The sequence below is a fragment of the Dryobates pubescens genome, chromosome 5, assembly GCF_014839835.1.
Source record: "Dryobates pubescens isolate bDryPub1 chromosome 5, bDryPub1.pri, whole genome shotgun sequence".
NCBI classification, from domain to species: domain Eukaryota; kingdom Metazoa; phylum Chordata; class Aves; order Piciformes; family Picidae; genus Dryobates; species Dryobates pubescens.
This window is the reverse complement of record NC_071616.1, coordinates 17247982-17313108: the sequence shown is the minus strand read 5'-3', so window position 1 is coordinate 17313108 and position 65127 is coordinate 17247982. Positions and strand designations below refer to the sequence as shown.

Here is a 65127-nt window from a genome sequence, read left to right as displayed (position 1 = left end):
AGAACTGACTGAGCAGTGCAAAGGTGAGCCGGACCCTTGGCATAAGCATGAACAGAGAAGCAGGATGCAAACATCTTGTACTTCCCTCTCCCCCCTCTTTTTTGTCTTCTTTTTTTTGTCTTTTCTGTTTGCTTTCCTAGTAAATATGGGTCAGGTTGTTTGTTTGTTTGTTTTTTTGTTTTCGTCTTTGCTTTTTTGAAAAGCAGAGACAAGATGGGAAAATAAATAAATGAAATCAGCAGTGTGGAGGAGAGAGATTTGTTTTTCATGTACTCCCTGTTTTGGAGACACAGGGGTTTTACAGATATTGCTTTGATTGCCTCAGCTTTGAGGATGAGAAGTAGAAAAAAGAGCATCATTTCACCCAGTAAAAAACAGATACTGAAAGGTGTCTGAATTAGCATTGTTCAGGCTCTCTTCCTGTGATGACTTCTTAGGAGTTGGATGAGGTGACTTTTAAATGTCCTTTCCATCCAAAACCATTCCGTGATTCTATGTCTTACACCACTACTTATTTATTTTCTCCACTCTAGGTGGCCATGAAGCTGCAGTACGATGCAGTGGCTGCTTCAATGCAATAAAACACATGTCTCAGGGCCTGAATCTGGTTCATTTGGGCCTATTGGATAAACAGTTCCAGGAGGATGCTCCTCTAGCCTAGAGAGCTTCACAGCTTGCACTGAGCCCTTTTTTTTAACAGATCTGAGGCTGCTGATGTGAAAATGCTGGTCCATGAATAAAGAAAAAGAGCCTTTCTCTGGAGCTGGGGACAAGAGGAGGAGCAAATTCTAGACAGGAAAGACATGGAGACTTAAATAAAAGGCTTGTTAGCCCTGTATGGAAATAGCCACTTGCAGGGTGTTATCCGCAGGAAAGTTGAATCTCTTGGCAACAGCAATTTCAACAGTGACTACAAGCTGCTTCTGGATCCTAACAGTCATGTTTGGGAAGAATGATTTGGTTTATTTATTTATTTGGTTTAGGTCCCTGTTCATCAAAATCCCAAAGTAGGAACTGAAAACTAAGCATGACTTCATGTGCTTTGCCAAATAGGGCCAGAACATCATCCTTTGCTTATGGGCTCTGCTGGATGAAGAACTCATTTTCTCACTAAACTATGGTGAAAGTTAGTGTGGCATCTGCATGAAGACAGCCTGGACCATCTTTGGTGTTAATTTGCTGAAGCAGCTCTGGAGAAGAATTCAACCATTTGTTTTTACTTAGTGAGATGAGTGTGCCAGAAACCAAATGAATCCACAAAGGTTGGTCTGATGCTTGGGAATGAGATACCAATGTGTCTTTGGAGTCAGCAGTGCTTTTGTTTGCTGTTACTGATGTTAATATTTGGTCCTGTGGGACATCTTGGGTTCATGTTCTTTCTAGTTAATAACAGCCTTTGTATAGTCTTCCCTTTGCTGGGGGGAAAGGCTAATGCAATACTCACTGCGCTACAGCTGCTGGCTGGGAATTGTCAATAGGTCATAAATAAATCTAGCACCGCACAGGAAAGACAATGAGATTATACATCCTCCTACTACTGCCAATTACAGTAAGAGCAACAATTATAAGGTAGCACTCCTACAGCTACCCTAGGGAGAAAATGAGAGGAAAATGTTCCATTAGCCTAATGAAGAGAGTGTGGTAGAGCTACAGTCAAATTTTCTCACTATTAGCCCTGACTGCGTGCCACTAACACACAAGGGAAGCAGGAGTCATAGGGTAACAATTAAAGTTTCTGACAATTAACCCCTACGATGTACATGCCTCTAACCTGATGAGAAAATTAAAAAGAGGCATGGTTACGTTTTCTCACCATTAGCTCCCCAGAATGCACAATGTGGCATTTGCCAAGTGACAATGAAGGTTTCTCACCCCTGGGACCTGAGAAATGCCATGCGTGTTGTGGATTTGATGTTAAATGCTCTTGGGAGTGCTGGGATGACAAGAAGGCATGTGGAGACAGCTTAAACCCCCTCTCTTTTAACACAGAGGAAAGAGTTACTGGTACATTTCCTCATTAGCCAGAGGAAAGGATGGATTCACTGTGGACAATTTTCTGGTGTCCAGCACCTGTGGTATCTCTGGAGAAGAAAGAAGAATGAAGAGCTTTGGAAGTAGCAATGGGAAATATCTTGCTGGATTCATGTTTGCTAATAGTGCAAAAGGACAACTTGACACCTGGCTAACAGCAGCCACTGCTCTCACCAAGAGCTGCTTCTTTTCTTGTGGAGTGATTTGGTCAGTGCAGCTTAAGAACTGCAGTCCAGTATTTACCAAGGTTTACTGAGCTGTGCTGCCTGAAATACTGCTGTTTCCATGGCTTTGTAAGGCAAGGGAGAGACGACGGTGTTTTGAAAACCTCTCTGTAGCAGGTGTTAGGTAAGCTGATTGCTAATGGGGATGCCTAAGGTAGGTTGCAAAATCATAGACCTATTTTCACATTGAAAATTGTGGAGCAAAACTCAAAGCCTACAGCAGACCCAAGCCTTCTCTTCACATTATTAATTTCTGCTGTTGCAAATTCTGTAACAAGTTAGTATTAGTTTGAAGATCACAGTCAGGAGCCAGACTGGCATCTGGCTGAGGGATTTGGACTGAGATGTGGATTGGCTTTATTTTCACACCCCATAAAATGTGAGAATAGAAAAATCTGTTTTCAAACCTCACACAGGTTCCTAGTGCTGAGTATCTCAGTGCTGCTCAGCCTGAAACATAATCACCCTCTACAGCCTTACTGTAGAGGATGTCAAGAACTTCCTGGGATCACCTGCAGGGGGTCATGTCCAGTGGGACCCTGTGCATCTTTGGTCTGGAAACCACATCTTGGAGCAGGAGCAGATATGAATCCAGGCTTAGCACTGTGTTGACACATCTATGGAGCCTTCTGCCTGCAGCTGCCTCCTGCTTAGCCTGCACAAGTCTATTTGCACTAGAAGTCTCACTCCACATCTCAGGAGGGTTTGTGGTACTTTCTCAGCTCAGACTTTTAAAGTTTGCTGTTGATGAAGGATGAGCCAGTGCTCAGCTGGACCATCCTGTCTCTGCTATGGAAGGGGGTTGCAAGGGCAGGAAAATAAAGTATTTTTGCTTGAGCTGGCTATAGTTCCCAAACAGACTAAACCCTGGGCCTCTTGAGTTTGCCTGTGGGTCTTCCCATACCACATGTAGGACCATGGGCACAGGCTGAGTCCAATTACCCTTTTGCTGCAAGTCCAAAAAGTGAGATCTGCAGTGCCAGACTGTTTCTCACTGGGGCTGAGATAACCACCCTGAGATGGCTCCTGCTTTGCCATTTTGGGGAGCAGCCATGGATTAAGACATGCTAATTCTCTTGTACAGCTTTAGATCATCCTCCCTCAAGCTGCACGGAACCACAGTTTTTCTAACTTGCTGCTCAGCAAAAGGGCAAGCACAGTTTCTGCAGCATTGTCATATCTCTTTGCTATGCCTACAAACACAAAAAGACTCTCCATCTTTCTCTTTCCCTTTCTTTCCCACTGTCAGCTCTCTGCCTTTCTAAATGTCCATCACTGCTACAGATTTACTATATTTTCAGTAACTCATTTCTGAGTCTAAAAGCAAACTTGGCATCCATTCATTTATGTGACATTGGGAATGAGAATGAGGATGGGACTTTCAAAGCCAGCAAGGAGGTTTAGAAGCACAAAAGAATGATAGCTAAATCCTATGGCTGAGTTCAAACTACTTGATCAGAGGGTATGTCCCAGCATACCCCCTAGATACCTTGCTACCAGAATGAGACCTGCCTGAGCACTGCTGCTCTTGAACCTTGATTTCGATGGGAGGAAGATGAAAATGTGTAAAAGAGATGGTGCTGCTCTTCACAGGCTCCTCAGGGTTAATACCTTGAGTTTAATTGCTTTAGAGAAGGCTCTTATGCTTGACTCTTAGCACTGTGGAGTTGAGAAGCTGGAGAAGTACTAAGTACCCAAATATCCCATTCACTGACAAGGAAAATTATAGCAGGATGGGAAATGAGAAGAAAAGAGCTAGGGGAGGAAGATGAGGTCTAAGGGACCACATCAGTCTCCTCCAGAGAATCCTTTCCTAACTTCCTGTGAGTTAGAGGTGGTGGGGCAAAAAACTTCACTGCTTTCTGAGTGATTTGTGTAGTAATTTCAAAGCTGACAGGCACTACATGGCAAATTTGCTTTCCACTTTTATCCCCGTTAAGAGATAAGGCATAGTGATTATTATAATTAAGATGTGGTTACTTTATTGGTTAAATTAACATTTCGTTGTTGGGGTTGCTGTGCAATATACAATATTATTTCACCTACTGTGCCTTCAAAGTCATCTTGTCACAGCAACAGCATGGCAGCATGGAAAAAGCCTTTTAACAAGTAGGTAAATATATGCCTTTGGGGAAATCAGAGTGATAATTATGTCAGCTCCAATACATTTGACAGTGAAAAAAAAGACTAAAAATAAGTTGAAACAAAAATTATAGAAAATATTGGATTCTGTAAAGAAAGTCACTGGAATTAAAAATGAAATTAATGCAAATAATTTAATGTGGTGACCTTACTATTTGGACCAGGTGTCCAACTAGTCACACTGCTACTGTAGGCTTACAAGGGTGTGTAAATAGATCCTGCACCCCTTCTCTGGGGATAAATAAAGATTTATTGCTAATCCTATCAAAAATAGGTGGAACAGTTTCATATATGATCACATTTTTTTGCAAAAGAAAACCAGTGGACACCTTGTCTCTGTATCCTTCCTTAGTGCAAGATGATGCTCCAAGTTTCACTTCAGAATACAATTTAGCTGGACACTAACAAGAACTGTAGAGTTTTGCTTAGGCAAGTTAAGGCTGTACAATCACAGAATATTTTAGATTGGTAGGGACCTTTAAAGGTCATCTACTCCAACCCCTAATGCTGGTGGCATTGTGCACGACACAAAGCATAGATGGCCCTTGCTTTGAAGTTGCACCTTCACCCAGATACAGGCAGGGAAGAAGGAACATGGAAAGACAGTGACAGAAAGAATAATTTATGCCAGTTTTGAGCCAGCAGAAGAAAAACCTCTTTGCAGGCATGCAAATCTTGCCGCAGTAGCTTTGCTGGCTGGAGTGTTCTACTTGCAATTCAATCTGGTGCGGCTTTGGAGATCAGGATGGGCTTTGGCCATTATTCTGGATCTTAGGGCTGCCTAAGTATGGCATCAGCCACCTCAAGCACAGGCTGGAGTTTGTTATCACTTGTTCTAGCCATGCTGCTAGTAACAGGCAGAGTGGACATGTCTGTGTTTGCTGCAAGGTATCTCTTGCTGGAATGGTTTGGGACTTACTCTCCTGCTGCTTCTGGAGTGTGGTGCAGAAGAGATGCTGTGGCCCACAGAGTGCCTCCCTTTGGGATCTACAGGCAAAAGATCACCCCTGAAATGCTCCTGATCTTCACGACTGTTGCCACAGCCCCTGCCTGATACCATGACTGAATGCCCAGGAAGGCTGGACATGTGCGTCTTCTGCTGGAGAAGAGGGGTGCTGGAAGCTCACAGATTTCTAGAGAAAGGCAGGGCTTTGGCATGTAGGTCACCATTATCCTCACTGGCCAAGAACACCCAACACACAAATTCTATGCCTGAGGTCTGTGCTGAGCCTGGCACCAGGGCCAGCACTCTCCTCACCCAAGGATCAAGGAATGGCTGCTGCTCTTTCTCTCATCTTTTGTTCCACTCTGCTCCCAGATGTCAAGGAGAAGAGAAGGAAACCACAGAAAAACTGAAAAAGATTCCTGTGAACAAGCTCTCCCTTGGTTCTTGTCTGTGGGCCAGCAGGCATGAGGGGCAGGAGAGAGTAAAAGGATTTGGGGCTTAGCTTTGCCAAATTGACAAGGACAGAGCTGGATTTGAGGTCATTACTGCAAAAAGCATCAACATCAGATCTGCTCTCTGTTCTGTTTCCTGTCACACAAGAGCTGAAGACAAGGATGGTAATGAATATTGTTCCTCTATAGCAGCAAGCCTAAAGCTTTTTAGGTCAGAGTCCTGGAGGTGTTATCCCGAGCTTGGATATCTGAGGTTTGATCGCTCCCCAGAGCTCTGGCATAGGACTTGCTGTGCCAGACGCAGCACTGCCACTCACAGATTCATCACTGCAATTATTCTTCCAGATGAAACCACTCACTTGGGTTCTAACTCAGCATGTTCCCCTTTTTGTTCCCCTAACATTTTATTCTACATCTGCATTGATGCTTTAGTATCTATAAAATAAAATCTTGATACACAGCTCAGTTTTCCCTCCCTCTTCTTCTGCACTCCTTATTTAATGTCAAAAAGGTCCATGGAAATTGCAGCTATGAACACGCAATTACTCTTTGTACATGCTGACAAACATCCCATGCATATGTGATCACTATATTCAATTACTCAACCACTTAAGCAATACCCACACACAAGTTTGCATCTGTGAAATGCTTGGATTGGATACTTTGTCTGCTGCATACCCTGGTCTCCATGAAGGAAAGCAGCAGGACTTTTGCAGAAAGTACACGTCAAGTCAGCCCCAAGCATAAAGTGATATTATTTTTCCAAGAGAACTTGATTTGGAATCAAGAAAAATCCTCTGTATTGTGTATTTTCCTAAAAGCAGGAGTCTTGGGGGAATGAAAGCTTTTGCCTTAGAGTAATCTTCAGAATCTGAGTTTCCTTTCATTAAGCTGGAAGTGGGAAACATGACTTCCTCCCCCCAATAAAATGTTGCTTCCACCAGTCTTCCCTCAGAATGGTGCAGTCCATGCAGAGCAGTTGAAGATGAGACTAATCTACCTCCAACACTCCAATAAATAAAATGTAAATGTCTGTCATAATAATGCCTCCATTGTCAGCACCAACCCAGGATTTTTCAACCTCTGACTCCCAGCAGTGACCGGCTGAGTAGCAACAGCCAAGTGCTGAAAGAATTTTTCAACAGCAATTTGCTTGTTCCAATTTGCTTTTCAGGGCTGCTGATCAGGATTGCTGGCCAGCCTGTAAAAGGATCTCGTCCTATTAATTTGGCCCGGCTTCTCCTCTTGTTCTCGTCATATTTAGTTTCTCTGGTAGTTCCAGTGAGTAAGTTAATTGAATTAGAAGTGCCACCAGGAGCTTGCCTGCAGATCTACAGTTTCATGTAGGAAAATGGCTCCCTTCGGCTGCAGAAACAGATATGTGCACCTGTTGAGAAGGTGAAGAAATCTTTAGAGCTGACTTATTCCCCTGGTGATGGCCCCCAGTTCTCTTCTCCAACTGGCTGGACAATAAAAATCCCTTCATCTCCAGCCCGCTCCTTGGACAAACACAAATGGGATTGAGAAGCATAATTGATGCATTAGAGCAAGGATTGAGAGTGCAGTGATTTTGCAAAGTGATTTTGCAGGAATGCATTGATGTTTCATGGTGTGGCTTGAGGCCAGATGTGTCTGTTTTAGGAACATGAGGCTTTATTTTTCTAATTGCTCAGTCCACAATCTCATCTCATCCACTAGTATCAATAAATACAATTATATCAACTGGTCAAGAGGTAACAGGCACAAACTTAAACATTGCAAGGTCCATCTCAATCTGAGATGAAACTTCTTTACTTTGAGGGAGGTAGAGCACTGGAACAGCCTGCCCATGGAGGTGGTGGAGTGCATTTCTGGAGTCATTCAAAACCCACCTGGGCACTGTGATCCTGTGCAACCTGCTCTCGGTAAACCTGCTCTGGCAAGGGATGTTGGACTAGATGATCTCCAGAGGTCCTTTCCAACCACTATCAGTCTGTGATTCTGTGAAGTCTGACCTTGTTTCTACTGGCTTTCAATTAAGTTTAGGATTCAGTACAGGGACACTTTTTTTGCAAATAATTTTCTGTTGGCCCCATGACATAAGTAGAAATGGAAATGGGGAAAAAAAAAAAAGAAAAAGAAAAAATGGAAATAATTGTTCATGCTTGCTGTTGCATTTTTAGTGAGGTGCATGATATTGCACTCCTGAATCCTGCAGGTGTGGCAGCTGGGAGAAGCCTTGAAGAAGTTCTGCAAGTGGCAAAGTGATTTCATAGCATTTTGAGAATGCAACCCTGAGTCCATCTCAAAGCTTTGTACAGCTTGTTTTTGTCGTCAGAGATTTTCCCAATGCAATGTACCTCTGCTCACCTGGATAATCCCAGGGAGCTGTGGTGGCACATATGCTGAAGACAGGTCTGCTCTGGGCTTAGAGGGGATGGAAGGTGTTGCAGCGTTAAGCTGAGAATGAGCCTAAGTATTTGCAAAGGTTAAGCTCCTGACTCTCCTCCATCCCCAAATTAAGCTATCTCTAGCCAGATTCTGAGGCAACTTATACCTGGAGGAGGGAAAAATGAAAGAACCATATAAAAAGAGAGAAGATCTGGATGGCCGAATCCAAGGCAACAAAGCAAAGGCGTTTTCAGTGCTAACATGATATAGGAGTGCAGCAGACCAGTTGCATCAGTGAATGAGTGACCTGCTGTATAAACCACACCACATATATAAGCAACAAAAATAAACAAGAAGTAAGAAGCTATCCTTTCCTGTGAGGCTGGTTTTGCAGCTGAAGCGCTGGGTTGGTGTCACCACCGGGGGGCAGAAAAGGCCTTTGAAGAAGATCAGCCTTGCCCATGCAAGCTTCAGCCTTGCTGAAGCACAGAAAGTTCTTCCTTTATGGATATATCTTTTCCCTTTCTTGAAATTAGGAGGTTGATCTGCTGCACATTATAGTTAAAACAGAGATCTATGCAGTGGTTTAAGGTATTTGTCCTCTAGAAATGCTGCTGAGGGCTGAAAAAGAGAAATTATCTGCACATTAGTGATATCAGAGATGCCTTCTGTTTCTAATTAAATCCCTATTTCTTAACAAATTAGTAAATTACTATGATTAATTAGGAAACAACTTTTAATGCAATCACATTAGACCATCATCCTATATTATGGGTTTGATGGAAGTTTGTTCTTGCTCTGTTGGGAAAAAACAGACAACAAATGATAAATGCCATATAAATATTTTGCCTTATGCTTATTTTATACTATACACTTATGTATGTATTTTTTTTTATATATATATATGTGTATATATATACATGAACACAGAGTCACACAACCACTGCAAAGCAGTAACACTCCCTCCACATTTTTCTCTCTGGTTAAAAAACAAGTGATGCAGTTGAAGCATTTTGTATTATCTCATATAAATACAACCCAGTCTTCCTAAATAATTTAATGTAGTCACTAGCTATATCGAGTCATCAATTATCTATCACCAATAGGGCAGTACAGAGACCAGCATGGGGCTTGCGGGACTTGGCTTTGATTGCTCGTGGTCACTGTGTCATGTTTGTTATGCTGTAACGTCAGGCAGATGACAGGTTGGGCTTATTTTCAAAACTTAATTTCTTTCCTTCACTGTGGAGTTTGTGTCATCAATATAGTAAATAGAGAGAATATTAAAACCCCTCCTATTTATTTTTACTAGATCATAAGTGCGTGTAACATTCTATTTGCCAGAAAGACCCTAAAGCCTTACAGACTATCATGTTACTCCAGATTTTGGCATTTCTTAAAAGGGATTTCTTCCTAAAACCCACTACACTGTAATGGCTCTTAAGAAGCTGTTACTGTCTCGAGTGCAAATCCTTCTTAGTTTGTGTATTATTGACCTGATCAAGTGTGATGGGAGCCTTCGATGAGCCTTTGTGGGGGTGGATTTTATGGCTGCGGCAGGCAAGGAGTCCTGCAAGGAAATGCTGCAGAATTATTATTTTTTCAAATGGTAGTAAATGAGGAGGGGATGCAGCCCAGGGTGGGGTCATACCAGTGCAGGTTACAGCTCCTTCACATGCTCACCTTGTGGAGCAGCTTTCTATAAACTCTAAATATGTAACATAAGAGAATATAACAGCCAGCAATGTATCTGAAGGATGGTCTAAAGACTGCCTGTGGGATGTAGCAATGTCAAAAATACAAACACCGATTCTGCAAAGGTGTATATTCACTTTGGGAGGTTGATTTTAACAGATTTTGTGGATAAGAAACTTGTTTGAGCAACATCCTAATATTTCAGGATGGGTAAAGTCCTAAACTTGGAATAGAGTAATTTTTCTCCCCTTTCTCAGGCATATTTACCTGCAGACATTTCCCCTAAAATGAGAGCTGAGGGTGAAAAGCTTGGCAGCCACTTTAACCAAAGTAAAATCGGGCAAATGACATTGTTCCGCCTTTCCACTTGCAATAAGAAAATTCAGCTTTACACCCAGTCCCATAATCAGCTTCTCATAGGCTGACCCAGCTAAGCCCCAGATCAGGACCGTGCTCCACTGGTGCAGTCTGGGTCACTGCAGCGTTTTTGCAATTCATACTTCTACAAAATGATGTCATAATTCATCAAAAAGACAGCATATTGATTAAAGAATAAGCAATGGGGGAAAAAATACTTCAAATGTCAGGCAGCCACAGATCAGTTGCCTGATTTTTTGTTTGTTTGGGGTTTTTTTGTTTGTTTTAGTGAATCATTCTGTCAACTGTCATGCTGTATTTTTGGGGTTTGGCACAAAAATGTTACACCATTCTTGCACTCATTGGAGAAGTTAGAAAAGGGAATTTGTAGCAAAAAACCCATGGTGAATCCCAAGGAATGATATTGACTAGATTAAAACTGTAAAATGCTTCATCTGCTTTTTCAAAAGCAGAGATCTTTTCTATGTGCCATGTGCTGATGTGAAATAAAGAGGCAGCTTTGTAAGACTGAGGAAAAACCTGGCTGCAAAACTGGGGTAGGGCACAGCAAAAATCACAGTGAGTGGGAATATCTCGGTTTTGAAGATGATGTCTCAGCCACTCGGCCCATTCCATCAGGACCAAACACCATTTGGTATTCAATTGACTTTCTAACTTAGAAGACAGGACTTTCCTTCTTCAAATACTGAAAATAGATTGCATTCTTGGCCCTTTGCTTTGAACGGTTGGAGAGAATAAACGCACACCCTGGTCGTGTCCTAGTGATCTCCCTAATCTCGGTTGCACTTTGTCAGGACGAGGTAACTGGTAGTTAAGTGAAATACCTTAGATCAAAGGGGGATTAATCGCCAACTGAATCCTTGCTGAATAAACCTGTCATTCAAGAAAATTATTTCCACTGAACTTAGCAGAGGATTGAAGGTATTTGCATAACAGGGACCAACGTACTTCAGCCAGGTTAAAAGGTTCAGAATTCAGGCAGTGTTTAGCTTTTTGGCTCCTTTTCCTTTCAGCAGCCCTGTACAATGGTTTTTAATCTGATAATACAGCTAACTATCTAAATGATGTCAGAACAGGAAAGTATTGCAAAGTTTGGTTGAGGGATGGATCAATTTCACTTTCAGCAACTCCTAAATCTGATTTGTTGGAATTTAAGATGTAATCCTTAAAAAAAAAAAAAAGAGTCCCTTTAAACCAGAGGGCTGTTTATTAACATCCCTTTTTTTTTTTATTTATTTTTTTTTTATTTGACCTTTGTCTTAGGAACACCAGGTCTTGCCTGCTGTTTTATCCAGGGCTCTTTGGATCTTTTGCTACAGGTTTATCCCGGCGGCTGGAAGCAACGCCCGCGGATCGGTGTGCCCACCACGTGCGCGGATCGCACAAACGCACACTGACAGGTTTTCAGGTTTTATCGTATTTTTCTCTTCTCCCTTTTAAGCCCATCTTTTGGAGGTCACACTGAATTCAAATGCAAGCTGGAAGGAGGTAATTAAATAACGGGACCCAACAAGCCGCCATCATTTTCCAGGATCAGCCCTCGGAAGAGATTTAAGGACCGCAGCCTTGTTCAGGGTTTGCTGTACAGTCGTGGCAACGATTTTAAAACGCATGAATTAGCCCTGTTTTATAGCAGCAGCTTTCTGCTCTGACTTTCCATGGAGAATTCATTTCTTTTAGAAAGAAGAAGGGTTATTCCAGGGCTGGGAGGGGATGGCTTACTAGTACACACTCTAAAAATTGGGAAAATCAGTTAAAAACAATGTAGATTTCTGGAGCATGTTTCATGTCATCTCCCTCCCCAGCCTTCCTGGGGTTCATTTTCAAGAGCTTCCCCCTCTCCTACCTTTCGGGCGTATGGAAGGATGTCAAGCTACATGGCGGACGTCGGGTTTCATAATCAGATTTTGACAATAAATGGAATTTAGCCACTTCTGCATCTAGCCTGTGCCTGACACCATTCATTCTTTTGGTGGGCGCAGTTCATATTCATCGCAAACTCAAAGCATCTTTCAAGTTAAAAAAATTGCCAAGAATGGTTATCAAAGAAAATGAATAAAATCCATATTGAGATAATTTTTTAGAAAATGATTGAAGTTTTAACCCAAGAAAGGACTCTTAGAGTTTCTTATAGCTTAGAATAAGAACATGTCAATCACGATTAAGCTTCTGGAATTGGAATCCCTTTGAAATGCAGCTGTTTCTTCTTTAATTGTGGCAGCAGACTCAAAAGAAAAGAAAGGTCCAGCCTTAAAGATGAGTAAGGAATACAAAATAGCTCAGGATTAGTTGTGGAGTTCAAAGGTCGCTAATTACACTAAGGAGTTCCCAGACACAGGGAAAACATTAAACAGGTCACCTACCAAAAGGGAAGACTTTGACTTTAAAAAAAAAAAAAAAAGTCTTGAAGAGAGAGGTATCTGGAGAAAAATCACAGCAACTGGCTGATCTTACTGGGGAAAAAATGGGTTGGGTTTAGTTCTTTGCTCTTATGTGTCACAACAGAGGGCATCAGGCTTTCAAAAAATTATCTAGAGCTCAACCACCTTTCTAGGAGACTCTGTGAAAGCAAGAATGGGAAAAAAGGGGCAGGCCTTTGCCTTAAAATATCTGACTCTTAGTTGCAGTGTGGGTTGTGGGTCCTTGGAAAAAAAAAACATGAGGGTTGAGACCTTCCTGACCTCCCCATCAGTATTTGCCTTGATTTGTTGAAGATGAGCAGTCTAGGTTAACTGGTGCATCTTGGGTGGGATGCCTTCTGGGAGGACCCTACAGCCCCTTTGTGGGAGGTGACATGAGGTTTGGGGTACAGTGGGCCATCCCTTCCCCTTGAAGAAGCACAGCTCCTCTATTTTCCAATTTCTCTCTGGTCCCATTGACTTGGGATGAATTGATGGGATTGTTGTCCTTCTAGACGTTGTGCATGTGCACTTACAGCAGCTCCTTATGGACCAGCACTCAAGTTCAAAGATGTCGGTTTCTTCTGAAAGCCTCTTGGGAACACACTGCTTGTTCTGTCCCCTAGGGGGCTACAGAAGCAATGAACCTGTGGTACTTTGGATCTGGACGTGGAGAGAACCAGTGGTTTTATTGCCAGTCTGCTCCCAGGAGAGAACTGACATGTTTAGGATAACAGATCCTTTTCCATTTCAGATCCTACTCTCTTGCATGTATTGTCATCTTATTCCTGCAAACATTGGCAGATTGGTGCATCTCAGGGCAATGTGAGATTTGCAGGAGTAAGGAATATAATTTTTAGGTAATCAAGGAGATGCACCTATTCAAATGGTCTATGCTGGGCTCACAGAGTCCTGCTTGTGCCCAAGGAATTTGTAGCATTGCTGTCAATGGGAGTCAGACTAAGATTTAAAACTCTACTCTGCACCTGAGTGACTAAGGGTGGTGTGTTGGGTTTGTGTGGCAAGGTTTTGGTAGTGGAGGTGCTGCAGGGGTGGCTTCTGTGAGAAGCTGCTGGAAGCTTCCCCCATGTCTGACAAAGCCAATGTCAGGGCTCCAAGGCAGACTCACTGCTGGTCAAGGCCAAACCCATCAGTGCTAGTGGAGAACCTCTTTGATAACATAATTAGGGGAGAAAGTTGCTGCACGACAGAAAACTGCAGCCAGATAGAGAAGTGAGAATAGGTGAGAGCAACAACTGCAGATGTCAAGGCCAGTGAAGAAGGAAGGTGAAGTGCTTCAGGTGCTGGAGTGGAGATCCCCCTACAGCTCATAGTGATGATCATGGTGAGGCAGGCTGTCCCACTGTAGCCCATCGAGATCCCTGCAGCCTGTGGAGGGCTCCATGCTGGAGCAGGTGGATGCCTGAAGGAGGCTGTGACACTGTGGGAAGCCTGTGCCAGAGCAAGCCCCTGGCAGGACCTGTGGAGAGAGGAACCCAGGCTGGAGCAGGTTTCCTGGGAGGATTTGTGACCCCATGGGGAATGCAGGCTGGAGCAGTCTGTTCCAGTCTCACGGTTGTTGCACAAGACCATTGGATTAAGGTGTGTGCAGTGTAACCTGATCCACTGCCATCTGACTCTTCCATGGGTGCTTTCGAAAACAGGGCATGCTGCCTACTCATGCCTGCCTGGGAGACCTCAGCTGCACTTAAAAAAAGGCAGACACAGCTTCCTTTTTCCACTCCTCTTACTACAGAGCTGTTCCTGAGCAGGGGCAGAGCACTGCAGAAAGAACCTGCTGGAGCTGTAATCTAGAGTGGAATAAACCTGTATGATAAATCAAAACAAGTGATGGCTTGCTCACAGAAAACTGCTCAAGGCTGAAAGAGAAAACATCCCCCGCTTCCTCACTCCATGCAAACTTGCACTGATAGGTGTGTGCAAAGTAATCCTAAAGCAGCAGCCACCTCCCACTCCTGAGTACTGCAGCTCTCCCAACCTTGAGGCTTAAGCGACACAGAATCATAGAATTCCTTTGGTTGGAAAAGACCTCTAAAATCATTGAGTCCAACTGTCGATTTAACACCACCATTGCCACTGAATATGGGGCCATAGACAAGGAAGCAAAAAGGAACAGGATTTGGGAAGGACACCTTGCTACTATATGAAAGGGGTCTCCTCTTCTGAAACACTGTAAATTGCTTCATAGCACTTACTGAGGAGTACTCTTTGAACATCTGTGGAGAAGAAAAACTCTTTCTCCACAGTGCTGCTGGTCAAATAGACAGCTATCACTTCTACTCTGCTGTGGTGACACCCTACCTGAAGTCCCAAGTCCAGCTTTGGAGTCTGCAGCATAGAAGAGACATGGACCCTTTAGAGTGGGTCCAGAGGCTGCAACAATGATACAAAGGCTGTACCCTTCTGCTGTGAGGACAGAGTAAGAGAGTTAGGGTTGTTCAGCCTGAAAGGTGGCTCTGGAGAGCTTTCTAGTACTTAAAGGGGCTATAAGAAAGATGGGGACAGATTTTTTTAGCAAGGCCTTCAGTGACAGGACAAGGGGTGATGGTTTTAAACTGAAAGAGAGGAGAGTCAGACTAGATAGAAGGAAATGAATTTTTACCCTGAAAGTGGCTAGACCCTGTCCCAGGTTGCTCAGAGAGGTGGTAGATGCCCCATCCCTGGAACCAGTCCAGGTCAGTTTGGTTGAGGCTCTGAGCAACCTGCTATAGTTGCAGGTGTCCCTGCTGACTGCAGGGGGATTAGACTAGATGACCTTTAAGGGTCCCTTACAACCCAAACCATTCTGTGACTCTATGATCTTTCTAATGGGTAGGTGTAAAGCAAACACCTCACATCGAAATCTGGTGGTGAGTGCCTGGCATACAGAACATAATCTAAACCCTTCCAACAGAGAGAGTCTCTCACCCCACTCACATTGGAGTGTCCAGGTATGTGGAAAACTGTAAGAGGTAGTGGCTGGATTCTGGGCAAAATCATTAATTCATCTTTTGCCTGACAATCAAACACAAGCTTTGTGAAATGGGCCATAGCATGGCTGTGTTTTGTCAGCTGGCAGAGCAACTGGCAAGCTGGAAAACATTTCACATGAACTAATCCACCCTTTAGAAAATTTAAACAATCAATCAGTTCACCATCATTTTTTGTATTATATCCTAAAACTTTGCCCCTTACATAATCACTAATCTTGTTTATCACCTAGTGTAGTTAAACAAGCCATGGCACAAGCAGCTGGCATGCTTGGTTATTAGATGGCATTCTTGTCTTCTTTTGTGTCGCTCTCCAGGTTCTCTGTTTTTCACCAGCCTTTCAAAATTTGTTCAGCTCCTAATGACTCTCCTAAAAGCCATTTCCTGTGTTCCTGCAGATACCAATTTTCTCAAAATGAGAGGCCTGCTTCTGTAAACTCAGTCATCCTCTGCCCCTTTTTCCAGGGAAAATGGCTCAGTGATGCTTTTTGGAACCTCCAGCTAACTATGGCTGGTTTTGTCTGCTCAGAGAGTCTTGGGATTTGAAAAAAGCAGTTTCACACCTCTGGATCCTCACCAACACTAGCTGTCAGACCAAGGCAGCTCACGGACACGTATGAAAGGAAATTCACTTCTGCTGACAGAGGCAGTAAAGACTCCTGTTATCATCTCCAGTCTGAAAATCATAGAATTGTTTAGGTTGGAAAAGACCTGTAAGACCATTGAGTCCAACCATTAATCTAATACTATCAACCATTGCTAACCCATGTCACTCAGCACCACATCTACAATCTTTTCAATCCCTCCAGGGCTGATGATTCAGCCATGTCCCCAGGCAGCCTGTTCCAGGGTTTGACAACCCTTACAGCGAGGGAAGTTTTGCAAATGACCAACCTAAACCTCATGTGCAACTTGAGGCCGTTTCCTCTCATCCTATCACTTGTTACTTGGGAGAACAGACTGACCCCTACCTCTCTATAGCTTCCTTTCATGGAGCTGTGGAAAGCAAGATCTCCTCTCATCCTCATTTTCTCCAAGTTAAACAACCCTAGTTCCCTCAGGCACTCCTCACAGGACATGTGATCTAGGCCCTTTACCAGCTTTATTGTCCTTCCCTGGACCTGCTCTAGCACCTCAATGGCCTTCTTGTAGTTAGGGGCCCAAAAATCAACCCAGTATTCAAGGTGCACCCTTAGCAGTGCCGACTAGAGGCAGACTTCACGCCATTCACCACCACTCTTTGGGACCAGCCACTCAGACAGTTTTTAGTCCAATGCAAAGTGCACTTATCCAAGCCCAGTGCCCTGAGTTTCTGAAGGAGAATGCTGTGGGAGTATCAAAGACTTTACTGAAGTCCAGATAGACATATCCACAGCACTTCCCTCTTCCAATAGGCAGGTCACCTCGTTGTAGAAGGAGATCAGATTAGTTAGAGAGGACCTGCCTTTTGTAAACTCATGCTGACTGGGCCTGATCACCTGTCTGTCTTTTAAGTGCTGTGTGATGGCACTCAAGATGACCTGCTCTTGAGCTTTCCTGTCACCAAGGTCAGACTGACAGGCCTGTAGCTCCCTGGGCCAGGCTGGACGACACCTTGACCCTTAAGCCTTGTGTTCAAGGCCAGGCTGGATGAGGCCTTGAGCAACCTGATCTAGTTGAGAGGCCCATGGCAGATTTCTTCCAACCTAAGTCATTCTGTGGTTCTGTGAATGTTAGAAGGGGAAGTAAAAATGGCCACGGCACGTAGATTTCAAATTGTCTTCTCTAAGATATAGACAATACTGAAGAATTTAAAACCCGTGTATGTTTTCAAGAGAAGTGACCTCTTGGTTTTCCTCAGCAGTAATTTTGAAGCAAACATACAAGCTACAAGTGCTGGAGAATATTTATTTTCACTGTATCATGACAGTACTCTCATCAACTGTTTTGTTGAAATACAAAAATCATTCACAAGGAAATTAGTCAAGTAAGGTTTTGTACACCATAGGTACTGGTGCTTTGGAATTCCAGATGTAGTAATCAGAAGAAATCAGCTCCCGGGCTAAGAAAAAAAACCAAAACAAACAAACAAGCAAGAAAAATAATAATTACAGGGTGCTTTACAATCAGACATTCCTTCATTCAAGTTAAGAGATTACCAATCCATCCTTACTGGTTTACAGAAAAGGTATAATGGCCTCTTTAAACTGTAAGACCCTCATTATTATTTGAAAATAATTTCTGTTAATGAGACATTTGAAGTCTGTTACCTTTACTAATGTATCAGTCATGAGCTTACAATTCAAACAGAGGTTAAGTCAAAGGCAGGTGGATGACTTGGATTCTGTTCGATGAATATAAATTGCATACTCAATATAAAACATACAGGATGAAAATGTTGCTGGTTTGCATTACAGTTTAGGACTGAATGTGACCTGTCACAAAATCAACAGTGTAGATCACAGTTTTTAAGAGGCATTGCTGGGGTTCTGCTAACATAACTGACAGAAGCTGGAAAGACAGACAGCTACAAATAAAAATGCTTCCTTTAGGCAGTAGTGCTCAGATTTAATGAGTGCCTACTGCCTTCCCAGTTGGTGTAATTTGGGTGGACACTTGGAAGTAGTCATGTGCTGACTCAAAAAGCATCAGATTTGGTTTCTGCTTCACAGATTGTTGTGTCTGTTGATCTGATGACACTGAGAGTAACAGTCTTACCTGGCATGCAGGAGCTGAGTTCTGTATCTGAGTATTGCTAATCCACATATCATGCCCCTTAAAAAAGTGTCCTAAACAAGGGGCCAGGCTAAAGAGAGGTGTTCTCTGCCCCTTAGTAAAGGTTCAGCCACTATGCAGAGCACAGTAAAACAGCACAGGCTGAAGCAGGGAGAGAGACCATGAGAGTCTGACTTTGTATACAGAGTAAAAAGAGCTTTCATCTGAAAAAGATGACAGCCCCTACTCCAGGATTGCACTAAGCATCACCAAAAAAACACCCCAAAAAAAGCAGAGGACAAAATTTCTTCAATGTCCCAAGCAAACCAGGAGAAAGCTTTGTCCAACTTCAGCTACATAATTTTCATCACTGATGTCTAATCTGTAGCTTCAATACACAGTTTCAGTTAAATAAATGATATTTTAGCAACTCACATGCAGTAATTTTGGGTTTCCCTGGTACAAAGATCTGAATAGAATGCTGGTCTGTGTAGCACCAGTAAGCGTAAAGTCTGGGATCCTAAAATACAGCTATAGAAAGAGGGAAAACATGATCAGATGCATATTGTTGTGCTTGCTGTGCAAATATTGGCAATCTGTGTTACGTGCCCTTGGCGTTCAAGTGTACTCCAAAATGACAGGATGTCAAATACTGCAAGCAAGAGAACAGAAAACTCCATGGTGAGAACAAAGAGGCTAATAATTACGTTGGGTTTAAAATCAATGTATCTTCACAGCCAATTTAAGATAATAAAAAAATTACAAAGGCTTCTTTTCTGTGACTTACTTTTACATAAGCAGTGTTGCCAGTGCAAATATAATCAGTTGGGTGCTCTTTGCTTGCGGTGCCAAAAGACACAGTTCCAGTCAGAGAAACTTCCAAAGATTTAGGGAACTTCTGTCCTAAAGCCAGAAACAGCATCTGTAAGAAATTATAGCTGTGCCTATGCTACACAAAACTCACTGGGGAGGAAATAAGAGTGCACAGGGATATTCTACTTACCGATGATCCAAACCAGTAGGCTCTTCTCTCGTGACAAATCCACTTGGCCATAACTAACTTTGTACTCTAATTGAGCAATTGGGCCTCTACAATAGGACAGAGGAGAAATAAAGCCATTGGAATTAGTACCAATCAGTACTGGTTAATGCCCATTTTGTTAAAGAAAGCAATGAGATGCTGAAAGACACTATTTATGGGCCTAGAGACAAATCCTATGTATGTGAGCACACCACTAATTTATGTAAAGAAATTACAGAGCAGGAGAAAATCACTGTGGTCTCAACCTAGTAATCATAAATGTGCTGTTGATATTTTGCTGTCTTTAGTTCACTGATAGCATTTTACTGACACTATGATCAGCATAAGCAACTTCCTATCATTTCATCTTCAAATTTTCATCATAATTAGGTGACAGCATAGTCATGGCAGTTATCAGAGAGGCTTAAATGAAAACTATCGTTTTAATTTTAAATGACTATATTTTTGATAAGCTGATCTGTAGCTAGGATTAGCAGTCTTAAGGAACAGGTAACCCTGGGTTGGAAGTGATCTTGAGACTTAATCCAGGAGGACTGGGGCAATGCTTCATGAGAAAAAAATACCACAGGCAAACAGAAGGAACCAGAATGTTATCAAAACTGGAAATTACAAGAATTCCAAAGGAGCTTCCCAATATTTGCAAGGTCAGCATTCACTAGTTATACTGACTCCTGAAAGGTTCATTTCAGAGAAATGGAAGAAATCTATTTAGGATATTTTTTATGCTTACCTGTTGAAAAAAGGTATACGAGCTTCACAGTACTCAAAAGAATTCTTTATGCTTTCATGAAGCTTCAAATTAACTGTTATTTTAAATTGTGATCCTTCTTCAGTGAGTTGATAACATCCCAAAATTGGTGGAACAGGAACCTGGAAGAAACTGTATTCATTCTCAAGATAAATTAACACCATCATCATAAGGTCAATTATCATTGCTAAATCAGTTTGAAATGTAACAAACACACATTAACTGCTGACTGTGCCAAATCCTCTCCAGCTGCTTGCGATACACAGATTTGTGGTATACGCACTTGGCATCTCAGCCTGGATTCATTTCTCCAATTCAGGCATCTAAGTGGTTCATTTGAATTAAGAGCAGCCAGACCAAGGACCACCTGACTCACATGACTCAAGTGCTGAAGTGCCTTCCAAGCAGTTAATTATATAATAACCATTCTACCCACCTCTGTCAGACATGTCCAACAACATGGGTATTTTTATTCCCCTATGAAGACTGGAAAATAATGAGGGTCAGAGATGTCATTACCTGGGAAGTGTAGTAACACAAGTTGAATGACTCTGAAGGAGGAATGAAAGGAAATTTGTAAGGTCCATTAAACACAGAATCATCCAGTGGCTCGGCACTGCTGGACATCAGCATGGCAGGGTCAACCGAAGTCACGCAATGATGGACCACGACATCTTGAAGCGGAGGAGCATTGGTTGGGAGATTAAGACTGAGGGTTACGTTTGGTGCAGATCCCTCTATGTCACACTTGAAAAAAATTAAGTCAAGAGATTATTCTAAACTGTCTCCCTCAGGTCATTAGTTGATGTTCAAAAATCAAATACAAGCAATATTTTTTTGGGAAAAAAAAATCACACTAAAAATTTTCCAGCTGGTCAAAACAAAGTCCCTTACCCATTTCTGCAACCTCTCCCATAGTAGGGCTATGATGGCAGTCTTATCTAAATGTCTCTTAATTGACAAGAGCAGAGCAGGTAAGTCAGCCAAGGACCTACTGCATGGTGACATCACTATGAACACTACAAAAACACACTTGGTGGTGGTCTAATTAATTCAGTTACTTTTACAACATCCACTTAATGGATTCAAGCATGCTATTAATGGCTACTGTGGTCCCATGTCAGCCTTCTCATGGCAACCACGTGCAGCACATTCGACGTCTTGTCCCTGCGTGTGCCAGCTCAGCAGCACATGATTACACCAGGGCTGCTTTCCTCTTACGTAAGGTCATCCACTCTGCAAGATGACCTAGAAACTTGTCCCTCTGAGAGCAGGAAGCTGTTCACTCACATAATCCCTACCAACATGGCTGCTGGGAAATAACCCAATCTCCAGAAGCACAGTACTTAGGCTGGCTTCCTCCAGAGATGAGTATCCTGCCTCTTGCAAATAACTAAATTGTCATGATCCACTTTATTAGGAGGTCTTTCTCCTCTTCAAACACTGGCAGCTACAAATGCAAGGTACTGTGATAATATAGTGTGCTTACCAAGCATAATCCAGAACAAAGGAAGTTAAATAGAAAGTACAAATGTAAATGTATTTCATAATTATTGATCTATTTAGTCAATATTCCACAATTTTTAATATTAAATAATGAAAACCACTGTCACATTGAAAAACATTCAAAACAATTATATCATCAGTTTCTTTCAGCAGATTCCATATCAACTGTTCTATGTCAGCTAAATGAACATTTGTGGATTCAGAATGTTGTTGAAACAGAATGAAGTAGAAGATTAAACTTTCATTTGGCAGGAAAACTAATTAAAAATGCTCATGTAGACACTTGTAGAAGAGTCATTCAGAAATTCTGTTTCTAATCATTATTTCACACATTGCTTTTTAGATAGCTGCAAAGAAACTGGGTGTTAGGACTACTATTTCTTAGTCTCTATATGCAAAAACTGCATGAAATGACTTCTCCCTATTTAATTTAAAATATGGACAATATGGGAAAATACAATGAATGCTGTAAATTTCAGTCCCATACATGGTTATTGAAAAAATGCATGAAGCATATAAGAAAAAAAACAACAGTGAAGATCAAAATGAAGGTCACTAATGCATCAGTCTAGTATGTAATTGTAACACTCTGAAGTGTGACAGGATTAGAAATTCACTCATCCCATACCAAAGTAAAATGTCTGAACAGTTATATTCCCTGCGTGCTTGGGTCATACTTGCACATCAAATGCTCTCACCTTGCAATTGACAGCTCCATAAACTTGCCACACGTCCACAACATCTCTTTTATCATACTGCATACACTTGACTTTTTCAGTGATGCAGACATTAACCTGAGGTTTGCCTTTGTATGTGTTGGATCTCCAAGCTGGCTGATTCTCATCTGTAGGCATCTCCTGAATGTCATCAAATGAGCTGTTTAAGCTGCGTATGTTTGTGTTTAAGGGGGTGCCAAGTGGACAGGCCTGTATAAGAAGATTTCGAAGCTGGCCTATTTTTGCATTCATCTCAGCTTCATTCTTCCGACTTGGAGAGATGTAGTCCACAATGCCTAACAGAAGAGCCAGTCCTTGGGAGAGCCCACTAACAGTGAGGAGGGGTGGCTGTGGCTCCAAACTCTCCTCAACTAGTGGGAGACATGCATAGATTAGACCACTCTTCTGGAAAGCAAGCACGGGCCAGAGGTCCCCTCCTTCAGTGCGAACTGAATATACCAATGAGTGATTGATTCGCGTACAGGTATCTCGATGCTCCACAAAAATATCGTCATCTACGAGTCTCAGTTCAAAGAGCAGGGCTTTAAGGAAAGCACTGTCAGATGGCACAGGCACGTGTGTTGACCCATTGAAGTTCTCAGCACGTATTTCAACAGTAGGGTAATGTCTGTGACATGGAAATAAAATCATCTTAATGCTATGCATCTTTTCACAGTATCACAGTATCACCAAGGTTGGAAGAGACCCCAAAGATCATCGAGTCCAACCTGTCTCCACAGACCTCACGACTTTTTCCCACCCAAAATATCATACCAACAGAGTTCCTAGAAGCGGGAATAAACAATCTCTTTTCTGGCTGTCAAAAAATGCAAACACATTAAAAAAATAAAAATCTTTGGAATACGTATCTAATCAAGGATGGTTTCTCTTAGGTATTTGAATAACTCCTAGAGGCCTCCAAAAGCAAGCTCGTATAAGTGGAAGTCAGCAATGTCCTGACAGAAACAGTGACAGGGTCAGAATCTAAACTACTGTCAATAAAACTGTTTCATGAGGAATTAGGATTCATTCTAGCAGGTGGATTTTTACTGGAAACTTTGAACAAATACATTCAGTCATTCATTCATTTTCTCACTAAAATAAGAATGTTTCTTTCTAGCCTTCCTGCTGTATAAAGGTGTAAGTGTTTAAAAGACACCAATGAACCCAAGCATGACTCATACCAGTGCAGAAGCCACACTGAAGACAAGCTTTCAGACATTTAAGAAAATAGGTGTCCCACATAATAGAATTCTACAAAAGTTTTTTGCTCAGATACAGAATGCTACTGATGCAACAGCTTTGGTCCTCTAATAAATACCATACTTGTGAGACAGCAGAATTGAAGTTACTCATACACAGGCTCTTCATTGCTGGTCTGAGCATACACAAACGATCTGCAGCAGCCGCTTTAACTGATTAACAAGATTAACTGTAATTCTTTACAATATTATAAAAAGTTTTCACTGTATGCAAGTCAAATTTTTCCAACAAGACCTGCATTATTTTTGGCAAGGAGTAAAATGGATTTCACACTGCAAGTACTTGAAGCTGTCATGACTCCTTCATGATTAGGTTGGGTGAGGTTTTTTGTTTGTTTGTGGGGTTTTTTGAGTATTTAAGATGTTACAGAGACACAAAGGCTTTGTGTATTTTAAAGTTGCCATGCTGTATCAACATATGTATTTATACATTCAATTTCAAACTTCCTAGGGATAATGTTTGAGAAAAACATGTTTCTTTTGAAGCAGTATTATTTTTTAAATGACAACAGGACGAATTTCTTCTCAAACTGCACTTAATCTGTTAGGAGGAACTGGACAGTTGCCTTTTAATAAATAGCTAAGAGAAGAAAACATACTACTTCCTCTAATGCATTGGTTTTCATCCTTTTTTGGAACTACAGACTCCCACGAGCGTCTCTTACATTAAGTCTGGTAACAGGTTGTTTTTTCTACATTCTCTTTTGTGGATCCTCTTAGTAGCTATGCACAGTCCCTCACAGTGCATAATACAGGTTACCTGCCAGGAAACTAGGTAAATTGCTTTAAGAGTCATGTTGTAGCAGATCTGTTCTCAGGCTGCATGTTTGAGTTCAGAGCCATGCTTGCAGACAAACATGGGAGAATAAACCACAGAGATACATAAATGACTTTATTTATTCCCTTTTATACTACATTTTTAAAGACATATTGACAATCTTTCTTAAATTGCCATGGAACTTGTAATCCCAGCAATGTGGTACTTTGTTTTATCTATGACCTCCATATGTATTGCACCCCTTCTGCTCTTCAGCACTTGCACGGTTCTTATCCTGCTGCCTCTAAGTCCCACCTACACAATCTTTCCTAACTGACTAGCAATGTCACTTGCTGGAGGCACTTCCTCAGGCTTATTTTCAATGACTGTGCTTTTTTTGGTTTGATTCTTAATCAGGCATCTACAGCTTGCCTTTTTTTTTTTTTTTAATAAAGTGAGGAAAAAGCAAGCACAAGCAGAGAGAAGACAGAGCTATGTGAGCTGTAAACAGGATGCAGATGACAGTAAAACTCCTCCCTACAGTCTCATATCTATTCTGAAAAGCAAGGAAACAGTGGTTTTGAGGCTCAAAATTTTATGATCAAGGTTATAAAAGGCTACATGTAACCTTGGTGAGCATCTCCTATTTCTGGTCAACCTTCTACAAACAAAGGAAGAGGTGATATTTCAGTCTGGGTTTGTTTTGCTTATGTCCCAGCCTCCTTGCTCTATTCGGTGAAGGTCTCCCCACACTACAGCAATCTTCTCCTCCCACTGTATCTTCCCAGATTTAACAGGGATGATTGGCTAGCCCTTAGATATCAGTTTTTCAGTATTCCCTTCCAGAAAGTCATGAAAACTTAAAAAGATGAAGTTTCTAGGGGCAGATGAATAAGCTTTGGTGATTCCAGAGAGACCAAACTTGTTGCCTGAATTAAGTTATGATCAGGCTAAAAAAAAGTGGAATGCTTTGATGTCCCAGATGTCTTCTCTGAGGTTAAAGATCAGGGCTCACGTATCTCCAGCTGAGTGTGTAAGTCCCGAAACCAACAGTTTCCATGTGATCTGGCATTCTTTATATTGTCTGTCTGCATTGTTGAATTTAAGGTCACTTAGGAGGATAAACCTGGGGTTTTCACAGCCCTATTATTTCCTCTGGGAACTTGAAAGATCTAAGTCTGGAAATCACTTGAAGTATCAAGTATAGTTTGTCCTTTTCAAAGAAGTGCTATTCCTTGTCTCTGCTGCTTACTGTGTGACAAGTTACTTCACATATCTCTGTCATCAGCCCCTCCTTCCTCCATGGTGATTACACACTCAGATTTTTTGGGACAAGGCTTTCTCTTTCTCTGTGTTTGTAGAGAGGAGGCCTCATCTCTGGTCTTATAGGTAATACAAGGACCATAATACTAATCCTAAAACAATCAGTGGAATGTCCAATGTAGAGATCTGTCTGCACCTTAAGATGGAAGATAGTCTACTTGCTCTTTTTTTTTTTTTGCCTCTCTTGAAGAGAGAACCTTATAGGTTCTCTGTTCAGTTTTACTGAATTCAGGCCAGGACTGTGGGTCACGTCTATCACCCAGGTCTCATTATTTTTCCTTTTTCCTAGCCCCCAGTTATTTTCCTTTTTCCTAGCCCCTAGTTATTTTTCCATCCATTCTTTTGAATTGAGTCCTCTGAAATCCCAGAAAGCACAAGGGAATGGCAACATATTTTGTTAGGCCACAAAAAGCAGCCTGATTAGCCCAAAGTCCTACGTAAAACTCTCTAAGAGTTGTGAATAAAAAGCACTTCTTTGGCTAATTAAAAAAAAACACAACAAAAACCCACAACAACTTTGTAAACATTAAAATCAAGTGGAAAATTAAGTTTCTGCCTGAAAATGCTGTAATTTTTGTACAATTACAGAGCAATACCAAGAGAATATCAGCAAAATACACGTTTTCTACTTTGCACATTTTGTTCACCTCGCAGTATTTCAGGATCACCACCTTGTTCTTATGGGTATCAGGGCAGAAAAGAAATAGGAAAAATATTTACAGTAACTGACAGAAAGAGGAAGAGAGAAAGGGAAGTCATATGCAAAATAAAGAAGCTGTTAAAAAATTAGTTTTAGTTAAAATCGCATTATCTGAACTGAGAAATGTTCAAAATTAGGTTCACAGGGTGTATTGGGTTGGACTGCGGGTGGGACCTGCGGTGCTTTGACAAGCAAACGGGTTTATCCCACATCAGACTATTTTGGTATTTTTGCATCTATTCCGGGGCCCTGAGGCAGCTCTGGCTGCTCTGTAAACCTCGGCGCCTCCAATACGAACCTTCAGCTTCTTCTCTTTCCCCGCTGACCGACGCCAGACGCCCAACAAGGCGCGCAGCCCGGGAAGAGGTGCCCAGCAAAGCCCCACCAGGCCCCGGTCCCCTGAGGATCCTCGCCCCGGCCTTACCCACGGGCCTGCCCAGGCCGCCGGGCCCCTCCCCGGTCTCCACACGCCCCACGGCCCGGCGCCGCCGCCGTTACCTGGAGAAAAGCACGGTGCCACCGGCCCCGGGTTCGTGCTTGAGAAGCCACAGCGCCCGCAGGGCCATGGCAGCGGTGGTGCCCAAGACAGCCCCGGCGCTGCGGCGGAGCCGCCGCTGCTGCTCCCGCGGCAGCGCTCAGCTCCCGGCTCCTCCCCGGCGGCGGCCGCCCCGGCGCAGGCCCATTTCCGGCGGGTAGAGGCGGCGCCGCGGCCGCAGTTGCTGCTGCCGCTGCTGCTGCCGGGGCGGTGGAACACAATGAGCGGCAGCGGTGGGGTGGCGGCGGCGGTGGGCCGCTGAGGAGTCCCGCCGCCATTCCCTGTGGCCATGGCCACCACGGCCGAGCTCTTCGAGGTGGGTGCGGGTAGCGCCGGGGGCTCCCCGCGGGCGTCCCCGGGCTGGGCCCAGGGGCGGGAGGCGGTGGCGGGGCCGGCCAGCTCTCAAATGGGATGCTGCGGCCTCCCTCTGTCACAGCCAGGGCACAGCGTCCGCCGAGCGAGCATCTGCTGGGGTGGGGAGGCCGCGGACAGGCAGACGGACCCTCTCGCCCCGGGGAAGGGCGTGTTGGGGGCGAGCAGCGCCGTGCCGGAACCGGAGGAAATGGGGCGTCGGTGTGGGAGGCTGAGGGAACGGGTGTGATGCCTCGAGAGGATGCAGGCCTTCGCCTTCCCTAAGGCGGTGTCCCTTACGACTGGGCCTCCTTCCCCTGGGGCTCGCAGGTCTCTGCAGCAGATGGGGTGTTGCTATGCCAGGCCCCACTGCCACTCTTCTCCCGATGGCACATGTGCAATTGACCCCAGCACCCTAGTATCTTAGCATGGCTTTTGCTAAAGAAATAACTTTGCCCTCCTTTTAGCTGCTGTGAAACTGAGGAATGAGAAACCAAGTAGCTCTCCCAAGGCCACGCATGAGCAGGGCAGGAATATAAGAGTCATCTGGCAATTCTCGGCTTGGACCACGGGCTCTCATGATGTGACCTGTGATTAACAGAAAATGTTTGTCCCTACTTGCTAGTGCATGGGGATGTGCTATCATTGCCAGGTATCCTGTGTTTGCTCTCCAAGTCACTCAAGACTGGTGTCTTAACACCAGGACATGCTTTGCCCAGCCTTCAGGAAAGGTCTTCCTGTTTCTCTGGAAGATCCTATAGAAATGCATTGTGTATGCTTGTATTTATGAATCACGGTTATGACACAGGACTGCTGTGTGCTATGACTCACATCTTTTGGCTTGCATGGCTTGAAGAAATAGCAAGACTAATAAACTGTGTTCTAATTAGCTAGATACTAGGTTTTATACAATCTCTACATGTCTGTAGCTGTCCAAGGAGGAGTCCATTGATTTCTCAATGTGATGACAGTGTGGTTTTGTTCTTTGTGTTGATATTGAATGTGAGATAACTTGGGTGTGGAAAGAAAACTAAGTTTTGTCTGTTTTGGGTCATGCCACAATTTGTCTTATTTTGCAATAGCAATAAAGATGAAATTGCAAAGCAGGTGAGACTCCTGCCTAGAGACAGGACTGGTTTTCGTTATGGAAGCTGGTACATTTTTCTCTCTTGCTTTCACTTCTCTTTTACTCCAAAGGCAAGAGAACTAATGTTGCCTGCTATGTTAATTTGAAGTCACTGCCAACATGAAAATGGGAGTAACCCTTGCCTGCACACTGAGTGTGGTTATTTGTCATCTTGTTTTCATGAATGTATGTTCAAATGTAATTTTCAATATAGAATAGAATAAACCAGGTTGGAAAAGACCTTCGAGATCATCAAGTCCAACCTATCACCCAACACTATCTAATCAACTAAACCATGGCACCAAGTGCCCCATCTAGTCTCTTCCTAAACACCTCCAGTGATAGTGACTCCACCACCTCCCTGAGCTGCACATTCCAATGGCAAATCACTCTGTGAAGAACTTCCTAACATCCAGCCTAAACCTCCCCTGGTGCAGCTTTAGACTGTGTCCTCTCATTCTTTTGGTGGTTGCCTGGGAGAAGAGACCGACCCCCACCTGGCTACAACCTCCCTTCAGGTAGTTTGTGGACAGCAATAAGGTCTCCTCTGAGCCTACTCTTCTCCAGGCTAAGCAACCCCAGCTCCCTCAGCCCCATCTCATAGGGCTTGTGCTTCAGACCCCTCCCCAGCTTTATTGCCCTTCTCTGGACATGCTCCAGCAAGTCAACATCTTTCCTAAACTGAGGGGCCCAGAAGTGGACACAGGACTCAAGGTGTGGCCTAACCAGTGCTGAGTACAGGGGCACAATGACTTCCCTGCTCCTGCTGGCCACGCTATTCCTGATACAGGCCAGGATCCCATTGACCTTCCTGGCCACCTGGGCACACTGCTGGCTCATGTTCAGCCTGCTATCATCCAGTACCCCCAGGTCCCTTTCTGCCTGGCTGCTCTCCAGCCACTCTGACCCCAGCTTGTAGCACTGCATGGGGTTGTTGTGGTCAATGTGTAGAACCTGGCACTTAGATGTGCTAAATCTCATGCTGTTGGACTCTGCCTATCTGTCCAGCCTGTCAAGGTCCCTCTGCAGAGCTCCCCTACCCTCTAAGAGATCAACACCTGCCCCCAGCTTGGTGTCATCTGTAAATTTACTGCTGATGGACTCAATGCCCTTATCCTGATCATCAATAAAGCTATTGAACAGGATGCAGCCCAGCACTGATTCCTGGGGGACACTACTAGTGACTGGCTGCCAGCTGGATGTGGCACCATTCACCACCACTCTCTGGGCTCGGCCCTCCAGCCAGTTCCTAACCCAGAGTGCTCCTGTCCAAACCACAGGCTGCCAGCTTTGCCAGGAGTTTTCTGTGGGGGATGGTATCAAAGGCCTTGCTGAAGTCCAGGTAGACTACACCCACAGCCTTCCTCACATCCACCAGGCGGGTCACCTGATCATAGAAGGAGATCAGGTTGGTCAGGCAGGACCTGCTCATCCTAAATCCATGCTGGCTGGGCCTGATCCCTTGGCCATCCTGTAAGTGCTGTGTGATTGCACTCGAGATGACCTATCCCATATTCTTGCCTGGCACTGAGGTCAGGCTGACAGGTCTGTAATTCCCTGGCTCATCCAACCGGCCCTACTTGTGGATGGGCATCACACTGGCCAGCTTCCAGTCTTCTGGGACCTCTCCAGTGAGACAGGACTGTTGAAAAATGCTGGAGAGTGGCTTGGCCAGCTCATCTGCCGGCTCTCTCAGCACTCTAGGATGGATCCCATCCGGTCCCATGGACTTGTGGGGATCCAAGCGGCTAAGCAGGTCTCTTAACTACTTCCTCCTGGATTACAGGGGAACTATACTGCTCCCTGACTCCATCTGCCAGCTCAGGAGGCCAGTTGTCCAGAAGAAAACCTATCCTGCTATTAAAAATTGAGACAAAAAAGGTGTTAAGTACCTCTGCCTTTTCCTCATCTTTGGTTACTATATTCCCCTCCATGTCCACTAAGGAGTGGAGGTTGTCCTTGCCCCTCCTCTTTCCATTAATATATTTATATAAGGATTTTTTGTTGTCCTTCATAGCAGTGACCATTCTAAGCTCTAAACAGGCTTTTGCCTCTCTAATTTTTTTCCTGCATGACCTATAGATACATGAGACTGTGTAGAAGGATCCATGCTGAACAGCATGGACTCAATTTTCCCTTGTAGCTCAAAGCATAATTTAGCAATGATTACTTCTAAACTGGTCTTTAATGTGGCTGGGTCCAGTTTAGCTTAATTTGCACAGACCAGACCAAACCAGGTTATCATCCACTTCAGACATATCTTTTATTAAATCAGTAGTATTGGCTGAATGGGTAGGATCAGGTTAATTCATCTAGAGCTGGAGGGAAGTTCAAAGCTGTGGAGAAATTGACTGTGTGAGCTCATCTGATAACAGGCAAAGGACTTGCAAATGACATTTGTAATAGCTGATTTTCAGCAATTTTTGCAGAACTGGGTAGGAAACTTAAAATGGGAATTAGACTGTCAGCTATAGGTAACCTGTTATCAAGATAGTATTAAAAAGAACAAATGTATGTAGGAGATATACACAAGCAAAACTAAAAAGGTTTGGATTAGCAGCAGAAGCTGTGAGATCTTAAAAATCTTAAAGGCACTGCTGAACTTCATTTAGTATTTATAAATCCAATACATTATTTTTAGCACACCCTTTGTGAAAATTTGGAAGAGAAAACTCATTTTGCTTCTCTGCTGGTCAGTTTTTTGCACATCTTAGTATTCCCCGAAGTTACTGTTTCTTAAATAATACAGAACAAGGTTTATATAGCTAAAAACCCAAAGGACATGTCTTATTTAAAATGGTCTTGAAAACCAGATGTTTTTCAGGTTATATGTCTTTAACAGATTATAGGAGTGATTCTGCCATTGTTTAGGTCTAACTAAACTAATTAACACTCTTTGCTGTTGTGTTAGATTATTCAAACAAAGTGCAGGTACCAGACATTGCAGGAGAAAAGCAGGAAGGGAGACAGCATGGACATCGTGGAAGGGGGGTGGTGCATGTGAGTGCCTGTGCTGTTTGAAGGACAGTGGAGGGGACTGGGCTGCTGCTAGTTGAGTTTGAACTCATGGCTGGTCAGGTGGCACCAAGTTTGAGGTGAGCCACGGTGTTTGTCGCCATGTGGGATGCAGTGGAGGGAGCTGGAGGTACTCTACACACATGCTCAAGGGAGCTTTAGAGATACCATGGATAGAGCAAGATTTGCATTATAATTATTAATTTCCAGGGTCTAGGGCATGTCATATTTCCTTGGGAGAGGAGGCTTTTGTAGGCTTGCAGGAAAACTCTGTAAATGTTTTTGTGGGGGGAGTGTCATGGACTGAGTTGAACCTGCTGCTGTTATTCATAGCATGCTGCAGTCATGCCAGCTTCAGAAAGGAAAGTGCTGGCTGGACCAAAATATTATGGGGCCTGAAGTTCAGATTATAATGTGAGAGTTTTTGTGTTTGGTTGCTGCTTCTGAATTCCTGGGTTCTCAGGTGTTGGTCTTTTCTGCTTGGATGGTGATGGGACAAGAAGGGATGGGGGAGTAGTTTTCTGGCTCATGCTTTTGGCTCGCTTGCTTCTGCTTGCTGCTGCTTTGCACTGTGCTTTTCTGCAGATAGGCTAAGGTCATTATGCATTTTGTACCCTGTTTTTCTGATTTTGCTCAGTAAAATCTATTCTTAGCTCACTCTTGTATCTCAATCCTGAGTTTTTGTGTGTTAGTTTTTCTTCACTGCTCTGTTGTAGAAATAGAAATAGGTTGACCCACTGGTTGGTTTGACCTGTTCTGATTTAAACCATTACGGGGGGTAGCAAAAAAACCCAACCAACCAACCATAAAAATAAAAGCCACCACAAAAAAGAAACAACAAAAAAACCACAAAGAAAAATAATCAAGGTTATTATGTCTGTGTTGGTGAATTATCTTGTAGTGCAAATGGGTGAAAGAGGAGAGAAGTGTGGGAAATACTTTATACACTGAGAGAAGCAGTAAATAGAGCACCCTTTATACAGGGTTCTTCAGAACACTGTATGTGGCGTTGGTATCCTTGTAACTGGACTGGTGCTCCAGCTGAATTGCAGGATCTCCAGAGGAAAGGTGGTGGTTGTGATTTTCATATAAAGGAGAAATGCTGCAAAGAGCCATAAGGTAATTAGGAAGTTGGAGGACTCCCCTGAAGGGAATGTTGCTGTATTGAATGGCTCACCTGGAATTAACATTGGAAAAATATTCCCATACATTTAGAGGTAGAGGTGATGCAAACAGAAGATTTACACTTGGTAGGAAAACACTGTGTTGTATAACTGGATGAAATGGATTCACATAAAGGAAATGTTGTGTATCAGGAAGAACTGGGTTAAAGAGATGAGTGACATGTAGAGAAATAGTTTGTATGTGGTACCAACCAGCTGCTTTTGAAGCTTAACCAAGGAGGCTGAGCAAACCACAGTCAGTCTGAGTGGGGAGTTACTGGGTGATCTGTGATCTCTTGCCCTGTCTAGGAGGATTCAGAGTGTTACAAAATATATTTTAAAGCCTTTAATCTTTATTTTTATAGCTGGGCCTGCACAGATGGGACATAACATGTTTCTAAGGATTGAGAGACCTTGAACTGGCAGCGTTTGCTTTTCAGCCCTTGTTCCTAGTTATTAGAATAACACTATAATGTTGTTTTTTCCCCTCTGAATTACTTCTGACAAAGTTCTAAGCCTATTGAAACAGGAACCAACTTGATACTCCTGGAGATCTGTATATTTAAAAAAATTATTCTTACTTTTTTTTTAGACTGAGCTTTATCAAAAAGCAGTGGTGACATGTTTGTGTTTCACTCTCAGACATAAGCAAATGTAGCAAATACCACTGCTAACCAAAGCCACTCCCAGCTTGTGTTGTGATGTTTCACCATTTTAGAGCCCTTGCTGCATGTAATTTAAAAGCTTTCTACGAAATCCTGATGGCTGTGAGAATACTTTGCTTACTGATCTTAAATGTGCTGATGCTGGCCTCCAAACAATGCTGCTAGATTCCCAGTGAAGCTGAGGTGATAAACACTAACTTGAGTATTTTATATTAACTACGTGAAAAAATATTTGAGCTGGCTTAAGTTTTAAGCCAAATAAAATAGCAGGTTTTGGTTTTTTAATGAGGTCTCTGCCTTCAGGAAGCATTGTTGGATGGAGAAAGGATCTGAACTCTTCGCCATTGTGTAATATTTTTATGGAAGAAACTTGATGAACCTTGTGTTTTTTGCAGTGCTCATGCTCTCTTTTTCCTTCTTGGGCAAGTTTGAGTCTGTGATCTGGTTTTATGCTTGCTTTGTTGGTTTTTTTTTATTTAAATCTGCTTTGTTTGTGCAACTACAGTTTGATGTTGCACAGTGTCCAGTAGCAGTCTCATGTTGTTTTTGCCGCAGGTTGTTTGATTCTGTTTCTGATGCCATGTGAACTGCATCAGAGAGCTGAGCAACTGCAAAGAAAACTTTGCCATGTCATTTTTTTAGGCAGATCAATTCTCCCTCCTTACCTGCTGCACAGCTAATGCCTGGGTCTCATGTTGTGGTATCTCAAATCAATGTAGCTGCTGCATGGTTCAGACACTTTGTAATGACAAGCCGTAAGCTCATCTGGAAATAAGGAGAGGTAGTTTGGAGCCAACTCATCACAGACCTGCAGCAAATTCTTTCCCACTCATCTGGCAATCTCAGGACTAGATATTCAAACCCAAATCTTATTAAGAACATAGTTCTCTATATTAACTATGTAAACATAAGAGGTGATGGGATAATTATCAACACTATACTTGCCCTTCATTGTGGTAAAGCTTCTAAACACTTTCAGAATGATGTATGAGCAGCTGCTTAAGGAACAACCTGCTGTGGTGCGTTGTAAAGAGTTTTTATTCTGTGGCTAGGAGCCCTTTGTGGCAGATGAATACATTGAACGCCTGGCATGGAGAACACCTGGAGGAGGTTCCAGAGGTGGAGAAGCTTTTGATCCGAAAAGGTAAAATAAAACTGCATAATGGTCAAAATGAACGTATCTCTAATTGTACTGTTTTATTACATGCATAACAAAAGGCCTGTATGTAGTGTTGGTATGTGTCCAAGGAGGCTTTCATTTGGGAGAACTGCTAGAATTTGTGACCATGAGTCAATTATTCAGAACCAATTATTCAGCAACAAGAGCAGGGAAAGTCACTTTCTGATTTAGACCTTTTGAATGAAGCAGAAGTGATGTTATTTGTCCTTGTCAGATGTGAACATTCCAAAGCACCAGAGCTGCCAGATTAAAGCATAGTATGAAGCTTCACTAGCTATGATAGTTAAGTGAATTTAGAGAGTTTCTTGCTAGTTTAGCTGCCTCAACTGGTGTGTTGTAAGACCCAGTACTTTCCAGTCCTGGTACAAATAAAAGACCTAAACAGGTAGGATGGGAAGAAAAGCAATGTTTGCTTAGATTATTTTCAACTGAACTTGTGTGAATTTCTACAGCCTGCATCCATTGAACAGCTTGCAGCTGCTGAATGGAGATGGGCTTCTGATCTTCCTTCCTCTTAGCTGCACACTGTGATGACTCACCTTGACCTAGCTCTTGGCACTTGATCTGATCATAAATTAATCAAAGTTACTAAAATATGAGAAAAGAGCTTTTTTCCTCCTTGCTGTAGCAATTATAGGGGACTGGAAAAGTCTGGGAGCAAGTGCGACGGAGGGAGAGGTTGTGTCTGTGAGCTGGTGGTAAGGATGAATGTGGGTGTGGAAAGGAGCAAGGCTAGGGCAAGGGATGTGGGGAAGGAGGAGGTAGTGCTGGACCTTCTCTTGTTTGTGGTTAGCTGGTTTGGCCTTGAGAAACTTCACCCTCAGAAGCTAGCTCTCTGATTACTGGGCTGGCATTGGGTGGTGTATTGGTAACTCAGATATAGCATTGTTCAACATCTAAGCTTCTGTACTCCAAACCTGGATCTTTTGCTTTGAAGAGTGACTCTTTCAAATACTTCTTCCTTTTAGCTTTTGTACCAGTATTAGTTGTCTTTCTGGAGACATAGTTTACTTCAGTGTGTTAATTTTTCACATTGTTATCATTTGGGAGATGCACAAGTACAATAGCTGTTCCTTAGCAACTTCTTGTTCACATAATCTTATTCCAGGTTCAGATTGCAGTAACCTGAGCTAGAACTCTTCAGAAGTTTAGGAAATAGTAACTTCACAGACAAGCTGTTGTTATTTAAAAGTAAATACAAATACTTCAATAGCATGGTCAAAGGACATTTCTTCTGGAGTAGTCTGGTTCTTTGGAGACATGTGAGAAGACGAAGGGTTCTAGCAAGGGAATTCTAGCAAGATGCTGAACCCTTAACATTCAGTCTGGGGCCTGTAGCCTATGCAGAACTCTACATGTGATTTAAGCAGGAAGAAGCCTGGAAATACACAACGTTGCTTCCTGTAGCTCTTGCTCCATGGGTGTGCCTGGTATATACTTTAGAGTAGTTAATGATTAGTACCAATACCAGCTCAGTTTAACCTGTCTTCTGTGTTTCTGCTGGTTTGCTACTTCTGCGATGCACTTGCATATTTTTCAGGACAGGTGGGAGAATCCTGCAACAGTAAATATTGTTTTTTCTTGTGGGATTTTCTAGTATTGGGCAGGGAGCCAAAAGAAACAGGCTTTTGGGTGTATGTTTTTTCTCTTCTGTTTTCAGAATATGATGCTTTTGTTTGGCAGAAAGAATGTAGTCATCTTCTGTTCTGAGAAATGTGACCAGCAGCTACCTCTTCTGCTTGAGCATTCTTTCCTGTCTCACTGAGTACTATAGCTGAATAAGTGTTGAGCTGGCTCAAAACCTGTCTAAAAAACAATCCCCAATCTGAATTGCATCAGCTTTTATAAATGACTGTAAACTATCTATGCTTCTCTAGGCTTTGGTCTGCAGGTATACTTTGTGTCACTTACTATTGTTTAAATTTTAAGTAGACTTCACTAAACTTAAGTTTGTTCCTTGCAGTTTTCTGTGGAATAATGGAGCATGTGTACTCTTGGGCTTCTGGCAAGCATGAGGTGGAGGAAAGAAGTCATAAACATCTGCCCCAATCCAGTTTTCTTTAAAAAGTTGTGCCTTTAAGTCACTGCTGTAAGGATGCCATCTGAAGTAGGTTCTTAGACCAATACAGTGGAGGAAAACACAGTTCCTGGACTCCAAGTAGCAGCGTAAAAACTAGTCATTTTAGCAGTAGAAGATGCAACTGAAAATGCAGTGACCCTCCATACAACTGGAGAGAATCATTTTAGTATCAGTTTGGTGTTGCCTGGAGAAAGCTCTAGATGTTGCTGAGGAGAGGTACTGTAGTTATTACTGGGAAGGAGTCACATGAGAGTAGAATAACACATTCTGCTTTTAGCTTCTGTTTGCTGAGATGCTCTAGCTTGTGCATAGGGAGCCAGGAAGGGAACATCATGCTGGTTCTGCCTTTCAGTGGCACCGCAGGTTGGAAGAGCTTCATATTCACAGTATACCTACTGAACAGAGTTATCTATGAAAAAGCAAATTCCTGAGCAATCTAGAAATAACTCTCTGGAAGGGATTCCCATTTCTTCTCCTCTGCTTTGACATTAAACCTGGACAGCAAAGTTTCAAATCTTTCATCTATTTTCAGTTATTAGCATGAGTTTTATGGTTGTGGAGGATCTGGAAATAATCCATTCCATGGATATTAGTGACAGGGATGTTTAGAAAATTATGTTGAAGAGACAACTGGAATGGGACAGAATGGACAAAAGGAATGAGAAAGACATTGAGAATGGAATGAAGAATAAAGGAAGTTTGAGAATACATCCAGATGTGTGTGTTTGGGAAGAGTAAAATGTTAGTCTGAAAGAAAAATTGAACTGATGGGAAAGAACAGGGAAAAACCCTTAAAATACTGTATTTTGTAGGAAGCAGTGAAATCAGGAAGCAACAGGGTAATAAGCAAAACAATGCTCTGAGCTGTATGATTGCATTCATTGCCTATTAATAAGACGCTGATTTACAAGTTTACAATAACATGTGGAAGGTATTTTCCAGTTAAAGCCCTTACACTGAAGTGATGTAGTGGCCTAAGCTCTCTTTGTCCTTAAGAGACTGAAGTGGATAGAGGGATGTTTGTATCTGTGGCAGGGCCATATTCTAGAGTGGGCAGTATTCAGGTATTCCCTCTCCCCTGGCTTATCAGTTATATGGTCACATAGTTTTCATGTAGGCTTAGAGAATGATGTAGTTCAAAACAAAACAGCATTTCTAAGTTAGACATGATTATATCTGCCTTGTAGGGAAGTTCTTTTGAGGTTTTATTCAGCTCCCTGCAGAAGACAATGTCCTTCTGCCTAAAATCTACTTTCTTGTGTTTTATTTTAAATCAGGTTATTGGAAGAATTTGTAAATCACATCCAAGAATTACAGGTTATGGATGAAAGGATTCAGAGAAAGGTGGAGAAACTAGAACAGCAATGCCAGAAGGAAGCAAAGGAATTTGCCAAGAAAGTACAAGAGCTGCAGAAAAGCAACCAGGTAAAATCTAAAGTGACTGATAAGCTGTGCAAGTTTTAAAAGCATTACCTGCTCTTATTTCATGGTACAGTGTGCTATTGTTTGAGGTAAATGTGAAAAGGGTTTGTTGGAAAACAGTTTCCCCTGTCACAGGGGGCTAAGCTATTTGCATGTTCCATTAACAAGTGTTAGCTATTCTGAGAGCTGTGAGCCTTCACAATAGTTAAAGGGAAGACACTAAACTTAAAGAAGTTGTGTGCACTTAATGAGTGTTTCTGAGTAGTTCTGAGATGATGATGCCTGCTTTCAATATGCTTCTTAAAGTACAGTAAGTGGAAATCATGAGTTTTGTGTCTGTGTTCTCCCAGGTTGCCTTCCAACATTTCCAAGAACTAGATGAGCACATCAGCTATGTAGCAACTAAGGTCTGTCACCTTGGTGACCAACTGGAGGGGGTAAACACGCCACGGCAACGGGCTGTGGAGGCTCAGAAGCTGATGAAATACTTTAATGAGTTTCTGGATGGAGAGCTGAAGTCTGATGTTTTTACAAACTCTGAAAAGGTAAGAGCTGTCAGCAGGATGAAAGCAGTTCAAAGCAATAAGCACTACTGCCCTAATTACAAGCTGCTACCATGACTTACCATGGTCAGACTTCAAACCACTGAGTGACTGACTTGTTAAAGTTTCATTGTTCTGAAATGTAAATTAACAACACTGGGCTGCAGATTGCTGATAAAGCATTTGTATTCAGTGATGCCTAATGTGGCAATGTTGGCATTTTTCATTTTATGAAATTATCAGAGATTTGAGAAACGCTGGGAGGGCAACTTTAGAGTGCATACAATATCTGCCTTTTCTCTTTGAACCTCTTGCCTCAGATCCACCCTGTAATGCAGAACGTTTCTGAATACAACTTCTTTGTGAAACTTTGCTCTGTTGGGTCAGTCCACTGGCCTTGGATACCTTTTTGTCACAGCATGGCTTTGGTCTTTGTATAGTCCTGTGGTTATGTCTCCACCCTCTGAATTTAGAGGAACCAGGCAGGAAAACTTCAAAGAAATGTTGAAGTATTTTGTTTTTCTTATGCTCTCAAGAGTATGTTCATGAAGCAAATATAATCTGAATGGTGTGGATAATGAAAATAAACTGAAGGAAAAGTGTCTAGCTGTAAGCGAAAGGGCACACATTAGATTTCCCTCTGCAGTCTGAAAGATAAATTGTTGGTTTGGGTTGTGGGTGGTTTTTTGTTTGGTTGGGTTTTGGTTGGGGTTTTTTTTTGTGTGTGTGTGTTTTCTTTGAGATGTATCCTGAAGAATCTTTCCCCTCTACTTAAATTCTGTGCAGTGGTATGATTGTAGTCAGGAAAAAAAATTACAGTCTATGGGAGCAGCAAAGACTTGGTTTGCCGATTCAGCAAAACCTTGTGCTTGAAATGCAGCTCCTAAAGGACCTGAGAATAGGTTAATAGTCATCCCCTCTCTACTGAGCTCAAGGTGTCTCTCAAGGAAAGGGGAAAACTAATCATTTCATATAGTTGTATTCCCAAGAAGTCAATTGCAGAGTGACTTTTGAATCATAGTCTGTGGATATATGGTAATTACCAGTTGATAGTTTGCCCTAATCTGAGGAGTACAGAAAAACTTCTCTGGCTTCCAAGGAAACCAGAAAGGATTCAATGTAACAGAAGTTATTTCATGGACAGCCTTTTCCAGATCTGTGTTAAGTTTTGGGTTTTTTAGGTTTTTGTTTGTTTGTGGCTTTTTTATTTGTTTTCTTTTCCCCTTGGGTGGAAATAAAGCAAGCATTTCAAAATATTTAATGGCAACAAAGTAAATAACAAAGTATAAGTTACAGGGAAGTATGTATTGTCTGCTGGAGAGTCTCATAGAATTCAGCTTTTACTTTTCTTGTAACTTAAAGTTTCTTCATATTTTGTTGGAGGATCTGAAAAAAATGGTAGATAAATAGCATTAACCTGGAAACTGGACAACAAATGAATCTTTATACGCCCTGAAAGATAATAAGGCATTCAGCAAATGTGAGGGGAGATGAATGTAGTAAAGGCTAGAAGTGTTGTGGCAGTCTGCAGAGGAAGTGTGTGGAAACACAAGATTTCTGGATACTAGCTGGTTTAGACCTATTTCATTCAGTGTGGGTTAGAACTGTTCTGTAGCTTTCTGGCTCCTAGCTTAAATAGTAAGTGGAAGCAGTGTGTTTACTGAAGAACCTGCTTAGACATGTGCTGTCACATCTGAAGGCATCTTTGAAATAAATTAGTTCTAAACTATGAGATATTTAAGAATATTTGTTACTGTAAAACCTTAGGGCTTTGTCAGTGTCTTTTGATCTTTGAACTGATGTGGGTTTTACATAGTGTTTTGAGGGCATTAAGATTTTTTGCACTATGCCACCCCTCAGAAGTGTAGGTTTTTCTTTGAGACATTGAGGGCAGGCAATGCTGTCAAAGGAGAGGCAAGAAAGGAATTATTATGCAGTTACTTAGATAATTCAGATTTTTCTCAGTAGTGTCAGTTCTTAAAAATCTACTGGATTTCTTTTTCCTTCTTTTTTTTTTCCCCCTGGACTTGGGTTTTGCTTCCTACATTGCTTTCTCCTGACTATATTGAGCAATTTCTTAATTGCCTCTGTGAAGGTTTTTTTCATTGCTGTCTTGCCCTATACTATGTGTGTTGTGTTTTCATCTCTGGATCCTTAGAATTTTCCTTGAACTGCCAGCTACCCAGTCCCTCTCCTGTGCTCAAGTGTTGAAGTGAGCAACTCATTCCAGTTAAAACAATTCAATTATCAGAATGATCCAAGAGCTCACTTGTTTATCATGCACTAGCATTGTCCTCTGCTTATGTGTTTACTTTTATTCTTACATAATTTTCTCCATTTATGTTCTGTAGTCAACATTATTCCATTCCTCTTTTTAACTTGTTCATAAAAATACTTTGCATTCAAATTCTCTCTTGCTATTATTTGTCCATGGTATTGGTATATCATATCCTGTAAGTTGTATTTCACAGAATCTATATCTATTTTGATGTAATAGTTTACAGAAGCCTGATTGAATTAAAAATGAAATATGTCTGGATTTAAGCAGAAACCATGGAGAACTGATTTGTCATGGCTTCTGCTGTGCATAAGAAAAGGCCCTGGATTCACGAAAATCTTAAGTTAGTTAATAGCTGTTGTGTGAAGAGGAGACAAAGAAAATGTTGCGTTTGTGGGGTGATTTTGATCTTTTTTTTGGTTTGGGTTTTTTTGTGGTAACATTAGTAAATAACTGTGAATGTATAGAGTGAATTAATGACATCGGTATTGATCACAATTGCTCGTTGGGTATTAAGGTTGCTGTAAGCCAACAGAAATAACTGCTGTTTCATTGGATTTATTTGAGGAGCGTGGCTGTTTTTGACTTAAGAGGCTATTGTGAGCTGACAGTTCAAAACATAAGCTGCTCTTAATAAGCAGAATGGATGTTCTTTATGAGAGCCTCTGTCTTTGAACAGCCAACCTAGCATGATGCTTGTGCTCTCTGTTCTTACCTGTGCATCTTGTTCTATTCTTGAAAAGTTTTAATTCCTGCCTTCTCAAGAGGTGCAAGAACTGGATTTCAATACTTTCTTTCCTCTCACTCTAGTTCCCAGAAACATGACTAGCAAGAAGAATGAGATATTCTCCATATTCTCGTTTGTGTCAGCTTATAAAGATTTTGCTTGAATATAGTAGCTAGAAATTTCTTCACCCATGTTGAGGTGACTTCCAGTCACCAAGACAGTGTAGCAACGCCTGTAAAACCATCCTAGAGCTGTGTCTGGTTTGGGTGTTGCTGAGGTGCACCTCCCGTGCTGATTGATCAGGGAAGAACAAATGATGAAAGGTTGTGCTGTCAAGATGTCAGATATTTACATGCTGTGTTAACTTTGTTGGCTTTTGTGCTCATTCCACCACTCCTGTTTTGTAGATGTAAGAGTAACTGATCTTTGCTTTGAACTGCAAGAGTTTATAATTTCTAACACAACTTCCATTTCTCCTTCCTTAAAAGAATGTAATTTAATTATGCTTTGCTTGAGTCCCCTTGTTCCACTTCCTCCTGAGCACCGTCATCTCCTTTTTTGGATACAGCTCATTTCACAAATGGCAAAGACTTCCCTAGTGCTTTTCCTGACCTCTCTGAAAACGTTGCTAACCATTTCATTCCTGAGTTCAACAGATACCTCATCTTGGTTAGGTGTGAGTCAGTAAGACTTTTATCCTAATCCCCTTGAAAAGAATAATGTTGCAGTTCAGCCAGCTCTGTGTTACTTACGTATTTTAATCCCAAATGGAAGAGTGCAGATTTTCATGAGATTGCTCTAGCCACATTCTGATCTCATCAGCCTTGAGGAGTCTTTTTGGTCTGTAAACTTCATAGCTATAGAGCAATGATGAGCTATTTGTCCAGGTAGCTTAGGCACCTACGGAGACAAGCCCAATGTGCAACTATCATAAAAGACTTTTGTCATGTTTTGACCTATGTTAAAATCTTCCAAACTTCAAGCATCATAAAAGTGCATACTAGAACTTTAGAGGGGTGATCTCTTCCACAGGTATATCACCTCAACCAATACAAATAGGAACTATATGTATGAAAATTGGACAGTGGAGGAAGAGGAGGAAAGGAATGGCGCGGAATCAGACGACCTTTAATAATTCTGTCATGTTTTACTCCTAACAGATTAAAGAGGCAGCTGATATTATTCAGAAACTGCATTTGATTGCACAGGAACTGCCTTTTGACAGGTAAAATTCTATCTGAACATCTTTTAGAAGTAATGTTCATGTAGGTATAGTTTTCTGACGCTTCCCTGTCTACTTTGTGGTGCTTTGCTTCATGATTCCTGCAGCTTTGGAAATGGATTGTGTGCTTATTTATCTCTTCTGTTCTTGAATTTGTGTTCACCCACTCGTGTTGCAGGATCATCTTTCCATACGCTCCTAAACTGCTTAACAGACTTTTAATGGGATAATTTTGCTGTGCTGACTTAATGCTAGATTTGAATTGGATGCTTGTAGGTTTTTGTGGATATAAAGCATGTAACTTTTCTGTCGTCTTTGTGTTACATGTTTTCCTTTTTAAGTAGTGCCTGTTACTCATGATCTGGGATGCCTGTGATTTCCCTTGTGATGTGGATTTGAATTTAATCGCGGTATTTTTGTTGTTAACAGGTTTTCTGAAGTAAAATCAAAGATAGCAAGTAAGTTATCTATCTGGTGCAATCCATATTCCTGTATTTGCATTGTTAAAGACGATTAAGGGAGTATGCAGTGCTGTCAGTATTGCAGCTTTTGTTGGTGCTTGTAATACGAAGCCTGATGGATTTTTGTTGTTATCCCCTTTCCTCCCCAGGTAAGTACCATGATTTAGAGTGCCAGCTAATACAAGAGTTTACCAGTGCACAACGAAGAGGGGAAATATCCAGAATGAGAGAAGTAGCAGCAGTTTTGCTTCACTTCAAGGTAAAAACTGAGGGGTTTAATTTAAGTACATAAATAAAACAACACATGATACAGTAAGAGCCTGTTTTAAGTGAACATATTTGCATGTTTGTGCAGCTGCCATATCAGATAACACATGTAACTTTAAAAATACTGAGGTGTTCCATCTGAAATGAAATGCAGGGGAATAAGAGAAGCAGATGCTGAGGGATTGGAGGTAGTATCAGTGGAGACCATTCTAAGTTTTTTTTTTTTGTGTGTGTGGGCTGACTTTTATGCTTGAGAGTGGTGAAACCTGTCATCCATATCCATGTAGAGTGATGATAAGTGACATTACATCAGATTTGTGACCAAAATGAGTATGAAAACATCTGCATTTTTGGTGAATGTTTTCTCTTTTTTTTTTTTTTCATGTGTTTTCTTTTTTGTTTGGTTTGTTGTTGTATTTTGGGGGATTTTCTCAACAATTTTTTTCACAGGGGTTGTATATCCTTGACTTCAGTCTATACTAAAACCATGGAGAACCTGCTTTAACACTGAGTTGTTTTGCTCCTTCCATAGGGCTATTCCCATTGTGTTGATGTGTACATCAAACAGTGTCAAGAGGTAATGCATTTTAGTTTACATGTATCTCTCTGGGTGTTGATTTATTATTTATTTAGTGGTATAGGTTCTTGTAAATATATTATGAAATCCTAGGGTGCATTCCTGAGGAATGACGTCTTTGAAGATGCAGCCATTCTCTGCCAGCGGGTGAATAAACAAGTTGGAGAAGTCTTCAGCAATCCAGAGACTGTGCTAGCCAAACTAATTCAAAATATCTTTGAAGTTAAACTTCAGGTATTTAAAATTTTAGTGATGTTCATTGGGGAAGCTTAAACCAAAATACTGTGTCTAGTAATGATAATTAAAGAGAATTTGCAATATTTGTAATATTACACGAGGATGTAGAGTCACAACTGATTGCTTTGTGGTGATTCAGATAAACCCACATGAAAGCAGCTTGTGCAACTGAAAATACTCAAATGCAGTATGTACAATTATAAGGGAATCAGTGTCTTCAATAGCTTATTCACAAGAGGTCATATACAGATTTGATTTCTTCTGTGTGCCCCCTACCAAGAATATCTCAGAAAAGTTTCATATTTAATAAGTATCTTTTAATCTGTTCATTCTTGGAATTGGGTTTCATGTGTGAGATTAGCATTAAGTTAAAACCAACTTGTGGTGAATACTGTCTTGCAGTTATTGCAGTTTGGTGTAGTGGAGGATAGTAAGTTTTCCATTCTGTGAACACACTCACTTAAGTGTGTCAGAGTCAACAATGTGACTATTTGTTGCAAAAAGCAGTTTCCCTGTAGATGTGATTCTTTTTACAGTGTAGAGACTGAGTTTGTGTTTCAACCCCAGATTTGTCAGTTTTGACTTAATGTTTTATGTTAAATAATAATTTTGTCCAAATAATAACAAGGCTCTTAAGCTTGTATCTGCTTTTTTATGTATTATGATAAGGAAATATGTAAGCATCTCCTTTGCTTACTGTCAACTGCAGAAATGCCCCTAGGCCTCTGGTGCTTCTGATTCTGAAAGAGAGGGGATTTTGTGTTGGCTGGTCAAGCATATTTTCAAAGCAATCTGTCTTTTGTCTTTGCATCACACCCTGGTGCTTTGTATTGTGAAATAATTTTCTTCTAAAAGATGCAGTCTTTCTGTAGATAATGCAGGATCTGTAAATTGGAGATTTAAAACCAAAGAATGTCTGAATTAACTACTAAAGGTATATCTTACTTAAGTTAACTCCACTTAATCTAGCAAGTAGTGAGCAGGACCTGTGATTGCTAGTTTATCTTCTAACAGATGTACCCAAATTTTGCAGAGTTATGTGAAGGACCAGCTTGAAGAATATAGGAAATCAGATGCAGAACAGTATCTTAAGAATCTCTATGATCTATATACAAGGTATTTATATATTGATGATGGAATTATTGCTGTAGATATTTTCTTGTAGTATATTGATTTATTATCAAGATGTAGAATCATAGAACTGTTTGGGTTAGAAAGGACCTTTAAAGTTCACCTCATCCAATCCCCCTGCAGTCAGCAGGAACATCTTTGACTAAATGATGTTGCTCAGAGCTTCATACAACCTGACCTTGAGTGTTTCCTCTCTGGACCACCTGTGCCAATGTTTCACCACTCCCACTGTAAACAATGTCTTCCTTGTATCTAGACTAAAATAGAGAATGTTTTATGCTGCTAACATTTTACACTGATTGCTTTGCTAAAGAAAACTTGCAGTTGCCATTGTTATTTTTAATGGGAAGTATTTAGTGTTGTGACTTTGAGAGAGTAACTTTAAAACTGTGCAAGAGCCAGTCCTCAGCTTTCACTGGTAACTTACTTGATGCCAGATGTACTGTATGTAATTAAACATGAATTATGTGAAATTCTTTACTTAAATGTAAAGCTGCCGGAAGCCTTAATCGCAATCAGGATTCTGTTGTGCTTTGTACTTTACAAACATGTAATGCTGTAATTCATACAAATTCAACCTTTTCCTCTTCTCCCCTTCTTTGTTTCTTTTGCATAAAGAACTACTAATCTGTCAAGCAAATTGATGGAATTTAACTTGGGTACTGATAAGCAGACTTTCTTGTCTAAGCTTATCAAATCCATTTTCATTCCCTACTTGGAGAATTACATAGAGGTGGAAATTGGTTATTTGAAAAGCAGGAGTGCTATGATTCTGCAACGCTATTATGATTCCAAAAACCACCAGAAGAGGTCCATTGGCACTGGAGGGTAAGTTTCTTCTGTCTAGTTTCCTACTTATAAAATGGAAGGGAGGCAATAAGGGGAGAAACACAGCATTTACCATGTCAGATGTACAGTGATGAAATACAAAAGAACTTCTAAAATGACCTACAGCTTTTTTTGGTAATTTGCTGTCACTTAATGTTAACTTCTGCTAAAAACTGTATTGCTCTTGGTACATGTGAAAGGTGATGCATGGTATTTGTATGCTCATGGGAAATGAAAAATACCAGTTAAACCTATGTTTCAACTTAGGATCCAGATCCACAAAAGGACTGAAGCAAAATTAAGGTACCTAAAGCATGTATGTGTGTGTATCTAAAAGCATACATTTTTTTTCACCTGCCCAGGTCTTGTGGTCCCCTCCCAAGACCTAGGAAGGGGAAAAGACCATAGCAATGTCAGTGAGAAAGCTCTTAATGAGCCCAGAAGATGCAGTGGACTTAGAGAAAGGTAAAACAAGACTTCATTATCCTCAGAGTAGAGAAACTCTAATCAAGAAGTAGTGAGAAGTGGGAAAGGGAGAATTAAAACTTGTGTGAGGCAAAGGTGATAAGACTACTTCACCTTCCAAAGAGCTGGGTTCAGTGTGTCAGGAAAGAGAAGTGATTTGGAGAGAAGAGCAGCAGCAAAGTAATTAAATGAACTAAAAAACAAAGATGAAAATTTAATTTTCTTGGAGAAAATTAAATTGGTTGTAGTGTATGGGTTGTTTTATGCATGAAAATGTGTTGGAGCATGCTTGACTAAATCAGGACTGCTGAGATAGTGAATGAGGATGAGAGGATCAATGGGTGTGGATGAGATAGAAAGCTCTCAATAGTGTTTTGAACGTGCAGCGTGACAGAATGTATGGAGGCTATACTTGGTCTGCAGAGCATAAATGCCTTAAGAGTCAATTTAAATGACTCTTACTCCACAATGGGGAATAGCTGGTCCCATGGTGTGAACATGCCATGGCAGAACACAATTGACTGTGGGATCAGATGTAGTAGCTCTGCATTTGCTGGCAATTTTTAAGCTTGTGAGAATGTTGTGATGCTTGTGATTCCTAAAAACTGTGTTTTGGGTTCTGTTTTTTAACAACTAAATCATTGTTGAATTTGAGCCTCAGAGCTTCCATCCAGTGAAATCTCCATATGGTATATCCTTGTTCTAGTATTCAGGACCTCAAAGAGAGAATAAGGCAGCGTACAAATTTGCCATTGGGGCCAAGCATTGACACACATGGAGAAACTTTTCTGTCACAAGAAGTGGTGGTTAACCTCTTGCAAGAAACTAAGCAAGCTTTTGAAAGATGTCACAGGGTAAGTTTGCTTCCTGTGATCTCCACTCGGGATAGAATTTTGAGGTTTGGTTTTTAAGTGCAATAGGAACAAATGAAGTACATTAATTATTTCTTGTATTTTTGTTTGAATCAGGGTCATGGTGGAGGCTAAGGGGTTTTTGCTTCTAAAATGTGGGACTGGTTGTATTGTATGGATTTTAATGCTGTCTGGTTTTGGAAGAATTAAGGAGGGTTGAACCTATTGTCTGCATTGCTTTTCTTACTAAATTAGACTGAAGACTTGAAAAGCCTTTAGTGTAATCTTTTTTTCCTGCTTTAAAAATGCAGAGAGTAGTTCAACAGTTGTTTTCCTGTGGCACTTGGTGCCATGGTTTAGTCATGAGGTCTAGTGACAGGTTGGACTTGATGATCTTTGAGGTCTCTTCCAACCTTGGTGATTCTGTGATTCTTCCAGCATTTGACAACGTAACCAAAAATTGCTGAGAGGAATAATCTTTAATATGGTTTACCTTGGTAACCCTCTAATGATCTTTAATTGCTGTAGTCTAACACAATAAAAAGTGTTTTCCTTCTCATTAAATTGCTGATTTTATTGCCTGTCAATTACTATTTGTCTGTTGCTTTAGTATAAATGAAAACTGTTGAAATTTTATGGCAAAACTTAAATGCTAGGGATTGGTTTTTCACAGGCTAACTACAATGACTTCTAACAAATTTTACTGCCCCTAACATTCTAAATTAGCTTAGTGCAGAGAAACATTTACATTTTAGATATTTAGAAGTTTTAATGTTTTCTCTACTTGGAGGGGTGAAAGTTATAACAAAATACTGATAGGGCACCATTACCTGTACACACTGGGATGACCACCGTTGGAGTGGTGACAGTCAGTGTCTGCAAGACAAGCAGGTAGATCATTACTTCTCTCACTCAGTATAGTAGTTACTAGAAGCAATTGTTAAACTCATGATGGAAATTAACTTTTCCCAATTATGTAAAACTCCTTTTTGCTCTTTCCTGTGATGATCAGAATTTGTCACACTAGGTCTGAAGAGAACTATGTACGTTGGGATGGGAACCAATGCTAAATGAATCTTGGCTTATACAGACAGTTGTAGAATTACAGCTGTTCAACTGCTCTGTTATCATACAGGCTGCTCAGGTTTTGATTGGGGTCACAGCAACTCACTATGCAAAAGAGAAGTTACATGTATCCCTGGCTAATTCATTATAGGAGATGACAGATGCACTGTCTGTCCCAACTGTGACTGCTTTAGGAAAAATAAATTGGTTGTTCTGAATGTAACTGCCTTGTGCCATGTTTTGGAGTTTGGAAATCTCTGTAACAGTGTTTTATTGTTGGGGGTTTTGTTGTGTATTTTTTAGTTTTGGGAGGGGGAATATGGCAGAAATCTTCTGGTCTTTTGTTACATAAATTAACTTGAATTGCAATAGTATTCTTTCTTACTCCTAGCCTCATGGAGTCTTCACATAATTCCTTAAAAACCAAAACTGTGTTTCTTATGTACAAAAGCCCTGTCACATTTTTCTTTAGAAAAGGGATTTACTAACAGGTTGCTGTCCAAAATCCCACATTGCTTGCAGCTCATGAAGGTACAGATGCTCTGTGTGTATGTGGGCATTACTTCACTTAATAAAAATTTTCATGCTCTGTTGACTCCTGCTGAACTGTGGTAAGTGGAGCTGAGGTTCAGTCTGTAGTTGTGGTTTGGTTTTTTTTCCCTGTAGTACTGTGGCAGTTGTAGAAGAACAGCTGCACTGGGTGAGACTGAAGGTCGATCTAACCCAGTGTCCTGCCTCTGGCTGTGGGCAGGGGCAGAAGCTTAGCAGAAGAGGGAAAAAAGGCAGGGTATAAAGACAATTGTCTCTTCTGTGTGTTTTTTTTTTTTCCCCCAGCATCCAGTGATATGCAGTTTAGGTAATTCCTGACACTACATTCAGACAATTCTGGTTTAAGGACTACTAATTTGTATCTACCTTTATTATTACTATTAGAAACTGTTTATACTTTTGCTTTTTGTAGCATCCTGTGGCATGCCAGCTTCAGTTTACTTGTTACTGTCAAATACTGATACTAAAGGCTGTTCCTGAATAGTTCTCTGTATAGTTACTTTTCATTTAGAATAAAATTCCAATTACTCTGGAATATTTGTTACATTTTAAGCTTATCCCCTACGCAATATGGGATAAACTTTCAAATGTATGTAGAACTGACCTTTAGGATAAATTATTTTTCTTTTTCTTCAAAGCTCTCTGATCCATCTGACTTACCCAAGAATGCTTTCAGAATTTTCTCTATGCTTGTAGAGTTCTTATGTACTGAACACATCGATTATGCATTAGAAACAGGCCTTGCTGGTGAGTATTAATATTTTCTGAGCATTTCATCTCGTTGGCCTTTTTGTGCAGATGATCTTTGCAGATCCTTGCTGTGCCTTATTGATTGACCTTGCTCAGAATGCACCGGTTAGATGAAATTTGTTTTGTGTGTTTGGGAGTCGGCACTGAACGTCTTCTAAAGTGTAACTTCCATTTGGAGATGTGCTGTGCGGATGGAAACGAGCTACCGTCTTCAGAAACATTTGTATCACAGAAAACTGGGGCATCAGCACTCCCTACTTATTTTAATTGTTCTCTGTGATACAGCAGGAGAATATTTTTACATTAAAACTTAATGTCTTCCATTTTGTGAGAATTCCATGTCTGTTTGCATACCTGTGCAATTTGAAGAGTGGCGGTAAAAAAGGAAACTGCTTCTGTTGACTTAATCTTGACAGGGAGAACCTGTCTTTTCTACATGAAAGCATCAAACTCTCCTAATGAAGAAATACTTAAATTGGCTGTTCCATTTTGGTTTTAGAAATTTGAAAAGCAAGATATTTCTGTGCTTGTGGTTATTACCTGTTGCAGCTGTGAGAAGAGTTCTATATATGGCACCATGCTAAATTTTTGAAGCTCTAAGCCGGTGGTTTAAGCATTCATGGAAAAATTTTGCATGTTTAAAAAACCATCACACTAATTTTAAGAGCAGCATATCATTACAATCCTAATGAAACTTCTCTTGCTGTAGGCATTCCCTCTTCTGATTCAAAGAATGCAAATCTCTATTTCTTGGATGTTGTCCACCAGGCCAATACTATTTTCCATTTATTTGACAAGCAGTTCAATGATCATCTGATGCCATTAATCAGGTACCTTTTGTTCTGATTGATATTTCCTTTGCAAATGGTCATTTTTGGAGATGAAAGCATTTTTTTCCATTCATCATCTCTATTAGGAGGAGTTTATTCTTGGGGTGATTCAGCTTAATGTGGGAAGATAAAATACTGTAATGGGAGGGGGAGGAAGGAAAGTTAACTCATTTCCTTGGAGAGCTAATGGGAGAAAGGGATCTCCAAGAGCATTGATAGGAAGGAGAGACAAGTTGCTCCTTAGAGATATCATTGCTGCATTACAGGCCAGTACTAGAGGGGGTTTGTGGCTGCCCTTTAGGGTGAGATGGTGATGTCAGGGCTGCTGAGACTCCTGGAGGTACAGAGGGAGCAACTGGCCATGCATTGGAAGCCACACATGAGTGACAGGAAAGCTGCATGGTGTTTGGATCCATGAATCAGATGTACTTGAGGTAGAGCACGCCCAAAATCTGGATTTCCTTGCTCACCTGCCAGGGGCTGGCAGCCGTGGTGAGGCTCAGTAGGTGCAACACTGCCTGAGGTGTGTTACAGTGCTGCCCATCAGCACACAGCAGATCCTGCTCAGGGTCAGGTGGCTGTTCAGGGGTTGATTTATTGTTTTGAAGCCAGCTAGTCTTTTCTGATGGGAAATTGTCACAAAATCCTGTTATAATGAGCAGAGCCAGAGGACAATTTTAACTGAACACTTTGTCACACACCCAACACTCTATACTGTTGCAGTTCTTCTCCTAAATTATCTGAATGCCTTCAGAAGAAAAAGGATATCATAGAACAAATGGAAGTGAAGCTGGATATGGGCATTGATAGGCAAGTAAAGATTTATACTTTCTGTTAATAATTCTTGTAAAACCATATTGTGATGTACCTTACTTTTCCCTCTGAGGATGAATTACTTCTGAACAAAGGTATCTTTCTTTTAATTTCCTTTTTAAATCCATAAGTATGCATTATTGTGTATAGGAAATTTAGATTGTGTTTGCTTATAAGGTCATATCTACCATGGCAGATTTCTGACCCATAAATATTTGTGGAAGGATGCTAAAGGATTTTGATCCTGTTGAAAAAGTGCAGTAATTCAGCTTTACCTTGTTGTTTCAAACTACTTTTTTTCCTCTTTAATGGAGAGAGGAATGATGATTGAAATAGGTTAAATACTTGCAGGATTTCCACTAGGAGCAAAGTTTGACAAAAATAGGTTAGATGATTTGCTTGAATCTGTACAGTGCTATGGATTAGACCCAGTCACAGAAGTCTGTAGACCTGCAATACTTTTCACTCTGACATTGAGTTGCTTTGAGGTTGCAAGTGACTCATTTAATCTTTTAAAAAATTATTATTTCTCCAAATAAAAATGTGAGGGTAGCTGTAAAAACTGTAAATTAAAGTAATAGCTGTTTTGCACCAGAGGAAAATATTAAATGAACTTTCTTCATATTAGGATTGGAGCTGTTGTGTGATGCCCTACTTTGGCCTGAGAAGAATTTAGTGTTCACAGGCTTCGAAGTGGCATTAGTCAACCTAGAATACATTAGCTAACCTTTCTGTGCCTGTTTTCACTCTGCAGTAACAGAAATAAGCTCTCCTGTGGGTGATGAGAAATACTCTGGAAGTTATTATTTAGGTTTTGCAAGGATCATGCCATACTGGAGGGGGATGATAACAGTATAGGCAAAACTGGTGTGTCCTACTGGACATTTTCCATAGAGAGATAAGGAAGAGATTTGATACATGTGTTTTCTGTGGGTGCACAAAGAAAGGTGGAGATAGGGGATGTGAATGTGGCAATCAAGATCCTCAGCTGCTCCTACTGCAAAGGACCTTAGAGTTTTAAACACAATTTGAAATACTTGAACCATTGAGACCATAAGCTTAGATCTAGACAGACACAGGTCAGTCATTAGCTTTAGAACAGTTTGTAACTGTTTGTGTAAAAATAATTAATCTCTTAAAAGTAAGGCTTCAGAAAACAAGTCCCTGTTGGAACTGGTTCAAGGGTTTGTGGATGGAGGCTTGAAAAAAAAAAAGTGCTTTGGCATGTATAAAAGAGATACTAGTTTTAAGATGGATGTTACATGTAAAATGTGCTTGTGTGCCTGCCTGCATGCTTGCTTTGTGGTGCCACTGATGCTTTCTAGAAATGATTGTTTTGCTTAAAGGAATGCCCAAGTTTAAGAAAAAGCGGAAAATTTCTAAATGTTGGTGGTTTCAGTATTATCCTGTCCAAAAAAGTTCAACAGCAGCTTTTTGGATGGCATTCATAGCAACTGTCTACCTCTGTAAAAGTGATGTATCAGCTAAACAAAATCAGTACAACTGGATTTATTTCAGTTTGTATGCTGTGCAAACAGCCTTCTGGGAGTATCTGTTGAAGATGGAAATTGAGGAGAATGCAAGTTATAATTTCTGTAAATTTCTATTGATATGTGGATTGTTGAATGCAGCACACCTGAAATTCCAAGTCTAAGCTCTGCATAGAAAAAAAGAGAGTTTATTCCTTCTTTGTGTGTGTGTGTGTGTGTGTGTGTGTATTCCTCACTCCACCTTGAATCCTTCAAGGCTTCTAAAGGCTTTGACTGTTTTCTTTGGGGAGGTTGGGGAGGGAGGAGTAGGGAGGAAGAAAAGGGGAGGGGAAGAAAAAGTAGAGAGAGAGGGAGGCACAGAGAGAGGTGTGCAACCTCTCTTTTTGACATTTGGTTGAACTTAAAATAACCAGGGCCATGACCTTAGGTAATGTTCTGAAAGATAAATCCCCTCAGGGAGAAATATGATGCTGTAAAACTCTATTAGATTTGAGAACAAGAGAAATCCCAATCCCTGGCAAAGGAAAAGGGTTTTGTTTGGTTCTCACTCACCCTTTCATTTTCCAAGTAATATGCAATGTCATCTAATTCTACTAAACTCTTTGGAACTCTTGCTCTGGCTTTCTGATTCCATCTGCATTGAAGAATGCTATCTGATTTCTCTGAAGAGCTAGATTAGAATGGATTACCTAACAATGAATGCATTCCTTTTAAGAAGAGATGGCCAACATGCTGTGCACTGGGCTCCAAGACACTAAACTTGGAGAGAAGAGTTTGTAGGGTTGTTGAGGTTTTTTTGTTGGTGTTTGGTTTTGTTTGTTTTTACTGATTCCCCTTTTTCTAACTGCTTACATAAAATCAAGCATATTTTCTCTGTAGAATTGCACTGCAGTTTCTGGAGAGTGCATTCATGTGTCTGTTCTGCTAAGTATTTCCTGTGACATGTCCTAGCATCACTTGCTTCCTACACTAAATGCAAACATGCATTAAATCTCTTGTAGATTACTCAAATGTTATGTAGTGGGATTTTTCCTTACTGCTTTATGCTGTTCATTTGTTTCATAGAGTCATGTTAGTATGCATAAATACAAAAATCAAGGAAATTAAAATGTTCCCTTCAAAACTCAATCTGTATTTGTAACTTTAAAGGACACTGAATTGCATGATTGGACAGATGAAGCACATCTTGGCTGCAGAGCAGAAGAAGACAGATTTTAAACCAGAAGATGAAAACAATGTTTTGATTCAGTATACTAATGTAAGTAAATGAAGTCCCAGCTCCTCATCGGTATAGCTTCAAGTACTCATGAGTGCTATCAGATACAAAATGTTCCTTACTAGACACATGTTGGACAACATGTGCATTTGGTTAATTTACTTTGCTATTCCATTTTGCACTGAGCACCTCCAAACTCTTATTTCCTCAAGTGGAAAAGGAACATTAGCCATGTGGTATCTAGTGTTAGACCCAAATAAGTAGGTGCTGGACCAACTGTCACATTCTTTCCTCTCCCAAGAGGTCCAGATTTGGAACAAGATTTTTGCTGATAATTAATTTAAGCTGCCAGTTGCAGAAAATCAGTTATCAGGTGCTTTCTAGTCATTGGGTGCTTTTTTCCCCATAGAATGGCAGGAGTGTGACAAAGCATCATGGATATGGCATGAATGTTCTTTTCTCCAGAATGTTGTCTCTGGATGTGCCTGAATCCTAGTTTATGGGCTGCTGAGAAGCTATAGTGTGGGGTTACATTAGTGTCCTGTTAGGAAACAGTGCAGAGAGTAGAGAACAAGCTGCACTCAACGGGAAGGAGTGAGAGCACTGCCCAAATGCCTGCAGCCAAGTGGGAAGGGGAGAAGTGGAACAATAGGAAGTTGAGTCTGGTATTGTGTGGGAAGGGTGCATGGCTGTTAGTTTAGGTTTGTAATCATAGCTGACAAGAGGTTCTTAATCACTTTCCCCTCACCCTCCACCCCTATGTTTGATCATTGTTTAAAATCCCAAATTAAATAGTTGTATTATGAACTAACACACTTGATTATTCATATATTGGTTGTAAGGGACCCTTACAAGTCATCTAGTCCGTTGTTTTGCATCCATCTAGTCCACACTGTCATGCATCCATGTTTCTACTTGCATTTTTGTGTCTATGTGGCAAATAAAGCTTGGAAAATTATTAATTAGGAAAGTTACTCATTTCAATTGTGTGTCATGGGATGTTTAAAGACTTAATGCCTGATATTCAGCTTATGATGTGGAAGCCACTTTGAAAATAACAAATTTCTAGAAAGTTGTGTTATTTTCCTTTTTTTTTTTTCTCCCCTTTTTTCCCCCCTTCATTTAGGCTTGTGTTAAAGTCTGTGGCTATGTTAGAAAGCAAGTGGAAAAGATTAGAAATTCTATGGATGGTAAAAACGTGGACACAGTTTTGATGGAGCTTGGAGTTCGTTTCCATCGACTTATCTATGAACACCTACAGCAATATTCCTACAGTTGCATGGGAGGCATGTTAGCCATTTGTGACGTGGCTGAATATAGGAAGTGTGCCAAAGACTTCAAGGTAAGCATCTACAGGTTGTTGATGTCAGAATTAGTAGCAGGACTCTGCTTTCAATCAGATGTTCTTTTTTTCCTAAAATTAGTTTGTTTCTGTTTGAACATTGCCTTTTTGTATGCTGGTGTTATATACGTTCTGTTACTAAACTAGCAGTTCTTTTATCATGCCCTAAAGAGCAGTTTGCTGAGAGCATTTTATTGATTGCTGCCTATGTGTGTCTGTTGAGGAAGGATTGTTTGCACCATTAGTATTAGTATTTGTTCCCCTTTACTCTGCTTTTGTGAGACCCCACCTTGAATACTGTGTCCAGTTCTGGTGTCCTGTTCACAAGAAGGACAGAACTGTTGGAGCAAGTCCAGAGAATGACCACAAAGATGATCTAAGGGCTGGAGCACCTCTGCTATGAGATTAGGCTGAGAGAACTGGGGCTGTTCAGCCTGGAGAAGAGAAGACTCTGACAGGACCTTACAGCTGCCTTCCAGTACCTCAAAGGAACCTCCAGGAAGCCTGGAGAGGGACTTTTCATGAGGGTATCTAGCAATAGGACAATGGTTTGAAGCTGAGGGCAGAGTAGGTTTGGACTGGGTCTTAAGAAGAAGTTCTTCAGTCTGAGGAATGAGTTGCACCAGGAGGTCACGGTTGTCCTCTTCCTGGAGGTGTTCAAGGCTGGGTTGGATTAGGCCTTGAGCAATCAAGTCTAGTATAGAGACATCTGTGCCCATGGCAGGGAGGTTGGAGTAGAAGATCTCTAAGGTCACTTTCGACATAAGCCATTCCATAACTGTGTTCTATGTACAGCTTTCTGTGTGTGCATATTTCCCTATGGTTGTGTATCTGCCTATGTCTAGATATATTTACGCACACAAGGAGAGGATGATGGATGTGACTCCTCTGTCAGGAGAGGAGGTGTTTTGAAGACCTAGATGGACGTTGTGTTCTAAGACTTAAAGCAACTCTGATTTGTGACAGCTGCATTTTTTCTTTCTTTTCTCTTAACCACAGATTGCGCTGGTGTTACAACTCTTTGATACCTTGCATGCACTTTGCAATCTTCTGGTTGTAGCCCCGGATAATTTAAAGCAAGTTTGCTCGGGAGAACAGCTTGCTAATCTGGACAAGAACATCCTTCACTCCTTTGTTCAGCTGCGTGTTGATTATAGGTCTGCTCGTCTCGCTCGTCACTTCAGCTGAGAGCAGGGAAAGAAGTGCTGCACCTTCGGGCAGGCCTCAGTTGTTAGAAAGCACAGAGAATGATTTCTTACCAAACCATGGTTGTAACTTTTGTGGAGTAATGACTGTTCATAATAAAGCAGCAGCAGCCATAATTAAACATGATTATATGGAAGGTGAGCAGGTAAAACTCGGAATGATATTTCATGTAAGCTAAAGCTCTCCCAGTGAAGAGAATCTACTTCCTACTGATTTTTTTTTTTCCTACTGGAAACATGTTGGTGTAGGAAAGCAAGCAGTGCGTTGAAAGTATTTTAGTCTCCAATATTGAATTATCAGATACCATTTGTTAGACTTGAACTACAGAGCATAGCGTAGGTAATGGATTACATAGAATAGACCAGTGTAAAAACATTCTTCATCAATTTTAATGACTTAGACTTCAGCACAGCTAATCATAATCAAATTATCTTTGATTGGTGTTTCTAAGTCATTTCTTTCATTTAAAGCCTTATCCTGCTCAGTGTAATTTCTTGCTCTAATTAATTAGCTTGGAATTTCTTCAAGATGTAGAAGTAAAAGCAACCCCATCCCAGAAAGATGTAATTTATTCATTGTGTAGCATTCTAAACAGAACTAAATTAGTGACAAGTTTTGGGGGGCTTTTTTGGTTCTTTGATTTTTGGGAGGGTTTTTTGTACCTAATGGTCAGGGGCCCACCAGAACATATTGGCATTGTATGATCTGACATTCTGGTTGGTTTGATGCTGGCACACTGAATTTTTTACATGCTCCTAAGGTAAATCCATTCTTATTCCAAGGTGAAGGTGCCCATTGTTGGGTTAATACAAGAGAATTTTCTCCTGTCTCTTGTTTTGTATGTAAATAAATTCAAATTATGATGAAGGAAAAGGGTAAAATGTAGCCCGGTGTTTCATATGTGGGAAGAATGGACAGCAAATCTAGACAAAACCTGGAGCTGAAAACTCCTGTTGAAGGTGATTGAGCCTCAGTGCCTGAGCAGTATAAAATGTTGAAGTGTGCACAAGCTTCTCTTCCACTGATTTCAATACTGGAGGCAGGCTATTTCTGTGTCCATTATGCCCCAGGATTTATTCAGGGTATTTCTGAGATGGACCCAGAGTGTGCATATAGTGAGTTGAAGCAACAGTGATGTTGTAGCTTTTCCACAAGCAGTTGAAAATCATTGTAAATAGACCTTTATTCACAGTGAGCTCTTGTGGAAAACAGGTTGGAACTGCTGTGGTTTGCATCTTCAATCTGGTTTTCATAATCCCTAAACAAATCATCTGTAACTCTGTTTCTACTGTGGGCTCAGCCTATGCTACAGAAACTTTTCTCTCCCATTTCAGAGCAGCATTTCTACACATTTACTTTATGGGTGGGTCAAAACCAATTATTTTCCTCTTTTGTTAATGAATTCCCAGGTGTAGTCAATATTGATAGACTTATGTGCAACTTCTGTTGGTTGAGGTTCTTCTGCTTCATTTGGTATATAGCAGAGCACTATGACAATAAACAGAAGAAGGGATGCCAGAGTATCTCAAAGTTTTTGGGGAGATGGGCTGCTTTGTTGAGCTGTGTAGCTCTATTTCTTGGCCATGGCAAAGCCACAGTTTTGGACACTGGAGGAGTCACTTGCTTGTACTGCTGCCATTATTCTTCAAAAGCTCTGATGTGAATTCAGATGATACCTCTCTGTTACCTCTGTAACTGAAAGCCAACAATTTTAAGGCTGTGGTTTTATTAACCAATACAAAAATCTTTCTACAAAAAAGTGTCAATTTGTAAACACTTCAGGACAGTGAACATCATCTTAAGATTGCAGATCACAGAAGTGCTTCAGAACTCGTGTGTGATTGTTTGAATTATTTTAAGGTTGTATGAAATGTATCTACCATATTTCTGGCTTTATTAGCTGTGTTTTCCATGCATACGCTCAGTGCAATATTTTTCATTATGCCTGTTAACAGGAGGCAGCAAAAAGTAGGTGAGTACTTAAAAATGTAAACTCTTCCTCAATAAAAAGTATTCCCTCCAAACACCTTATTAATTTCATTTCCATGTTCTTCAACTATCTTTATACTCAATTGTATAAGCCCTTCTATTAAAAAGTAAAAAGAAAAAAAAAAAGAATAAAGTAATTTTACTGACCAAATGGATCACTGGTGTGAGCATTCCCTTTCCCCTTCCTTTAAAACCCCCTAAGCACATACTAATTGAGTTATAGTCCTAGAGAAGATGACACTGTCAATAATTCCAGAATCACAGTGTCTTAGGGCTTGGAAGGGACCTTAAAAGATCTTCTAATCCAACCCCCTGCCAGAGCAGGATCACCTAGAGTAGGTCACACAGGAACACAGCCAGGTTTGTTTTGAATATCTCCAGAGAAGGAGAATCCACAACCTCTCTGGGCAGCCTGTTCCAGTGTTTTGTTGCACTCATAGTGAAAAAGTTTTGTGTTTATGTGGAGCCTCCTCTGCTCCAGCTTGTACCCATTGCCCCTTGTCCTATCACTGAGAAGAGCTTGACTCTGTCTTCCTGACATTTGCCCTTCACATATTTACAAACATTAGTGAGGTCACCCCTCAGTCTCTTTCAAGCTAAAGAGATCCAGCTCCCTCAGTTTCTCATAAGGGAGATGTTCCTCTCCTTTAATCATGTTTATGGCTGTCTACTGAACTCTTTCAAACAGTTCCCTAAGGTTCTTCTTGAACTGAGGGGCTCAGAACTGGACACAGTATTCCAGATGTGGCCTCAACAGGGCAGAGAATGGGTGGAGAAGAACCTCTCTTGACCTACTAACCACACCCATTCTAATACACCTCTGGATGCCATTGGCTTCCTTGGCCACAAGGGCACATTGCGGGCTTATGATCATCCCATTCGCCAGGACTCCCAGGTCCTTTCCCCCTTCACTGTTGTCCCACAGAGCAGCCCCCAACCTATACTGGTCCATGAGGTTGTTCTTTCCCAGATGCAAGACTCTACACTTGCCCTTGTAGTTCAATAAATTTCTTACAGCCCAACTGTTGAGGTCTTGCTGAATGGCAGCACAGCCTTCTGGGGAGTCAGGCACTCCTCCCAGTTTTGTGTCCTCAGCAAACTTGCTGACAGTGCGCTCTGTGCCCTCATCCAGGTTGTTGATGAATATTTTGAATAGTACAGTAAGTTTTACTTTACAATAGAGGTTGAATTGGCATGGGGTGGGGAACTGTAATTTTCACACATTTTTTAAGTTTACAGCTTTTATAGCATGTTATTTTGGAAAATATTTCCAGGAGCCTCTGAATACAATAAAGTACTATCCAAAATACAATTATGCCTTTTAATGTTCATGTAATGAGTTAAAGTATTGCCTTTCTAATGTTTGCTCCTAGAATGCAGGCATTTAACAGGCTGGCAGCCAAATGAGAGCCTGAGAGGAGGTGTGTGTATGTGTGTGTAATTATGTTGTCTACAATTGGTGAAAATGGCTTTGTGGTAAACTGTTGTAGGCTGGAAAATAAGCTGTGTTTTTACAAGTCCTATAATTTATTAACATGATTTGGTATTGTATTCTGTTTGCTTATGCACAGAGGGCAGGAAGGAGTTGGTGGTGTGTAAGAATTCTTCTCAACACAAGAGAAAACACACAAAAAACCCCCCACAAAACTAGTATATGGAAGTGCTTGGAAAAATAAGATCTAGGTGTCTAGAAATAAAGAGTAAGAAGTGAAGAATACATGAACTGAAAGCATGTGGAGAGCAAGCTACTTGAATGAAGTTGCATAGCATGGAAGGAGAAGGTTAAAATGTGATTAATTAGAAACATGAGATGCCTATCTGCCTAGGAGATTAAACAGGATTGGAATTAAATTTCCACAGCTATGTTCCACCTTGAAATGAAGTGCCCCTCTAAAAGAGGGGGACCAGCTAAAAAATTCACTGTAGACCTCTTCATACATCATGAACTTCAAGACAAAGTGTCTGTCCATCGATGAGTGTACCTCTGCTGTGAAGCATCACAGAATCAGAATCACAGAATCTTAGGGGCTGAAAGGGACCCTGAAATTACCCAGGTCCTCTTTCTTGCCCTTTTTGAAGACTAGATTGACATTTGCTTTCCTTCAGTCCTCAGGCCCCTCTTCTGTTCCCTGTGACTTACCAAAGGTAATGGAGAGTGGTCTAGCAATGACTTCTGCCAGTTCCCTCAGCACCTGCAGGTACATCCTATGAGGACCCATGGCTTAACTTATCCCTAAACCTGTCTTCATCACCTTGTTTGTCCTGACTTTCTCTGGGTCTTCAGGGGTCTGGGGCTCCTAAGGACAGTCTTCAGCAGTATAGACAGAGAGAAATAAAGTATTCAGTAGCTCTGCCTTCTTTTTATTCACTGTCACCAGGGCACCCTCATTCAGCAGGGAGTCTACATTGCCTCTAGTGTTCGTTTTGTCTGCAATGGATTTCAAAAAGCCCTTCTGTTTTCCTTGACCTCTCTTGCAAGGTATGATTCCAAAGAGGCCTTACTTTTCCTGGCTGCCTCCCTATGTCATGACAACAGTTTTACATTCCTCCCATGTGGCCAGTCCCTCCTATGATCTGTAAATTCTCTTCTTCCACTTGAGTTTGCCCAGCAGTTCTCTGTTTAACCATAAGGGATAAGTGATGATGCTGAGAGTGTGAATGCTGCTCACTTCTGTTGCAAGGAGCAGAAATGCATCAGCAATGTGTGGTCTGACTGGAGGGGAGGAGAATTTGCTAGAGCTGAGGTTATTTTACTTTGAAGATGACAGTGATCTGGATAATGGTAAGTGACTGCTTGATGTGAGAATGGCATGGTATTGACAGGTGGCAGGTCACCTCTCTCACAATCAATAAGAAAACTTGAGTTTAATTTTATTTCTGGTTTTTTTCTTTTCTTTTTTTCCTCTTAGCTTTCAGAAAGTCCCTTTAAATCACTGGTTGCTTTGGCATTTAACTGCCACAGGTAGCTCACAAATGCAGTTACCTAAGGAGCAATCCTCTGCCATAGAGCTGGTGCTGGGGTGTTGTGATTGAATGTTTTCTGAATTGATTGCTCTGTTTCTCTAGGGAATGTTGCAAAGACCTTGCAAAAATGCTGCATCTTACAAAGTGCCCTGAAGAGGGTGAGGCTCATTGGGTTCCTTCATGAGCTGGGCACAAGTTGGCCTGTTCTTTGGAAGCCCGTAGTTTCAGGTTTCTCAACTCAATTTATGCAGGACAGTAAACCTAAAGTACTAAGGTTTAGATGTCATGACAAATTCCAAAACAGGGGAGTGCTCTTAGGATTAAGTATTCCAGGCAGTAACTCTCTTAATTAGGTTTAGGGCTTGAATCAAGCCTGTCACAGATAGGGAAACCATGCAGAGGTGATGGTTTTAGCAGATATCTAAATAATCACTAGTCTAATTTTAGATGCAGGTAGCACCTCCTCTCCTTTGTGCTTCTTGCCCCAGAAGCAATAGGGAGGGTAAGCCAACCATCAGTACCAAAAGCTACTCTTCTAGAGGACAGCTGAAAGGTAGGAGCACCTTTCCTGTCCTCATGTTTTGCTGGGTATTGGCTTCTAAGCATTATTTTCATCACTTCTGTGCAAGTTGCAAGTGCAGATCAGTTTTTGTTTTGCTATTCATGTTTGAGTATTTTCTCTCTGGATATCAAAGGCTAGCAAAATGTTTGTTTTTCCTTTCCCAGTATTTCTACACATGTTTTAAGGAGGGGAGGGTTCCAGATCTCCTGCCCATTCATGTTCATTGCTTTGCTTGTCTTCTTTTTATCTCCATTCTAATTTCTTTTGGTGGTAGGAGACTTCTAAACCATGTCTTCTGCTTATCTTAGAGTGGGGAAGCAGCTGTGTTTGCTTGTCGTCTTTTCTCTTGTATGGGGCACTGCTTACTCTGTGTCAATACAGCCCCTGGTGCATGTGGAAGCCTTGGTTTCTACTTTTATTCTATTAGCTTTACATCCCCATGCCCTGCTTTTCTTTCCAGATCTCAGGATTGCACTGTCCCTTCTGTGTTACCGTGCCATCAGAGACAGGGGAAACTTTAACTCCACAGCATGGCTTCTAGGAGACCTTTACATATTACCCAGTAGTTCTTCATCCATATGCAGCCTGATGGAAGGAATTTAGCTTCCTTCCCCTTTACAACTCTGCCTTCCCCATATTCTCTCCTCTCTGCAGGTCTGTTTCCACATACTATCTCCTGACCTGGCTGTACAGTACATTATATTTAAACTTCATGGAATGGACCAGCCATGGGGGGAGGAAAGTGTCAGGTATCTCCACTTCAGCGACCATTAGACAATGTGCCTGCAAAGTAACATAAAATGTTACCCTCTCTGAACAGTATCTTTGAGAAAAGCTTCATCAACCAAAATAGTTTTGATGCTTGAGGGTCAAGAAAACTTAACATTGTAATTTATTTATTTGTAGTTTAAGTTCATTCTGACCTTACAGGGGTCCCAAGTTCTGCTCACCTGCACTGTTGTTTTCCTTTGGTGAAGTGAACAGACCTTGGAGCTGAAGCTGCAGCCCTGGCCAAGCTGCAGGCTGTGGCACTTCCTCCATTTGCCAAGCTAAAGCCTGTCCTGGTCCCAGCCAAGGAGATTGTCGCTACTCTGAGGCGTTAGAACACACATTCTCTGCCTGCCCTTGCCCTCTTCTGGTTGTGTGGCCTCAGCATGGAGTAGTGTGAAGCTTTTGGGTACCTTTGTGCTGCAGAAAAGCTCTTTGCATATCCTGCACGGAATAATTTTGACTGGAAGAGACCATCAAGATCATTGAGTCCAACCATTAACCCAGCACTACCAGCTCACCACCAAACCATGCCCCTCAGCACCACACCTACAAGGCTTTTAAATACCTCCAGGGATGGTGATTCCACCATTTCCCTGGGCAGCCCATTCCAGGGCTTAACAACACATTTGGGAAGAAATTTTCTAATGTTCAATCTAAAACTCCCTGGCACAACTTCAGGCTATTCCATCGTGCCCTATTGCTTGTTACTTGGGAGACTGACCCCCACCTTGCTCCAACTGCTGTTCAGGGAGTCATAGAGAGCAATAAACTCTCCCTTCAGCCTCCTTTTCTCCAAGCTAAACAACCCCAGTTCCCTCATCCATTCCTCTTTAGACTTGTACTCAAGACCCCTGAGCAGTTTTGTTGCCCTTCCTTGGACATGCTCCAAGTACAGTTTGTCATCCTTGGAGATTCAGAATTGTTCCACCCCAGTAATCTTAAAACATGTGTAACCACTTCTTGAGACCCATAGCTGTAAATGTTGATGTGTTCAGCTGATGTTCTAATGATGATGCTTTAAGATTTTTCTCCTTGATGTGTTAAAGTTTATCTCTTTTTTCACTGAAACCCAGAATATCCAGAAAGCTGCTGGAGCTGAAGGGTGAAGAAACAAACGCAGTTTGGGGAGACAAAGCACCACAGCAGCAGTGGCTGCTGCAGAAAGCTTCCTCATGTTGTTTTCTGTTATCCTCAAACCTGGATTTAGAAAGGATAGAGAACAGACCAAGAAATGCTGATCATTTTAATTTTTCCCTTTTGTGCGTACAATGGGGCTCTAGTTTCTTCTCCCCACCTCTTTGGTAACTGGCTGTTTGCAACAGTCTTCCCTTGCCATTTTTTCACCTTAACCCCACCTCATCTGTTCTGAGGGCTGCCCTTGTCCTTCTCAGCAGTTTCCCCACTTCACTTATAGCACAGGTTGTATCCTGGCATAAACGAACTCTTGCAGTGTCTTGCTTGTACATCTCCTATTCCCATTTTGATCATCAGTCTGTTGGGACAGAGGCCTTTGTTCTACCTGTCTGACCTGTCAAGGCCACTTCTTTGCTTGAAAAGAAAGATGAGACTGTGGAGAGAAGATGTCCCCAGAATCAATTCAAAGGTAGATAAACTGCATAGTATCAGGGTAAGCGGATCCTGCTGAAAAGACATTGTGAAGTTTCACCTCAGTGATGCTGCCAGTAGATGGTCGTTTTGAAATGTGCACCATTTTGACATGGGGTATTTGAGGGTTTCAGAGAAGCCAGCTAACATGAGCTGGTGTATGAAGCATTTTTATAACATTAACTTTACTGTAAATAATTCATTAAATGACTTGCTGAGTCTTAGACAAGTGGATTTTTGAAGGTTGCTCATTTTACTTATCCACCCAAAGTCAATTTGAGTATGAATATATAACATTTTACTCATAACAGCAAACAACTTCAGAGGAGAGACATTTATTCTGGAGGCAGAGATTCAAGCTAGACAGCAATGATGCATTACAAATATATAATTATTTGCACTAATATTTGAGCAGGTGGAATGGATTAGTACATGGTCAACATTGCACTGCTGATAACATGTATTTTTCTATATTAA

At 41.3% G+C, this 65127-nt stretch overlaps 2 protein-coding genes across 3 annotated transcripts; one reads left to right on the top strand and one right to left on the bottom strand.

Moving 5' to 3' along the window:
- Nucleotides 1-17506: 17506 nt before the first annotated feature.
- On the bottom strand, nucleotides 17507-26945 carry AP5M1 (adaptor related protein complex 5 subunit mu 1). The gene is given in 9 exon segments (XM_054161693.1): nucleotides 17507-17668; nucleotides 18757-18819; nucleotides 18822-18852; nucleotides 19109-19224; nucleotides 19325-19410; nucleotides 20094-20233; nucleotides 20631-20858; nucleotides 22316-22961; nucleotides 26874-26945. Coding segments are annotated over 9 exon segments (1461 nt in total). The 5' UTR covers nucleotides 26942-26945; the 3' UTR covers nucleotides 17507-17585.
- Nucleotides 26946-27049: 104 nt separating this feature from the next.
- EXOC5 (exocyst complex component 5) lies at nucleotides 27050-58904 on the top strand. Of its 2 annotated transcripts, XM_054161690.1 has the most exons (19): nucleotides 27050-27226; nucleotides 34283-34374; nucleotides 37768-37915; nucleotides 38263-38457; nucleotides 42620-42684; nucleotides 43111-43139; nucleotides 43292-43401; nucleotides 43942-43986; nucleotides 44080-44220; nucleotides 45257-45339; nucleotides 45973-46182; nucleotides 46450-46485; nucleotides 47354-47501; nucleotides 49751-49859; nucleotides 50572-50692; nucleotides 51416-51502; nucleotides 54145-54253; nucleotides 55338-55553; nucleotides 56553-58904. In XM_054161690.1, the coding sequence occupies exons 1-19, from the start codon at nucleotides 27200-27202 to the stop codon at nucleotides 56739-56741; spliced, it is 2160 nt and encodes a 719-aa protein (XP_054017665.1). In that variant the 5' UTR covers nucleotides 27050-27199; the 3' UTR covers nucleotides 56742-58904. The 2 variants fall into 2 exon arrangements, with proteins under 2 accessions (XP_054017665.1, XP_054017666.1); XM_054161691.1 differs by lacking the exon at nucleotides 46450-46485 and having other exon boundaries at nucleotides 56553-58903.
- The last annotated feature ends 6223 nt before the right edge of the window (nucleotides 58905-65127 follow it).

Coding starts and splice junctions, on each gene's coding strand:
- EXOC5 (XM_054161690.1), top strand. CDS start 27,200: ATGGCCACCACGGCCGAGCTCTTCGAG. Junction 34,375..37,767: donor GAAGCTTTTGATCCGAAAAG/GTAAAATAAAAC, acceptor ATTTTAAATCAG/GTTATTGGAAGAATTTGTAA. Junction 43,987..44,079: donor ACATCAAACAGTGTCAAGAG/GTAATGCATTTT, acceptor ATGAAATCCTAG/GGTGCATTCCTGAGGAATGA.